Here is a 72,089-nt window from a genome sequence, read left to right as displayed (position 1 = left end):
TGCACAAACGCTCACGATAATATCTATTTCGTAGCTATATACCTTTATCGCTCTTGCGTATTGCATCAGACTGCATTTTTGTCGGCGTCTGGCGTCGACGATTGCCATTCAGCTACGCCGGCAGTAAACTTTAACAGTAGACTATACTAACATTTAGTGCGACAATAACAGGTGCGTTTCGCTAGCGAATGAGCGTTAGCGTTTGGTGACTTGGCTATGTACCCAGGTACTTAAAGCATTGACTATAATATTTCTAGGATTGAATTCATAATATATTTATTTATTTTATAACACAATAAAAATTACACGTCAAAAAAAAAACTAAACCTAACTTAACCTAGATATATATTAAGTAACACATAAAGTACACAAAGCAAAACACCAATCTATTCTTAACTAATCTATTCTTAACTTACTAAACTAACTATCAGTCAAAAATCCCCCCCCGCGTCATCCCCGGTGCAAAGGTGCCCAACACGCTCGCAGCATTGCCACGCTGAATCGCGATGGACAACCTCTGCACCAGGAATGACCCGGAGCGGGGATCTAGGCCCCTATCCCTCAAACGGTTCCCAACCTCTTTAAAAAACTCAATTGCCTCTGCACACCAACAGCCTGTCGTTTCCACCGCCAGAGGCACAAACAAGTAACCCTCCAACCCCGCATACTTCTCTCGCTTCCGCTTCGCTTCTTCGCTTACTCATACTTAAGATTTTTCTTATTTAACAGGTTTAAGACTAAATAACAATCTTCTGTTTTAAAATTATCAAAAATATGAATCAACATAGTAGGTAGTCTTGACTACAGTTTGTATACGCGTCCTAACTTGCGTTTATAAATAAGTACTTAACTCTTAGTTATTCTTAAAACTTCTTTCTACTTTAGACTTAAAATTACTGTCGTATTAATATAGTCTACTATTCACAGTTGCTGATTAAAGTTTACGTGATTACCATTAGTAAAAATAAATAAAACCTGACACAAACTGCGTGTTTGTACCTGCAGACTTCTAAATTTTAAGTTTAAATTTAAATAATATTATGTGTGTATTGTATCGCCATACGATAAATAATAATTAGTGTTTTTATATTTACTTAAACTACGAAAGCGTTTCCCTGCTAGAATTAAATACTGAATGCGTAACTTATTGAGACAGCCGAGCGGCGAGTACTAAAATAATAACTTTCCAAAATATTAGATAGTTTTTAAGCAAATGTTGTTTCTTTATTGCAAAACTGGATATAAAATAGTCTTGTTCTTTGTCTCTGCTAAATATTTAGATAAATATACACTGTAACACTAATGTGGCTATTCTATGCCATATTAACTACGTTTTGATACATTTTTCAAGTTTCTCAATTGTAAACTAAGCTAAAAACAGTTGCCATTTGTACCATTCCGGTTACATTTACGCCCCGAATTTGTATAAAAATCATCTAAGACCGTCATTTACGACCCTATCAACTCTAATTGTTCAAAAAAATCGTGGGTGTAAAGGACGTCCATAGCATTTTGACGTGTCCTTTACAACCATCTAACTTCTAAACCGTTTAGTTTATCACTACGGTTGCTACACTAGGTGAAGGATACTAAAAATCTACATATTTTTCTATAAACGTCACAAATATAGGTCAAAAAACAAAAAAGATATAAACATTTTTCTAAAAAAAAAGTTGTTTTTTGCTTCTCCTGAAAACCTGCATTTTGTCCTTTACGCCAATTGAACCCAAAGGTATCGATATTTATAATCAATAAAAACTCGCAGAGGTCTTAATACTTTGTGTGTGCCAGCCTGGGGTTGCCAGCGTTGCTTGCTTGAAGATTACGTTTGCGATAAGTATAAGCAAAATGTAAAAAATTTTAAGGGATAATAGAAGTACTTTTTACCCACCGATCATAGTGTCGAAATACGGGCTATGTGGGATGTTTATAAATATTTCCCCTGCGTATATAGAATTACCTACGCTGTGGTCGATGTGTAATATTTCTACAATCATTGCAAGCAAAAGTATTATGTGCAATCGAAATAATCGCAGATAAATATACCTACAGAGAAACCTAAGGATCCAAATGAAAATCTTAATGAATACTTTTATTACGCGGACGAAGCCGCGGGTAAAAGCTAGTTTGATATAATATTATCTTCGACTATCCATCAATCACTGGGCTGGAATCATCGGGATACACTGAGTGTAACGGGGCGGAAAAGCATTACTGTTATTACTGGCCCATTTCGAAACCATTGTTATACTTGGTTGTACCCTCCTAAGTCCCGGAAGCAATTGTTTTGATTTTGAATTTAGAACCATTTGTAACACAATTTAAAGTTCTAAATGGATTTTTGAATTTGTATAAATATTGTATTTTACGATACATGAGGACTGAGGCACACCTCGGACACTGGCCATCAAATGTATGAAAGAGGCGCGTTGCTAGCACACGTTCTAAGCTCGTGTAGGTGAACGCGTACCATGCTTGTATGAGTGAAATATGACAGGTCGACTGTTCGCGTTTTTGACACTCGGTATCTGTGAGGTAACCGAGAAGGGGGGTTCAGCTCTTTTCCTTTAATTTAAAAATATGTAGTATCGCTCGTAGTCGTTTCTGCATGATAAAAAACAAATTTAGTATGGGTTAGCACTTTGTTACTGGCGAATTCTCAATGTAAATTGAGACTCCAGTGCCTGTTAAGATCTATTCTTACGGGTAGATGTTTGCTATAACGCCACCCTAAGGCGGTTGAGAATTAATGGAAGGCATGGTTAAATTCGCACACATCCAGCAGGCCTCCGTGGCGCAGTTGGTAAGCGCGATGGCCCCGGCAAGGCCAAAGGTCGCAGGTTCGAGTTCTGCCGGAGGTGTGAATTTTTCCATTTTTCCTTTAATTTAAAAATATGTAGTATCGCTCGCAGACGTTTCTGCATGATAAAAAACAAATGTAGAAAATTGTGTTTCCAAAAAATTCAGCGGGGAGTGGGAGTGGCCATACTGTACGATAGTACTCTTTATTATACTGTGACTGAGGAGCCTACGCCAAATCTTGAGATTAGTTGTCAAAGCGGACCCCAGGCTCTCATGAGCCGTGGCAAATGCCGGGATAACACAAGGAGGATGATGATGATGATGAGGACTGAGGAGGACAGGACAGAGATTATATGACTACGCGCCATCTTGCGGAATTTCATTGGAACTATTTTCTTAAGAGGATACGGTAGCGAAAATGCTAAAATGGAAAGGAGCCCCCCTTTCAACTTGGGAATTTTAGTTAAATATACAAGTGTTATTAACTAGAAATAAAACTATGGAAACGGATTAAATGGGGATGTATTTTAAATTCATTATACGCGATTTAATCCGTTTCCATAGTTTTATTTCATGAGTAACTATCGCGGTAACCGAAGACAATATTATGTTATTAACTAGATTTATCGAAAAAAAAAATGTCCATTAAGAACAACTCAGTCAAAAGATATTTCAAAAAAATCTTTAAAATCGAGGTTCCGCTCTCGACTCTTTCCTCCTTCAAAACTTAATCAATCGGAACGAAATTTGAGAATCTGAATAACAATGAAATAAATGAAATAATCTATGTCGGACCATTTTGTTTTTTGGTTAATTGTTACCAATCTTGAGTATCACACCTTTTTTTGCGCCACAATGAAAAAGGCCGTTTTTGGAAATTTTTGATTGGCTCTAGAGTCTTTAAAAAGCAAAATATCAAAAAAATCAAAACGGTCCGACACAGATAAAAATAATAACAATCTGTGTTGAAAAAATCATTGCTCTATCTTCAAAAACCAGGGAGGAAATAGTCGAGAGCGTTTGTATGGAGAATTGACCCCTACCGTATCGTCTTAAGACTATTCTGAACTGTCACCGGCACCGCATACTTCAGAATAACAGCGCCATTTTGACAATAGTCTTATATTTATAGCCTGGGTTTATTTGAATTCAGGGGGGTTACCATGACGTACTAAAGACGTTCAGTTTAGGTTGAGAGAAAGGGACACAGCTATAGCACTTACATAGCTCCGTCCCTCTCTCTCAACCTAAACTGAACGGCTTTATCACGTCATGGTAAACCCCCAGTTCATATTAGATCGTATCTATACGATCGATGGTTACGGTATTTGGTACGGATGGGGATATGTTAGTGTCAAGTCACCTTTTTGTTTGAAACCTCATTCTGACAGTATAGTAAGCGTTTCCAATCTTTGTCATATTTAGGGTCAGTTTTTAAGTCGCCAGATAAATATATCTACCAGTAGGCCTAGCACATGATGGCCGCGGGAGTATGTCGCCGCGAGATAGATGACACGTCTTTGTCTAATTGTATTAATGACATAAGGACAGGTAGTCTATCTCGCGGCGACATACTCTCGCGGCCATCATGTGCTAAGCCTGCAGATAAAGTTATCACTATCCTTTTCATCACACGTATAAATGACAATGACAGCTAACATCTATCTGACAGATATTATTTATCTGGCGATTGAAAAACCAGCCCTTAGAAGTAATAGAATAGAATACATTTTATTCGTAAACACACAAAAGAGAAAAATATTACAAATAGGAACACATAAAAACGAGAAAGTTTATTGACGTGATATCATGATATTAAAATAAAGAACCATGTCATTTCATCATCATCATGATCATATCAGCCTTTTATCGCCCACTGCTGATCATAGGCCTCTCTTCTAGTACGCCACTTCTCCCGGTCCTGGGCTAATCTCATCCAGTTGTGACCCGCAGTTTTTCGTTTTTTTTTTCATGTCATTTATTCCTAATTTTAACTTCAGGCCCCGTAGCCGAATGGCATTTCTCCGACGCCAAACGAAAGCGATACGCCGCTGGCTCTGTCGCGCCAATACGCAAGCGCGATAGAGATAGATATCTACTAGCGCTTCGTTTCGTGAGCGTTTCGTGAGCGATTGTGCCATTCGGCTAGCCACCTTGATTAGCAGAAACGTCTGCAATCGATGCCACTAGGCTTAGAAATTTAGCATGGTTAGCGCATCGTAACTGGTGAATTTCCAATATGACTTGGAACTCCGGTTGCCGTTTAAGAAGTTTAACACTCTTACGGTAGATGTCGCTACGGGTCCCATTGACCTTAGTAGTGGAAAATTTCGCTGGCTTGGTTGAAGTCTTGGTGGCTCAGTTGGCAGAGCGCTGGAATATTGATCCAGAGGCCGTGAGTTCATGTCTCACCCAAGGCAGACATTTTCCACTTTTAAATTCATTTATTCTTACTTATACTTCCATCTGTTATAGGTACCAAAATGTGCTCCCACACTGGCTGTTATAGAACTGTCAGCGTGGGAGCACTATGATACGTATTTTAAAATTCGAATCACGCGGTAGCTGTTGGCATATTTGTACTCAATATTCACCAGCGCGACAATAAACACCTAATGCGCTCTATTTTGATATTAATGTATTTTGAAAACCTCTCTGGAATTCAGTGGCGGCTGGTGAATATTTCTGCTAGGCAACACTGAGCAAAAAGAAACCTACTTTAACATTAGGTACTTTACTAGTACCTAATCAATTTTAGGCAAGCCGGTAGGAATCGGCTTGTATGGACAAGCCGCTGCTGCTGGAATTAGACTTAAAACAGGATGGCATCATCGTGGGTTCGTCAACGTCAGTCGTTCGTTTACGTAAACAGACCATCATCTCATCCTCCTTGCGTCATCCCAGTATATGTCACGGCTCATGGAGCCTGGAGTCCGCTTTGACATCTACAAGATTTGGCGCAGGCCACTCTAGTTTTACGCAAGCCACTGGCATCTCACCTTCCAACCCGAAGGGTAACTAGGCCTTATAGGGAATTAGTCCAGTTTCCTTAACAATGTTTCCTTCGAGCTTCGCCGAAAAGCGACTGGCAAAAGTGGCAAATATCAAATGACGTTTAGCACATAAGTTCCGAAATACTCATTGGCACGAGCCGGAGTTCGAATTTGCGACCTCCGGATTGAAAGTCGCGCGCTCTAACTGCTAAGGTTACCAACTACCAACGCTTCCTTTACGTAAAATATAGTAAACAAACAAAAAAAACACAAAATTTAAATTAAAAAAAAAAAAAAAAAAAACGATGTGTATCTAGTGGACTCATTTCCATCAAACATGGTTAGGAAGCTGGGAACACTCCCGACTAATTTAGCTTTCAAACAAAAAAACTTAATCTAAATCGGTTCATCCGTGCTGGAGCTACGATGCCACGGACAGACAGACAGACATGTCAAATTTATAACATTCCGTCGTTTTTGCATCGGGTGTTAAAAAGTAAATATTTATAGCGGGTTTCAACGTAAAAGCGTAATAATACCCGTCCAACGAGTTAACTCTGGACAGTCAATAATAACTAATGGATCCAGCCTTAATTTCCGTGAACCCGGAAATCCATTCGCCTGTGTACTTCAGATAATATTTGAAGCCGGGAGTTAGGGCGGTTGTATATTAGGTCAGGCAGACAGGTCTGCACGGAAAAATAATGTGATGCTCTCCAGCAACCCCACTGCGTTTTGGGTTTCTTATTATACGAGGAATTAGTACACAATAGGTGCTGAATTTGTACTTAGGTACTTGCAATAATTTGTACCCTACTCAATTTCCTCATAGGCTCCAACTTTTCCAATAAATAAAAGGCTATAATTTATTTAATCAAAAAGTAACACAGCATTACAGTTTACACCAAGGCACTGTGAAACTACAAAATACAAAACATGACTCAAAAAAAAAAGACATACAAAAAATAAACAAATTAAACATTAGATTTGGGCGACGACGTAACAGCGTGGCTCCGTTGCGTCGTCTGACTCGGCGTAGGATTCGGCAGGTTGCCCCGGAACCGCCGAAATACCACACCCTTCGGCCAGAAGTCTGCGCACGCGATGGTGTCCTGCAGCGTGCGCGGCACGCGCACAACAAATGAAGTGAAGTGCACGTAGTGGCGCGACTGCAGCTGTTGCACCCTCAGCGTGTAGCCAGTCTTCCGGCGAACGTACTCCACCACCTCATCAGCCCCGGCGGAGTAATGCAAGCGCGACACGTAGAGCGCTTTACTCGGTGTAGCAACTCGCAGACCAGAAGTAATCGGCTCCGCGGTACCACACAGAGTCTTACGAGGCGCCCTACGCGCCTTGCTATTCCTTTGCACCAGTGTGAACCCCTCATTATCCACATCGGCGCGGGAGGACTTCTCCTTGATTGGAGCCCGTTCTTCACACACCTTTGCAGGTGCGTTGACCCGGTTCGCTGCGGCGTTGCGTTGACCGGCTAGGGCGGCTACATCAGCATATGCCCGCTGACGTGAGCTCGACGTGAGGGGGGGAGGCGGCCGCACGCGCGGGGGGCGCGCATATACTCTTATACTATAATACTCATAATTTTTGCACGCTATGGAATTCGAACGTTGATATTGATACTGATGTTTAAATTTATATTGTACAAGTGTGTAACCTCCCTTACGTTGCCCTAAGTATGTATGCCCTAAGTACTTAAATATTTTTCCCCTCACTAGCTCGGAAACAAGTGTTTTGTCCTTTAATACCAGCGGGTAAAAACGCATTTTATCCACTAGTGGGTAAAGTAATTTGACCTTGAATGAAGTCAAATTAACTGCTTTAAAATTGATAAAAGTAGGTGAATCTAGTAATAAAGATGATTTACCACCTGTGGAACTACTGGAAGCAGTGATAAACGCATTTTTTGCGTTGTAGTTTCCTCGCTATAGTGAGGGGAAATGTTTTGTGTTACACTCGGGTGCAAATGTATTTTACTTCTCGTGTGTTAAAAAACTCGCAAGTTCAGGATTCTATTCTCGAATTCCACACTCGGCGTTAAAATACAACTTTGCCCCCTTGTATAACAATAACTATTGTGGGGTGTAAAACTGCAAAACACAAATAATGTAGAAATCCGAAGTGGGTAAATAATCTAGCAAGTCCCGGTGTATCTACAAACAAGTACCTACAAATTATCGATGTAGGAACAAATCAAATTATTTATTAAATATTTTTTCGATTTGTTTTTAAGTAGAGGTGGTGTAACGGTTTTAACACGTCAGCCGCGTTAGCTGGAGACCCGGGTTCGATTCCCGGCTTCGCCACCAGTTGGCTTGATCGCTTTTTCTTTAGTCTATGGTATCAATTTCAGTTTATAAGTGGGTGAATTGCAGAAAATGTGTACCTTTTAGCTAATTTAGTGTCCCGTGAAAACAAGGAGGGTTTAAAAATATATTTTGAGAAATAAGGCACACTGGAGTTACGTTAATTTAATAAAAGCGAATCTTTTGATTCATTTAAAAATTAATCTTAAGACAATTGTAGCTTTTATTTTTTTTATTTTATTTTTTCGGTGATGCATGCAGTAACTTCACAGCAGTATAATCATGTCCCAATGTTGACCGTACTTCTATCGAGGAAGGTTGTTACGACTCATATTAGTTTCTTAAAAGTTTAATTGTAAATTATTCAGTCTTTACATGTTCTTCTTTATGTTCAGTACGAAAATATTTACTTAAATTAGGAATAATATATTATTTTGGTATTATTACATATTGTCCCAACTTATAGAACTTTCGTTACTCAGGGTTAGTTACGGAGGAATATCCCAAAGATTAGTTTAAAAATATTAGTAGAATTACTTCTCATTATTATTATTACACAGAGGGAACAACTGTCAAATTGTTGAAAACAGCGGCATCCATTTTGTTTTTCAACGTAGTGGCACATGGATGGACGCGTGGTGTTTATTGCTATAAAATCTCAGGGTGATTAACGGTGAGTTTCCAAGGTAAATAGTTTGATTATCGTACACAGTTTTATTCATAAATGATTGTTTTTACAATGTTTTCTACAAATTTACAAGATTTTAAAGCAATATGTGACATGTTTGACGATAAATATTTTTTGAGGTTATGATTTCTCATATATCTTTCTCAGTTTCGTTATTTTTCGTTACGTAACGAAACTATTTTCACTGCGATTATGTATGTCAAAAATTTATAATAAATATTGTTGATTAGAATTATAATGTTTCATTGATAATTCTGTTTTAATATAGAACCGGGCAACATTTTTATTCCCATGTGTTCCACGCCTTATGTTATCAGTTTCGTTACAGCAATTATCAGTTTCGTTTTTTCTCAGTTTAGTTACTAAATCCAAAAGGTACATATTTTCTGCAATTCACCCAAGTACAAATTATATTCGAATTTTGAATTCATATACAAGATCTTGTGTGTGTGTGGATTGAGTGAGCACCTTCCAAAAATAAAAAAAAATATGCTGATCATTTAGTAAAAGTTCTAAAACAATTGTAAAACGAATCTCTGAATTTGTAAAAAGATAAATCAAAAGATACAGCCATTAACATGTGCTCACTCAGTTCTCACAAACTACCAACGAAAACAGTGAATATATTCATTTAACATATAATATTTATATACTAACATTTAGTAAAAAATAGGCCAACCTACCTCTATAAATATTAGATCACCTAGTGACGTATTTAATTTTTTACAAATACTTTCTTATGCAGTAGTACGCTGGTACCAATATTTAAAAACAAAGGAGACGTCCAAAATTGCAATAATTATCGAGGAATAAAGCTCATGTCACATACCATGAAGGTCTGGGAGAGGATAATAGAGAGAAGAATGAGAGAAGAGTGTGAAATAACGCAAAATCAATTCGGATTTATGCCCGGTCGAGGTACGACAGATGCCATTTTCGCCTTACGCCAACTGTGCAAAAAGTACAGGCGCGCACATAAAAATCTGCACATGGTTTTTGTCGACCTGGAAAAGGCTTACGATCGGGTTCCCCGTGAGGTTTTGTGGTGGGCCTTGAAAGAGAAAGGTATGCCTGGGAAGTATGTAGAGCTAATCCGTGCTATGTACAGATCGTCTTGTACGCGTGTTCGATCCGCTGCTGGAACTACTGACAGCATCGGTGTGGCTGTGGGTTTGCACCAGGGCTCGGCATTGAGCCCATACCTCTTCGTGCTTATAATGGATGCTCTGACGTCGGACATGCAGGAAGAGGCACCCTGGTGCATGCTCTTTGCCGACGACATCGTGCTTGTCGGAGAAGAGGGACTCGAGGTACAAGGCAGGTTAGCGAAGTGGCAACAGAGGCTGGAAAATGTTGGCTTGAAGATCAGTAGATCCAAAACAGAGTATCTTTACTGTGACTTCGGCGGTCTTTCCGCCCCTGTTGCCATGACACTAGATGGCGAAATATTGCCTACCTGCTCGGATTTCAAGTACCTGGGTTCCCTCATTCAGGGAGATGGCGAGATCGACAGAGCAGTTCAGCACAGGATTAATGCAGGATGGATGAAATGGCGACAGGTTACAGGCACAACCTGTGATCCCCGAATGCCTCTCAGGCTGAAGGGGAAAATTTATAAATCAGTTATCCGACCTGTCGTCCTGTATGGAAGTGAGTGCTGGGCCACCAAGACGAATGATGAGAGAAGACTGCATGTGAATGAAATGAGAATGTTGCGATGGATGTGTGGTGTGACAAGACTGGATAGGATTCGGAATGAGTATATAAGAGGAAGCCTGAAAGTAGCGCCAGTGACAGAGAAATTGAGAGGAAGTAGATTAGCATGGTATGGGCATGTAATGCGGAGGGATGAAAGCAATGTTATAAAACGAGTGGTTAATATGAAAGTGGATGGATACAATGGTAGTGGAAGGCCTAAGAAAAGATGGATGGAATGTGTGAACAACGATATGAGAGTGAAAGGTATTATTAGTATGGAAATGACGGCTGATAGAGAGAAATGGAGGAAGATGATCTGCTGCGCCGACCCCAAATAATGGGAAAAGGGCAAGGGAATGATGATGACTTTCTTATGCTCACTCAATCCTCATACTTTTGAAAAGCCGAATTTTGATGAAAAACATAAGATTTAGACCGCTATTATATGTGTATAGTTTAGTAAAAGTGAAATGGGAATTTGTAAAATACAAAACGAACCACTAACGTGTCAGGTTTTTTTATAATAAATTTTTGTAAGTGCTCACTCAGTCCACACGTTTTGAGAAAGTTAAAAATGTAAATATCTTACGATTTGTAGCACCTAAGATACTCGAAAGTACTTCAACATTTAGTAAAAATTTTTACTAAATATCCACCATCTAATATTTTATATTCGTTGTCTGGTTTTAAAGATATTCAGACATAACTTTTCTCATACAAATGTATCAAGTAGGGTGACCACACTATGTCGGCTCCTGATTTTCCCCACCTTCCCATTGTCATATTGAGATTGGGGAGTTTCGTTCAATTTTGATAATAGTTTATGTTAAACTAATACCATATTCATTCTCCATCTGCAAACTTGCTAGCTTGTAAATGGGAGCGAGAAATAGTTATTATTTTCTCGCTCACACTTACAAATCCGGTACGCTTATCTGTTAGCACGATTAGATTACCAGGTTCTGGTTTCTTACTAGTGAAGTATTATATTCTTTGTTTCTTACCAATTATCATTCATGTCCTTTTTAATGCATGAATGTCGATATGGTTATTATCCTGACGTCGATAAAAATTACACAACACACATCATCACTAGGCCAAGAACATAACCTAAAAACCGTTTGCAGATGGAGAATGAATATGGTATTAGTTTAATATAAACTATTATCAAAATTGAACGAAACTCCCCAATCTCAATATGACAATGGGAAGGTGGGGAAAATCAGGAGCCGACATAGTGTGGTCACCCTACTTGATACATTTGTATGAGAAAAGTTATGTCTGAATATCTTTAAAACCAGACAACGAATATAAAATATTAGATGGTGGATATTTAGTAAAAATTTTTACTAAATGTTGAAGTACTTTCGAGTGTCTTAGGTGCTACAAATCGTAAGATATTTACGTTTTTAACTTTCTCAAAACGTGTGGACTGAGTGAGCACTTACAAAAATTTATTATAAAAAAACCTGACACGTTAGTGGTTCGTTTTGTATTTTACAAATTCCCATTTCACTTTTACTAAACTATACACATATAATAGCGGTCTAAATCTTATGTTTTTCATCAAAATTCGGCTTTTCAAAAGTGTGAGGATTGAGTGAGCATAAGAAAGTATTTGTAAAAAATTAAATACGTCACTAGGTGATCTAATATTTATAGAGGTAGGTTGGCCTATTTTTTACTAAATGTTAGTATATAAATATTATATGTTAAATGAATATATTCACTGTTTTCGTTGGTAGTTTGTGAGAACTGAGTGAGCACATGTTAATGGCTGTATCTTTTGATTTATCTTTTTACAAATTCAGAGATTCGTTTTACAATTGTTTTAGAACTTTTACTAAATGATCAGCATATTTTTTTTTATTTTCGGAAGGTGCTCACTCAATCCACACACACACCAAAATATTATGTAGAATGGAAGTTTTAAATCAAAAATCCGGAAAATAAGTAGGTACGTCTGGGTATTTCGAGGTGTCAAAATTTTTACTACCTACTAGCTTTCCGGCGAAGGAAAACATCGTGAGGGAACTTGCTTATGCTAAGGAATTCAAAGGTATATGCGAATTCCCCAATGTAAGACTACCTATGGTAAGGTGACTCTATGAAATTCATGAAACAACGGTCTGGCATGTTGCATAATATCTGCACATTCATTGTGTTAATGGCATGCGGGGGTTATGCGGGGCTGGAGGGCTCCCTGTTTATCTTGTGACGACTGGTTATTGGTGCGCAGAGGCCTTAGAATTTTTTAAAGAGGTTGGGGTTCGGTTGAGATATAGAGGTTTGGATCCCCGCTGCGGGTCATTCCTGGTGCAGAGGTCCATCGTGATTCAGCGTGGTAATGCTGCGAGCGTGTTGGGCACCTTTGCGCCTGGGATGACCCGGGGTGGGATCTTTGAATGATTGAGTGGTTTTAGTTAGGTAACTTTTAACATGCAAGTTAATATAAGTAGTAATTAATATAAACAGTTTTATTGTATAATAGGAATTATTTCATTAATATTATATAAGTATCGTACTTATTTACTAGAATAATTTGTAACTTATGTCTTGTTATACCTACAATAAATTATTAATGGCATTAGATACAGGTAGTCTATATCGTAGCGAGAAAATCTCCAATTATGTACCTACAGATGTATTGCGAAAAGATTTGCCTTCGTATTGTTACGGAAATGTACGAACGTGTCATGCTATTTCACTCAGTCTCAGTAGATACAAGATGTACTGACGTTGACTGAATTAGCATGATAAATACGAAGTTTCCGGAAAAATACGAAGGAAACCCTTTTCGCACTACTTACATCTTTGCACGCACACACAATGCGCAAGTGAACTCCTAAACTCCGTTTGTAACTTGCTTATTTTGTAAATTCAATAGGATTTTTCTAACTCTTGTATTCGTCGTATGCATGTGAGTTAAGTTATAGCTAATCTAGTACTATAAGTTTACCTGTACCACCTTATAAATTAAGATAAGTACTTCATTACGAAAGAGCGGTGTCTCTTATCACAAGTATCTTCAGATACTTAAAGACAACGATATATTTAATATATAAATACTTATATACATAGAAAACATCCATGACAAATCTACACACTAAATGCTACTGTAAACAGTTTATATGCTAAAGAATAAAACTATTTTTTTTCTATTTTTTTTTATTACATCTGTACTAGCCCTGAGTAGCCCTGTTTAACTGTCATGAAAGCGGGCCTATCCGCCCGTTTTAGTTACTATGCTAATAACCTTATATCTCAATTGTAAATTATGTCCCTGTTCGACCTTCCGCACAGGTGGTCAGATAACCTACCTTTAGGGATAAGGGTAGGTAAACTGGTAATTTGAAATGGATTCATTTAACAATTTGTGTAGCTACGATGAGTTAAGTTTTTATTCGTTAACACTTTCGAAACCGGGCTCTACGCGGCGCTACGACATTTTCGCTACATACGGGGAAACCCATGTAATCGGCTACGCTTCTACGAGCGGTGTACCCGACAGTCGGGTTCTTGGTAGCGAAAGTGTTATGCATATAGCGAAAACGTGACGAAAAATTAATACAATACAATAAATACTTAGGTACAATAGTTTTACAACGGGCAAAGTTGTTGTTTAACAGAACGTGCCAATATTGATATTCATTCATTCATTCATTTATTTATTGATAAAATATATTTTACATGTCGATGTTCTTACTTAACTTAATTTTAATTAAGTTTAAATTAGGCACTTATTATTTCCTTTATTTATCTTTTTTCTTATGCTAGGTTTTTTACAATATGAGTATAAAAGTAAAATAAAAAAACACTTACAAAACAATATAAAAACATATAAACATATTATAAAAAACCTAACCTAGGGTGCCGCCAGCAGCGGGGCAGGGCCCAAGCTGCCGGTGGTTAGGGCTGCAGAGAGAGGAACCGTCGAACTATCCGCGCTGTGTCCAGGATCACCGCCTTCTGCATCTGGCCCTTGATCCAGCCACCTAGCGAGAGTCTCTTAAGATGTTGGTCGAGACTCTTCGCTATGAGACCGTTCGCTGAAACGACTATCGGAACAATGATCGTTGATTCAACATCCCACATGGCGGTTATCTCGTGAGCCAAGTCTAGGTACTTACTGGACTTGTCCTTCTCGGCTTTCACGAGATTCTCATCATGGGGGATGGTGATGTCAACGAGCACTGCCCGGCGTTGCAGTCGATCTATTATCACAATGTCAGGCTTATTGGCTACAATAGTCCTGTCAGTGATAATAGATCGATCCCAATAGAGCGTGGCACGACCATTTTCGAGAACTGGCGCAGGTAAGTACTTGTAGTACGGTACTTCGCGGTCCACAAGGCCGTATTGAAGAGCAAGTTGCTGGTGAATGATCCTGGCTACGAGATTATGTCTGTGCAAGTACTCGCCGTTAGCTAGATGAGAACAACCGGAAATGATATGCCTGAGTGACTCTCCGGGACGGCGGCATGCCCGACAAATGTCGACCGTACCGTCCTTCAGGATATATTTCCGGTAGTTGTTCGTCATCATAACTTCGTCAGCAATTGCACAGGCAAAACCCTCGGTTTCTCCGAAGAGGTCCCCGAATCGTAACCAGTTCACCGATGCGAGCAGATCTACATCGGGTCCCGTGAGGGCCTTGTAGAACCGACCGTGTAGCTGCTTGCTCTCCCATACCGCCTTGCGGTCCGCAGTACTTAGTACCACAGGTTTGCGCCAGTTCTGTTTCGCCAAGGAGAGCGGCGTGAGGTTTCCGTCCACTGCCACCACATCACGATGCATCCCACACTCGTTGGTAAGGAAGTAATTCCTGAGATTGTACACCTCACGGTTGTGAAGATCTTTGGCGTTTAGGAAGCCTCGACCTCCGCACTTCCGTGGGATGTACAATCTCATAACAGACGAGCGCGGGTGTAACATACGGTGTGTGGTAAGCAGTGAGCGGACCCTCCGATCCAGGGCGTCCAGTTCAGTCTGGGTCCACCTTAGTATGCCAAAGGAGTATGTGAGTAGAGGCATTACCCAGGCGTTAAAGGCGCGCACTTTGTTGCCTCCTGACAAAAGACTGTTAAGGACTTTTGTGAGCCGACTGAAAAAGCGCTCCTTCACCGACCGTCTAATGCCAACATCCTCAATACCCAACGACTGTGACATACCAAGGTACTTATAGGTTTCTGATTCAGAGATAGATCTGAACGACATCGTCTCAGAAAGTTGTAAATTTTCTGAATTTACAACCTCCCCCGCTGTACATGCATGACCGCACACTTATCGACACCAAACTCCATTCTGATGGCGGTACTGAAAACTTCTGTGGTTTTCAATAGCACCATCAGGTCTTGGGTGTTCGGTGCAAATAGTTTGAGATCGTCCATGTACAGAAGGTGAGAGATGACTTCACCCCCTCTCCGAAGCCGGCAACCTAGCCCAGAATCCTTAGCACTTATTATTATTATTAGTATTTTACATAACTAAGTAGAGGTAGATACATTAATATTCTAGTTTTAGGTCATCGACTGCTATCAACAAATTCATCTAAGTCGTAGCACGCGAGGTTTGTTAAAGATTTAAGTTTGTTTGCAAACAGTCTATCGCTCTGTATTTCTACTATTTCGGGTGGATTGAGTCGTATAATTTGGCCCCAATGACACCTACCTGATACCTACCTGAGAAAGCGAAATATTACTATATTAAACCGCAAGCGTAGTTAGTGTTCAGAATCTGGAATCTTGCGTAGGCTAAAGAAATATTACGAGTGAAACACAAAATTCACCACACCAACACGAGGAAAATATTATAACTGTCATCATCCTCCTCGCGTTATCCCGGCATTTGCCACGGCTCATGGGAGCCTGGGGTCCGCTTTGGCAACTAATTCCAAGATTTGGCGTAAACTATTTTACGAAAGCGACTGCCATCTGACCTTCCAACCCGAAGGGTAACTAGGCCTTATTGGAATTAGTCCGGTTTCCTCACGATGTTTTCCTTCACCGAAAAGCGACTGGCAAATATCAAATGACATTTCGCACATAAGTCACAAAGCGGTAGCTAAAAACACGCATTAAAGTAATGTACAATTTTATTATTGCTTACACGTTTCCGAATTATTGACGTACTTAAGGAAAAAGGATCCAACCCACAAAATAATGACAATTTAATGTAAACTTTCTGTCAATATGAAAAGTCATTTAATTTCAATAGCAATTTTTTGTAGGTTGGATCCTTTTTCCTAAACTAAACGTACTAAACATGTTTCTATGCTACACTAATTAGAGAAACTTCCATCAAGTAATATTTCATATGATTGCTTTTTACATTAATAATTACTTTCTTTTAAAAAATATAATCTTCTAAGTGCATTGATTATGAAATTAGACTAATGGTTTATGTATTAAAATGAAATATTCAATTTTGACGAATACGTTCCCAAACCTTGTGACAATAGTCATGGAGGGACTTAAATCCGAAATAAAATTATTGAATATGTTGATAATTGGGGAGAATATCTCGTGCATTTATCGAAACTTTTTTTCATTCACTAGAAGTAGACAAATCCTAGTACTTATTAGAGTAGTAATAACCTCCCCGATATTTATCTTGGCGTGTATAGACTAGGGCTCCCGGTCGTGACCGTGTATCGTGAACACGTAGACGTACGCACGTTGCCGTGATACACGGCAACGGATTTCTGGTTCGTTCGTCACGTGAAAATAAATCACGTGAAATTAGGGTACGTACGTTCGTAGATCCGTCCGTACGTACGTACGAATTCACGTGACACGCCCGTTCGGTCCGCCAGCGGCGTTTCATGAGAGAAGATAAGATCGGATGCAGTCTCTATAAGTTATGAATAAAAATGTAGGTATCGTGAGGTTATATCTTAATTACTTTTGAATTAAAATTTATATTCAATACTGCGGTTTTTCAAATATTAATATGTAAGTAATAAATAAATATAACTAAATAAACGATCCGGGGTTTCCGATAGGCTTAATTTAGAAGTGGTTATAAAAATACCAACGATATGGGTAGGTAACCTTTTGTAAGGGTAACTGCTAGATTTGGTAACCGTTTCAGATAAAGTTTCCTTCCAGTCATTTGAGTTTTTTACTCTATCTAAAGGTTTTCAACAGTTATAATTCTAAATTCGACTTATTATTAAATAACCACTGTTAGCATTGTCTCTACGCTACAACCGACGCTTCGAGTACAAATTCAAAAAATGCTTATACTTTCACTAAAATATTACTTTTATGTTAATTAAAATGGCACTATACCATAACCTACGTAATGCCCAAAAGCTCGTGGGAGTCAAGCATAAATTGGCAAAATCCGCAAAACTCACACATATAATGGGCCCGGTTGTGTTCAACCGTTTGCCACCACACGTCACTGACGCGCCGACACTGACCAGTTTCAAAGCTAGGCTTAAACGATGGCTTATCGAGCACACTTTCTACAGTTTTTCAGAATTTACCAACTTAGTAAATACCTAATGTAGGTAACCAACTGTAGATAGTAATATTTAATTTTTATTTTGTAGGGTGGTTGGAATAAGACGCCAAGTAGGAACCAGTTGTTTATTGGTTTAACTTCCAATATTACAAATAATCATCATACAAGTGGAGTACCTAGCTAAACATGAGTTGAAGGTCCTCAGGGGCGACCACTGCAAGACCAAAGGCCAACCGATTATGAAGCTTATGGGCGGTCCGTGTAGACGGTCTCGACCCGTGCTTCATTTGTTGGTTGGACTTGGGGCGTAGCAGAGGCCGTCTCCCAAGCTAGACCACTAGCTAACAACTGACTGATCGGCGGCCGCGCGGCGCCTTTTATTACGGTTTCCCCGCCGCCTGCGCTGCCTGCGCCGCTCGGAGTACTTCGCGCGCGCTCGGGCCGGTCGATCCGCTGAGCGCGACGGGTGATGGTGTGCGAGCGAGAAAGTATTCGAGCCCGCGCGCTCGTGCGTGGTAATGTACAATACAAAATACAAAATACAAAAATACAAAAAATCTTTATTCAAAAAATACAAGTACATTGTATGCAGGGGATGGAGCCGCCCGGTAAGCAGAATGTGCTTGTGTTGGGAGGCACCGCTCTTCCCTAGGTTTGTAGGTAGACACTTTTTTTTTTTTTTTTTTTTTTTTTTTTTCACACGAAAAGAATATTTACTACAATTTTTTTTTTTTTATTACTACTACAGAATACATGTAATTATACAAGTTTACTATTTAATTATTTGTTTTTTCTTTTTTTTCTACTTAATTCTACGACATGCAGTATAGCGCTAACGCTCACGCATAGGTCCACTGTTTCCCTTTATACTTAAATGAGAAAATATAGTGTTATATTTAAAAGAGAACAAAAGTCTATGTGTGTGTGTGTGTGTGTGTGTGTGTGTGTGTGTGTGTGTGTGTGTGTGTGTGTGTGTGTGTGTGTGTGTGTGTGTGTGTGTGTGTTGTTATTATATAACTCTAATAATCCGGTCTTAATAGTTTTTCCGTTTCCTCGTAACTTTTACTTTTTAGCCACTTTGTGAGATGCAATTTACATTCGTGATGTGATTTTGAATGAATGTCTAATTCTTTATTGACTTTATTATAGAGGTAGGACGACTTATGACTAAATTGAGATCTTGCAAAGTTAGTTCTCGTACGTAAGGATTTAGCTACATTTATCATATTTCTTTTGCTTTTATAATTAGGGTTGTAGGGTATTAGCTTATGGCTTTTTAATATTGTTTGCAAAACATATAATTTCCTCACCGAGAGGAGATCACTGTTTTGGTAAAGCATTTCAGTAGGATACCTGATTTTTTTGAAGTACATGACTTTTATAAGTGCACGTTGAGCTCTTTCAAGAAAAATAAAACGAGTTTTTGCAGAACCTCCCCAGGCCGGTATGCAGTACAATAAGACAGATTGCACCAGAGAGATATAAATTTCATTTAGGATATTGCGAGAATTTGTAAGACTTGTTTTACCTGGTGCAATGTGCCTTAGTGACTTAAATATCCAGATCAGTTTTCTGACTCTACTGATTAATTGGTCAACGTGAGAATACCAATTTAAATGCTCATCCAGTTGTACGCCCAAATATTTTATATCCGAGACTTTTTCAATTTTTGGACAGTTACAAGTGATAAAGTTTGGTTGCTGGCATGAATGAATTTTCAGATCTATATGAGGAGTTGGTTGTGAAATGCTGAAACAAACATGTTTTGTTTTATTAGCATTTAATGTTAATTGGTTCATCCTTAACCACTTAGAAATTCGTGCCATCCCGAGTTCAGCGGCGTTCTTTACCTCTTCCCATGTTTTTCCGCTGAAAACAACAGCTGTGTCGTCAGCATAAGAAAATATTTTTGCGCTAGGAATGGTCATATCGCAAAGGTCGTTGATATAAATTAAAAATAAAGTCGGGCCTAGAACACTTCCCTGCGGTACGCCATAATGAATATCCTCGTCCTCACTGACACATTCGCCAAGTTTAACTCTTTGTTGTCGGCCGTAGAGGTAATCTTTAAAAAGTGAAAGTGGTATCCCTCTGATACCTTTTCTCTCCAATTTTTGCACTAGAATAGGAAGAGAGACCGTGTCAAATGCTTTCTTCAGATCCAAGAATATAGCTAAACACTTCTTGCTGTTATCAAGAGTCTCTATAACAGACGAAGTAAGAGATATTACTGCGTCCTCAGTTGATCTTCCGTGCCTGAATCCAAACTGTGAATTTGATAGGAAATTAAATTTGGTTAAATATTTTAGTAATCTGTTATTAAGTATCTTTTCTAAAATTTTGGAAACTACTGGCAAGACTGAAATGGGTCTGTAATTGTTAATGTCGTCTTTCTTCCCACCCTTGTACACAGGAGTAATGACAGACTTTTTAAGTGATTTAGGGAAGACTCCTAAACTAAAACTGAGATTAACTATGTGAGTTATAATAGGTACTATTTCCTTAGCAACATATTTGACAAATTTCGTGCTTATATTGTCCCAGCCGGGGGCGCTATTTGATTTTAGATTTGAAAGAGTCATATACACTTCGTCTTCATTTGTAGGTAGTAATACAAATGATCCGGAGTGACACGGAAGACTACCGAGGAAAGCGTTTAGTTCTTCTTGAGGCACAGGGCGGATCTGTTCAGCGAGTTCTTTACCTACATTAGCAAAATATTTGTTTGTGGTGTTTGCTGATTCCGTAACTGTAGGTTTAATATTTAAGAGTTCAGCGTTAAGTTTATAAGGTTTATTAGTGTGTGTTAATGATTTTATGTTTTGCCAAAGGAGCTTATTATTATGAATGGATTTTTCTAGGAGTTCTCTTTCATATTTTCTTTTAAGTTTCTTAAGAAGATTGTTGCAGTAGTTCCTGTATCGTATAAAGGTTATTTTTGAAATTGCATTAAAGGGATTGTTTTGAAACTCTTTTTGTAGCTTATTACGATTTCGAATGCAACGCAATAACCCAGGTGTGATCCACGGCTTTATGATACGCTTTGAGCTAGGTATAAGGGCAACTTTAGAATTATTTTTTTTTATAGATTCACTAATCACGTCTACAAGCCTTTCTGTGACGACATCAGGTTCAGTGCACAACATTAGTTCTGACAAATTTTGTTGTTGTAAGTATTTGAGGGCATTTTCAAAATTTATAGTGGTTTTATTGTAATTGTTAGAGAGTCCATTTTTAGACTTAGCTACAGATAGAAATGTTGTATAATGGTCAGTTATGGATGTCTTTATGATGGCTATGGTAGGCGCTAATTTGGTTTTATTAATTTTTAAAATAAAGTGATCTAAACAGTTTTTATCACGAGTCGGTTTTGTATGGCCAGCTAAGAGTCCAAATAATGATAATGTGTTTAAATAATTATTTCTGTTTTTATATTCATATGACTGTTCAATTTGATTAGATTTTGTTTTTAAATTTATGTTGATATCACCAGCGATTATCACGTCACTTCCCGGCCTTATTGTTTCTAAGCATGTTTTAAGAGTATCTATAAATGGCTCTGCATTGCTATTAGAGGGTGATCTGTAAATGCATAAAATTGTATAATTGAGAATATCCACACGAAGGCAGGACGCTTGGGATAATGATATTTCTTGTACGCAATGTTTTAAACTATTCTTAACATATACTACCACGCCATCGTTCTGATTTAGCTGACAGGATGTTAAATAGGTATCGTAGTATGCAAGCTTGGGTACAGGCTTGTTAGAATTTAATCTGCATTCCGTAAGGATAATTAAATCTGGTGTATGTGTGAAACCAGACAGCATAAGTGAAAAATCATCGAAGTTGCGATAGATGCTTCGTATGTTTTGTGAGATAATAGTAAAGTCGTTTTTGTTTATAGGCAATGTTTTTGTAAGTTCCTCGATACTGTCGCATTCAATAGAGCGCGCTATCTCTATATCATCTATTTCTGAAATAGCATGTAAAGGTGTCACCTATTTTTAATGATTAGAAGTAAACTCGTCAATATTAATAAAATGTTATGTAAATAGTAATATAATATGGCTACTAATTGGCAGAAGTGCGGTATAAACCAGAGAAAACGTAATGGGCGTGTATCGTATAATAAGTTACAGGTATGTTGAAAGACAGATAGTGTGTTTTTGATTCGGTAGGTGTGTGAGTAATTGTTAGGTTTGTGTGCGAGTGAGTGTAAGTAAAATGTGTACACATAAACATTATTAATTCTATGCAGTAACATATATATTATGATTATTAGTAATAAGACTAATAAAACAAGCATAATCCACTGGCGCACTAAGTAAGTGTGTATGTAATCGATGCCAGCTAGTCAGTCCTGGAATAAGCGCTGAACTTGAGCTTCCGAGTTTATTTGGATTATTTGTGATTCGTCCGTCTGCCGTACGTAAACCTTACCATAAGAAGTCCAGCAATATTTATACGATTTCGACTTCTTGAGATCTCGAGCAAGGAAGTGGAGACGGGAACCTTTGGAAGTCAGGTGCTCTGATACGTACACCGGGGTGTCTTCTTTGGTTTTAAAACCAAGATGTTTAGCGCAGAGTTTTGTAGAGTGCTTACTGTTGAAGCTCTTGACTGCCTTCATAAGTTCTAGCTTTAATAAAGCGGAGTTTGTTTCTACTATAATTGGCATGCTCTGCTGATCTTGTTTTTTTCCCCGCACCCTATAGATGTCCTTTATGTCGCCCTTATTTATATTACATTCTAGGTTTCTAGACAAGCAGGTTACCATATCCAAAAGGTCCTGCTTTGTTTCATTTGTTTTTTTCGGTACATTTTTTAACTCTAAGTTCGTCTTGCGGGTCCCAATTTGGATTTCCTCCAGCTTGTTCTCGAGGAATAAAATATAATCTCCATCCTCCTTTACCTGTCGCTCTATGAGGTCCACTCTCTTTGTGAGCTCTGCGTTTTGTGTACTTAATTCGGCAATAGAGGTCTTTATACTTGCATTTGTTTCCTTGATCTCCTGCATCGTGCTTTTAATTTCCCGGAACTCGGCTGCTTGCTGGTTCGCATAAAAAGTAATTAATTTTCGCATTTCTATTCTAAAGTCATCCAGTGACCCAGACGCAGAGTAGCTTAGCTCATTGTCAGTTCTATCCGGTTGGCGTTGTCGTTGTGTTACGTAATCGGGGGATGAGAATTCACCATCCTTTTCACTTTCGTGGCAGATCGACATGTCATTATCCCCGCTCATTTTGCCGTGCGACATACTAGGGCAACAGAGGTTTGTTGGACGGTGGCGCTCACCTATTGGCCGATGCAACGAGCGCCGTGCGTTGAGTGGACGGAGATAAGCGCGGAGTTGAATGGGCGCGCGAGCGCGATGCGTATGCGTAGTAACACGTAGTGCGAGTGTAATGAATGACTCACCCGGAGTGGCGGTTGGTTGTTCACCTCCTTAGAGATATGCACTCCTAGTTTATAGTTTTGATTTTAAACAATTTTATTTATATATAGTTTTTTTGAACGGGACGAGTAATGGTTTGTGGGCACGTCTACACCTCGCGGTGGTCCGGGGGGAAGAGGATGTTATTCTGTCTCGCTACATTCTCCCCCTCTGGTACTCTTTAACGTCCCGTAAGAGTACCAGGAATAGCAGGAGTTGTTGTCTCTCCCTCTGGTACGTGAGTAGAACAAATTCTTCAGTTTCGTCATGTTACAGAACCGCTTGATAAGGTTTTCTTCGGAACCCTCCCCCTGGAGTGAAGCTGGTCCGATAGTGTCCATAGTGCAATTCAACTCTGTATTGATGTATCTGAAGATTCTTCCGTTGCTACCTCCTTTGTAAATAATTCGCCACTTACAACCTTATTGTAGGGTAAGAGCGACTTTTTTTCGAGTGCGGGTAGTTTCCATTGTCGCAGGTCCGACAGTACATTTCATTCATGGGCCCTACTTGGGCGAAAGTTATGATCGGGGCGGTACGCATCGGCATTCTCACCCCTTACTTTGTCGATAGACTAACGGCTAACCGAATATGAGCTTATGGGCGGTCCGTGTAGACGGTCTCGACGCGTCGTGATCATTTGGTGGTTAGGCTTGAGGCATAGCATGGGCCGTCTCTCATGCTTGACCGGTAGGTCACAACTGAATTAGTTTGTCTTGCTGCATTCTCCCCCTCTGGTACTCTGTGACGTCCCGTAAGAGTACCAGGAATAACAGGATCCATGTACAGCTACTTGTCTTCCAGTTTCTCGTTGACGCAGCATTGCTAGTGAGGGTGTTCGCCAGAACCCTCCCCCTGCACCAAAACTATACTCGTAGAAATTGCGTAGTTTTTGCCTCTTGTAGTGATTTTGTTCCCTCTTGACTTTTCCATTGTCCTACTTGTTTTTAAGTTGGGCGCCAGCATGTAGGGTGGTTGGAATAAGACGCCAAGTAGGAACCAGTTGTTTATTGGTTTAACTTCCAATATTACAAATAATCATCATACAAGTGGAGTACCTAGCTAAACATGAGTTGAAGGTCCTCAGGGGCGACCACTGCAAGACCAAAGGCCAACCGATTATGAAGCTTATGGGCGGTCCGTGTAGACGGTCTCGACCCGTGCTTCATTTGTTGGTTGGACTTGGGGCGTAGCAGAGGCCGTCTCCCAAGCTAGACCACTAGCTAACAACTGACTGATCGGCGGCCGCGCGGCGCCTTTTATTACGGTTTCCCCGCCGCCTGCGCTGCCTGCGCCGCTCGGAGTACTTCGCGCGCGCTCGGGCCGGTCGATCCGCTGAGCGCGACGGGTGATGGTGTGCGAGCGAGAAAGTATTCGAGCCCGCGCGCTCGTGCGTGGTAATGTTATTCTGTCTCGCTACAATTTTTATTTGCGGTATGTTAAGTTATAACTTAATAAATCAATTATAAGTATTATTATAAGAAATTATGAAGAATGACATGTAATAGGAATTATTATCAATAAACGAATATGAATATGAATATGAATATACCTTATCCTTTGTTAAGCTTATCTGTTGAGTGGTTGTGGTTGAAAAATACCATGCGTTAACGTGGTAATATGGGCTTAACCGTGCACCGTGATACCCTTGAATCTGCTTATTATGTGTCTGCAATGTTCGTTGACAAAAACTCTCTAGTTACCCTCTGATTAATAAGATTTAATAGGAAGATAAGTATCCACGGTACCATTCAATTATTGATGCAAGGAGTAAGAAATTTGTCAATTTAGTATAAAAATTAAGAATGTGACGATAGGATGACATCCACGGAAACGTAATTTTAACACATACCTTAGTTAATAATTATGTTATACATTTTACGCGAACTTACTTAACTGTTATAGCCACTATTTAATTAGGTAATTAGTGTGATTACGTTATATAGTAATAAGATTGATGGTAGTAAAAAAAAGCCTACTTTAAGAGGGTTCAAGGTACAGGATTATCATTTTATTAAGATGTAAACACTGTTTTATGACTGATATATTGTTTCAAAAATAATAAATAGGCACTGCTTAATAAAGTGAGCTTCGTTATACTATTTACATGCAATAACTTTAAAATTATTTTTTCATGGTATTTAAACTTAGACCTTTGCTGCTTTCATTTACTTATTATGGATTACACCTATTTAAAAAATTGACTTACTTGTTTGATGTCGTAACAGTAACAGCAGATTTCAAATGAACTGACGTCAAATGCCTCGCGATAGATCCTGTAGTACCATGACGACACGGAAACTCATTGTTTGTCCGATCCTTGCAGAGACAACATAAAGTTGAATCTCCGACTCTGGTGGCATATCTCCACACCAAACTTTTCTACGTTGTTAAGAGTTTCAAACATTAACAGTAACAATACAAAAAATTAACAAAACAACAAGACAATAACTTTTAAATTCACCGCTAAAGTAAAATGTCAAGGCCTTCAAGTGTTGATCAACTGGGATCTTACAAGTGACTAATTGAAATAAACTAAAATTCTAAACTGCCCCATCCAGATTAAACAAAAAATCCTAAAATGTAAAAATAACACATCGCTCACTTCACTCAGCTTCACGTACAAAAGGCTGCTCGTAAATTTTACTGTCTTTATTACCACGTGGTGGAACTGCGCTTATTATTTGCGAAATACCACCACAGTAAGATAGCTGAGCTCGTTCGTCAAACAATACAGTGCTATAAAGGAATATACTATCTAAAAGTATTATTTAATGTACCGAAACTGATAAGAACTGCAGCTGTCATTTTTTTTGTCTTAGCCGTGGCCCCGCGCACATGTGTGCATATTTTTTGCCTGGAGTATAATAGTCATCATAAGCTTGCTCTTTCGTTCACCTACACTCCTGTTTGTCTTGTTTACATTTAAGATTACGTTATATGCTTACATAAGAGCAAGCTTAAATATTAATTAATTAAAGCCACTTGGTAGGTTTTCATTTTCATACATAATAAATGAAAGAATAAATGTGAAAACCTTAAGAATAACATAATAATGCTTGACCAGAAATATATGGCTAAGCGTCGTGTTGCTGAATTTCATCAGAACTATTGTCCCGGATCCGTAAGTTCACATTTTTGACACATTTGTTTTGAAGTACATATGTTGCGATGTGGCTAAGGCGTATCGTTTGCCAAATATAACGATTAATTTCGAATTGGTTGAATCGATTAGGCCCTATGGACAAGGAGGCGCTTAAACAAATATACGATTTCTATCAACTTACTGAAATGTCATTTGAATCGAAATTACACTCTGCCACAGCACTAGTTTAAAAATAAAAATTAATGATAAATGGTTTAATAAGTAAATCTTGCGTTATAAATTAATATCGTAAAATACTTACTAACGAAGATCCGCAAAAATGTAACATGTTTTAGATTATGTTTAAAGTAAGGGAAATATTATTTTTCTACTCGTCGATTGTAATCTGTCAATTAGGACACCACAGACTAAACTATAAGTGCTAACTGTTTCAGTGTTGGATACTCTATGGCAGTTCCGACTCAACTATAATAATATATGTACTTAATCTCATTATAGTTGACTTTAAGTTAACTGTAATAATTTCAAAAATAGAACATCATACAATTTATATACTAATTTGCGATACCTGGCAAATTTTTCTGCATCTGAAATACATTTTTTTTATTTGTGGCGTTATCGGCCAATCAGAGACGGTTGTTACAAACAATTGGTTACTAGGTAATTCGATGTTGATACAACGGTGAACGACGCTATTAACATTAATTTAAACTTGCATGAATGATGATATTTCCGTCCATTGATGATGAAGATGATGACTCGTAGAAAAAGTATTGTATACAATAGTGATATAATTAAGTTTTTCACTCTCGTACCGTACTGTTAGGCCACTCAGCAAAGCTTCGTGGCCTAAACATGGTACTCGACTGAAAAGCTTTGTATTATAATTATCGCGATTGTATAAAATACTATTTTAAGTACTTGATTTTTTTAACCATTATTACAGGATTTTACGTTTTGTGGACGCTGTCATGTGTGAAAAAGAGGTTCTTACACTTCGTACAGCTCTGGGACAATAGTTACTCCATACTATACTAAACTGTCACCACATACAGTTTTAAGTTAGTGTCAAGTATTTGAGGATTCTGACGGCACATGTCAAAAAATAAACAATATTAAGACGTAACGTAACACAGGTTGACATTTACCATACAGGTATATAGATAGTGTAAGGCATCGGACAGTTTGCTAGTTTTAATTTCAATAAAATCGGAAACAGAATAACGCCGTAAATCACTTAATCTTCTCTTATAAAATAAACTCCCGGGGAGCCGCGTCTGTCTGTGTGTTCGTGATAAACTCAAAAACTGAACGGGTTTTCATATGGTTTTCACTTATGAATAGAATAATTCTTGAGGAAAGTTCAGGTATATAATTTGTTAAAGTTTTGTTTGAATTGGTTGAAATATGACGATATTTTCTAATCGAGTTGGACAAAATCCCGCTGGCTGAGAGCTTTAATCGAAAACGCTGCCGAAACCGTTTGAGCTATATCAAAATAATGTATTGGAAAATTGTGTCTCTCTTATTAGAGTCTATTGGTCTACAAAAAAGTCCGCGATGGCATATGTCTATCTTTTACGGATAACTTATTATAACAATTTTTATCATAATCCCCGTGCGTAGCCGGGGAGGGCCGCTAGTTATATGTATTGTATAAAAATCGAAGCAAAACATAAATATAAGTTTAATTCATATGTAAAAAAAATTTCGTCCAGTATTAAGTATAGGTATTAAGTGATAATTCAATAATAGTCATGATTTGGTTTTCTCCCGGGCGAGTTAAATCTACAAAACGTACGATAAGTACTCTGCACACGAACTTAGTTCGGGCGGCGGCGTGTCACGGCCCGCGGCGTGTCACGTGAATCCGGGCGCTAAGGCAAGTACGTACGTACGTGCGTACGAGGTACGTACCTTGCCGTGTTCGTGAAATTCGTGATCTTAGTACCGCCGGTGTTAAGATCACGTAGCTACGGTTCGGCGTGAATCACGTGTATCCAGAGCCCTAGTATAGACCATATAAATTTCCTGTATAAAGTGGTATATAAGAAAAGTTTTATGTTTTTCATCAGTGATGTTCTGTATGCAGCTTTGACAACCATAATAACTGTCCTTGATTTCGTTCTTAGTATAAAAGATTCTATGACATTTTGTATAATCGTGTCCAAAATAAATCTTGTTCATAAATATTGTTCAAGAGGTCACGCGTACCCGAGAGCTCTTCAAATATTAACTTGGAAATCATTTGTCAATTGGATTATTATGACATGCTCATTTGTATGGATAGAAATACCTTACAGCCCAGTTTTATTAGATCTCGATCTTCGAGACTACGCGAAATTATCGTTGCAAATACTTATACATTTTTGGAAAGATATACAAGTTTCTTTTAAACTACTTACTTTTCACGTTATAATTAGCATAATCACCATAGCGATTAATCAAATCAGAATAAATATAGTTGATCCACTTGAGATATTAGAGAGTTTTGACAATACGAAAGGTGAAAATGAGCACATAAGAGTAAATATGAGTAAATTAAGGAAGAATTTACAGGAATCAATTGTGGCATTTAATCGCCTTCAGATATGCAGCATTAAACTTAAACAATGTTTTGGGGTACAGGTAAGTTTTGATTTGTATCATTTATTACATTACACGTAGTAAGGTAGTGGGGCAAATCTCGACTAGGGGTCAAATGTAAGTGGTCCATTTTTTCCATGTTTTACAATGTTTGTATTATTAAATTACCACCGGTTATTTATGGTAGGCGTGTTCAGTGGATACATGTAGAACTTAACATCATAGTATAATGAAAAAAAAATGGATCAGTTACAATTGCCCCCAGTCGAGATTAGCCCCGCTGTACCTTATGCGTATTACCATACTGGTATGGAAAAAGCTGACGTTAGACGAGTGGATGATTTTACTACCAGTACTAACATCTGTGAAAAATTATCATCTAATATTTTCTCAAACAAGCAACTAGTTCGTAAGATAATAATAGGCTAATTGCCTCCTAGTCCTTTGGCGTCGTAGAAATGCCATTCGGCTACGAAATTAAAGGCTTAGGCTGCGAAGTATTTTTTTTCCAATTTACTGGTAAAGCATCAATTTGGTAAAAATAAGGGCCAATAGGTATTGATGGGACGGGCAACTTCTTTTTAGTTCTTTCTCTCTTATAGCTTTAACGCTACTTGCGAGGTTTACAAAATGGTACAAATACTTTATTATTTAGACGCACGACCGGTTTCCATCCTTACTTGGTAGATATTCCGCGAATTCGCACGAAGCACCACCACGTGCAAGTTGTGGAATGAGCTACCTTCTGAGGTGTTTCCCTTGCGCTATGACATGGGGTTCTTCAAAAAGCAGGTATTTAGGGTTCTCAAAGGTCGGCAACGCATAAGTGGCTCCCCTGATGTTACTTATGTCCATGGGCGGCGATGACTGCTTACCATCAGGCGGTTCGTCTGCTCGTTTGCTGCCTATTTCATAAAAAAAAAGCGTTTAACTTCTTCTTTTCTTATGCGCACTGCCAAGGAGTGGAATTCCTTGCCGGCGGCTATATTTCCGAGGGCCATTTTTTTCAAAGTTGTCCACCCCACTTTTTATTTGGATTTGGAATTTTTTATGTGGTTTCCACTCAGAATCGCGAGCTCTTTCAATCCTAATATGAGAAAAAAGTGTCCCAAGGTTTTTTTCTGATTCCGTTACCATTTTTTCATACATTTTGAAAAAATGGTAACGGAATCAGAAAACTATTGAAACTATAAACTATTGAAACATTTTGTATGGCGGTAACGGAATGGAAGGTTTCAAAAATATATGGAAATCTTTGGACAATATTTTTCTCCTATCAGGATCGAAATACCTCGCGATTCTGATCGCGTAAGAAATACCCATGTTACAAAAAAGTGGAGTGGACAACTTTGAAAAAAAAATGGCCCACATAATCACTGAAAACCCTATGAAATGAGGCATGAAACAATCAACAACTAAATATTTTTTTCATTGTATGTGTGAGAAAATCACTACATTTACATATGTACTGTACATGCCTCGCCGTAAAAGGGGCTTGCCATCTTGGTCTATAACTCACCAGTCGGCGATCCCTTACTTTCTGGCCAGGCCCCGTAGCCGAATGGCATTTCTCCGACGCCAAACGAAAACGAAACGTAGTCCGGCTCTGTCGCGCCAATACGCAAGAGCGATAGGGATAGATATCTACTAGCGTTTCGTTTCGTGAGCGTTTGTGCCATTCGGCTACGCACCCAGGCCCCGTAGCCGAATGGCATTTCTCCGACGCCAAACGAAAGCGATACGCCGCTGGCTCTGTCGCGCCAATACGCAAGCGCGATAGAGATAGATATCTACTAGCGCTTCGTTTCGTGAGCGTTTCGTGAGCGATTGTGCCATTCGGCTAGCCACCCTGTGCAGTAATGTAATCACAGAATGTAATGTTACTTTCAATTAATAGCACAATTTCATTTCAGGTGGTGTTTTCTATTTTCAACTTTTCCCTGTAGCCTTACCATGACTTTTTTAAGTGAAAAAATACGTTACGTTTTCAGTGAGAGTTACGAAAAATGTATGGAAAAACTGAACAGCGCTCCAAGCGGAAACGCTCACGTACTAAAATTTTCATCGGTACCATAAGTTATTAACGTGTTTACTCCGAGTTTTTAATACGTTCCTAACTTTACAGCTAAGGCGCTCTCTTTCTGATTGTATGAAGTCAATAGAACCAGAACTATTTGACAGTCTCTAGTGAAAACTCAATACTTTACGTGAGTAATCATGACAGTCACTAACGTAAAAGTAAACCACCAATTCACTCTGATGTGTCATTACTGTCAAATTATATAATAATCCCACAACATTTTCACGATTATATTTGCAATTTTAAATGCAATTATGACTAATATGTATTAATGTATAATATTACGTGAAATTAAAGAACAGCTTAAATGTAGCAGTTAGTCAGTAGTTCGATAAAAAGATAAACCAGTGATGAAACCAGTGCTTGATACTTTTACAAAGGTAATGAGTTAGGTTTATTATTCATCATTTTGTACTGTTTAGCTACAGTTCAGATGATTATATTGGTTGCTTTCAGAAAAAGAAGATATTATTGAAAACAATATTTCCATGCCAGCCGTATGGTATTCAGCAAACCCAACATAGAAGATTGTTCAAATTGATAATGAATGAGGCAGTTAAGAATCAACTGATTACCTACAGCAGCAGGCAGTACCAATTCATGGGCATGTTAGTTCCTCAATGCACAATACTTGTACTTATAGTCACCATAACTCGTGGGTATATATTAGAAGTGAACCAAAGGAAAAAACTTCAAAAAAATTATCCTATTACTGAAATAAAGTATCTCATTCTGTGACTTTGTTTATTTTGTAATATTTTTGAGTAACAGGCTAAGTATTTAATAAATTGACGTGAAACGAAAACTAAAAACCTAAAATTCTGCGTTTACGTACATATCAAACATCAATTACAACGACATCGACATAGGTAACGACAAAGTCTAAGGTAAGGAATAGAACTTTTGAAGGCGATTAGGCCATTATGGGGTGTATATGAAGATTATAATTTGATACAAAAGTGAGTAGAAAAAGCATTTTGAAACAAGTAAAAATTGTATCTAATTTTTTGGCAGGGCACGTAGCCAAATGCACAAACGATTATGATAACATCGTTATCGTAGCTTAGCTATCTCTATCACTTTTCCGTATTGACATGACAGAGCTAGACTGAATTTCGATCGGCGTTTAGCGCATAGATTTAAAGTCCATAGTTTAGCGTCAACGATTGACATTTCAGCTAAGTCCTTGTGTCAAAATTGACAAAGCTAATTTTTTTTTTTAATTTATTGGGAGCATTGGCAACTTGGCCATCAGCGCAAACATACAATATTTAATACAACATACAGCAGAAGAAACAATTACAGGAATAACAATTACTTTGTAAATCATAAAAGTAATATTGCACATATTGAAATGCTAAACTTATGACTATTTAGTAACTACACAATACAATGTTTTATGAATGAAAAGAAGTATTTTTGAACAATTACAAATTATTTACAAAGCGCCAATAGTGTGAACAATAAATTCATAAATTATAGGGTTTATAACAGCCTTCAAGTTCATTTCCCGGTTCTTTGCTTGGCTGAAAAGCCCGGGAATTCCCGGTACTTTCGGTACCGGTATTTCCCGGGAGCAAATGCTAATAGGGATAGGGGTAGGGTTAGGGATAGGGATAGGGGTAATCGGTCGGCAATCGGTAATTGTAAGCGATAATGCGAGAAAGTACTTTTTCCCCACCGACAATAGTGCCGAGATACGGAGCTATGTGAGTTCTGTTGTATACAATATGTAGTTTCCTCAGTGTATATAGAATACATACCTACTCGTACCTACTACCTACGCTGTGGTCGCTGTGTAACATTTGTACAACCACTGCAAGCATTTCTTTTTTAAAAACAATAGTAATATGAGTAATCGAAAAAAACGCAGACAAACGTCTGCAAAGAAACCTACGGATCCAAATGAAAATTTTATTATTTGTATATGTTTGAATAAGAATTCTTTTAGTACGCGAGCGAAACCGCGGGCAAAAGCTAATTCTATGAGTATAAGATGCTATGTACCCTTTTTCTGTAAAAATATTTCTATTTCTTTACTACTCGAGAACATCATAAATAAACAAAGTCAATTAATGAAATACTTTATTTTAGTAACAGGATTATTTTTTGGAGTTAAGGTTTTTTCCTTTATTGGAGCACTTCTATACATATACCTGTGATGATCATGGCCAATAATACCATTAAGTGCATCGCGGAACAAAAACACCTATAATTTGGTACTGCTCCCCTCTGCTGCCCTAAGGTTTTGAGTAGCGTAACTGCCAGAGTGCCACAGTATTAATATCAATTGAACCATCTTCCATGTTGACTGAATACCATACGGGTTTGTTCGGAAATATTGATTTCAATCATAGCTTCCGTCATCTTTCTGAAACCAAAAACTGCTTTGAGCATTATAATCATCTCAATTGTAAATAGTACAATATGATGGCCAAAAATAATTCATTACCTTATTTGATTTGTTCACTGGTTTATCTTTTTATTCAATTTTAGCTAATCTTGAATTTCACGTAATATTATAAATTAATGCAATATGTTAGTCATAATTTTATTTAAAACTGCAAATATAATCGTGAAAATTCCGTGTGATTTTTGTATAACTTGACAGAAATGTCACGTCAGAATGACTTGGCCTATGGTTTGAGGCCTACTACCGAATACCGAAGTTATCGAAATGTGGACATGCGTCTCTTTTACTCTTATCAGTATAAAGTGAAAGAGGAAGAATCCCTCAGTGCGTATGTTTCGAAATTTGCAGTAGACCCTATATTGACAGATTTCGATAGGTAAATTAAATTTACTTATGATTTTAGTTCCATCGCGTAAACACCAGAGGCGTAGCATTCGCCTATAGTTCTTTCTCCGTTTATTGATAAACTTAGAAAGGGATAGAAGCAGCTTCTTTGGCGTGAAGTTAGGTACAATATATTGTAAACAAATGTAAACTCACTTACTTTCTGAGTAAAGTAATACGGCTCTCACTTGGGCAGCCCATGGTAACGGTACTGTTTTACACATTTTTATGTTATCGTGGAATAACATCGTTACTAGTGGGAGAAGTAAGATCACATTATTAGTACCTACATATTTAAATAAACGATCATTTCTATAGACCACTTTTTAGGGTTCCGTAGTCAACTAGGAACCCTTATACTTAGTTTCGCGTCATGTCTGTCCGTCCGTCCGTCCGTCCGTCCGCGGATAATCTCAGTAACAGTTAGCACTAGAAAGCTAAAATCTTTATAAAAACTTTCTAGGAAAATTATTTTAAACTTGAGAGGTTGAAAAGTTTTTGAAAAAAATACGGGAAACTACGGAACCCTACCCTGAACGTGGCCCGACACGCTCTTGGCCGGTTTTTGAAGTGTACATGAGAATTGAATATTATAATTTATCATTTACTTCTTATACGTATGTAGAAACTAGTAAATGAAATTTTAATAAGTTGTTTTTGGTAAAATTTAATAACTAAATTACATAGTTATAAACTGAAATAGATATCATGCACGAAAGAAAAAACGACAAGGCCCACTGGTGGCCGAGCCAGGAATCGAACTCGGGTCCAGCTTACGCGGATAACCACTTCTTACCACTAGACCAGCCGCCCGCCTTGGTACCCGACAAAATTTGTCTAGTGTATGTTATCTCTGATAAGACTAGGCGCCTTTGACCAACTCTAAGGGCGAGCAATGTGTGCTTGCACCTCCTATACGAACTAAATTAGTATTAAAACGATATTTTTTTAGAAACTAAACTTACACATAAGTCCCATCAACACTATAATTCAGATGATTAACTTCATGGGCGCCATTATTGTCGTGCTTTTTACGGCGGCCAGCAAGCGCACAATGAAATAAACAGTTTGAGCAGAACTTTGGCGAGACTGTATAGCGTACTGCTAAAGAGTAAGTATATTTTATTTTCATTAAACTCCTCAAAATAAACACATCAGTTCTGATTGATCATGATTTTATTATCAACATACTCAACGAGTTGTACACAAATCCGTGGGTGGCCCAAGAAAACATTCATTATACTTAATTGAAAAATTTATAAAACGTATTTTTAAATTTTACATTTGACTGAATGATACAAAGAAAAAGTGACCAAGGTCTCCAAGTGTTCCAAGGCCTCCAAATAATTTACGATAATTTGTTCTTAGTGAATTTACATTATTCGAGACAAGCGCCGCGCTTCGGTTTCTTTAGTAAGGACCAGACCTCCGTTGGCGGCATAAAACCCTTTCCCATCACAGTGGGTGTCTACCAAGGCTCTTTAGTGTGGTGTTTGACGCCGTCACGGCGGTGATACGAGACGAGACCCACCATCCATCATACACATGTATACGGACATATGTTTTGTTATATTTCACTCGAAATTCTGATCATCTTTAAAATATACCTAAACATTTTGTTCTCGAGCGATGTTTCGCTTTAGATACTTTCAGGTAGGTACGTTTAAAACTGGTATTTAATTTGGACATAGTTATAAAGTAAGCCGATCTTGTTCGAATGATCGGCGCACTTTATAATTATGTATTTCGAGAACAAAAGCTATGTCTCATTATTTTATGAAGTTCCAGGTCCAGAAGCTCTACAACTACAAAACACACTGAAAATGATCGGCGCATATTTTATCGACAAATGACAGTCGGCCCGATCAAGATAAAAATAATGTCCACGATGCCCGTACAGATGGCGTTATTAATGTCAATATTATCGACTATAATATCTTACACTATAATTTTTCTACAATTCAATCACGTAGTGTAATACAACAATACTATTCTAATAAATAGGTATTATTAAGGGCCATGTTGATTGCCCTAGTTTACTTAGTAAAGTCTCTTTGTCTATTCCAACTAGGAGGCTAAGACATTTCCGTCCCATAAATATTAACCAGGCTTCCACCAATTATAGGAGGAACAGTTTTTTGTACAGGGCAGGCATTAGTGTAAATAAAGTAATACGTGAAGTAGATTTTGATATATTCAGTGATAGCATATCAGTAATAAGAAATAAGTTGATTAGTTTTTATATGGGCGATAATTCTAGCGCAGGTTTGGGCTCGGCTTATTAAATTTAAATTTAAATGTAGGTAACGCGACACTAGTTCTTCTCCTTTTTTTTCTCTTCTTCTTCTTGGCTGGACACGCTATTGCGTATCTTGACATCAAATTGTAATAATCACATAGGTATATACATTGTACACATTCCTAAGCTTGGCTGTGGCTGTAGGTACTTGCACGTTTGTAAGATAGGAAAGATTTTGGTTTTAATGTGTTTTTTATAAGTGAGAACCTGTAATTGGCTTTGTAATTTTATTTTGGATTGTATTGATAACTACAGCTGTTGGTTTTCCATGTATGTAATAAAAAATAAAATAAAAATAAAATAAAATTTTGTAACCAGATTTTATGATTTTAATTTTGTAAAAAGCAAACATTTCCATAAAGGGCTTAAGTGTCAATAGCATAAATGGCGCTTAAAATTTTATTATCATGATTGGACTGTGTTAATGACTTTAAGGACTACGCCTATATAATACACCTCCCGGAGGCTATATAATATGCTTAATGACACAGTATAGTGACTAATGGTCGGGGAAGCGGAGGTCGGAGCCGGCGAGGTGGTCGCGCATCCAGCGCTGCGCCTGCGCCGCCATCTCCTCGTCGAAGTACTGCCGCCATCCACCCGCACCACCTGAAACCACGGCGGATACATAACTCGAACTATACATGCATTTACAACCTTATGAAGGTTTTCGACCAATTTCTAGCTTGTTAAGAGAAGATTCAACATTCCATTTATGATATTTTTCACCTTAGATGAGTTCGGTGACACTTCCAAAAATTCTGAATTACGCATACTATGTTCGCTAAATATTGTCGCGAACAAAATTATATTTTTGCGTAAAATATGGAAAAATATATGAAAACTGTACTTTTTTTAATATATCGCATTATCAAGGTCTATTAACTAAATTTCATCAAATATGAGAGAAAAAAAAATATTTTTAAATAACGCAATGCATGAAACGGAAAATACTAGGGTTACTGTTCCGTTTCATACATTGTTTATTTAAAAGTAGCATAAAGCATAATTTTTGTCTCACATTTGATGGAATCTATTTAAGCACTGATGTTGCAATATATTCAAAAAAGTATAGTTTTCAAATTATATTTTATTATTTTTCGTCAAAGTAAAAAATATTTCTCAAAAATATTTTGCGAGCATACTATGCGGAATTCAGAATTTTTGGAAATGTCACCGAACTCATCTAAGGTGAAAAATAGTATAAAAGACTCTTGGTATGCATGGGCATGTAATGCGGAGGGATAAAAGTATAAAACGAATGAAGGTGGATGGATACAAGGGTAGTGGAAGGCCTAAGAAAAGATGGATGGACTGTGTGAAGAATGATATGAGAGTGAAAGGTATTAGTGTGGAAATGCCGGCTGATAGAGAGGAATGGAAGAAGATACACTTCGTCGAGCCCAATTATAATGGTAAAGGAGCAAGTGTTGATTTACAAGACTCTTGAAAAGAAAAAAAAGGCTTGTGGGTGAAAAGAGCCTTTCAAAGAAAGCAGTCAGCACGCCGCCTGGCCGGTAGTCTTAGATATCGATGGGAGGATAGTGAGTGCGGATCTGCCCAAGCTTCAGGTTGAAAACTGGAGATAAACTGCAGAGGATCAGGTCCAGTGGCAAACAGTCGTGTGGTCAGGCCATAAAACACTTTGGCTAGCTGCGCCAGAGGAGTAAGTAGACTAAAATTCAAATTTCTTTAAGAGATTTTACCACGTCTCACGAAACCCTCAGCATCAGGATTAATCTTAACCAGAAACGACGGGTTTACGGACTCATTTTTCCTGAAATTATTTATATCCAAGTGCTCGCATAGTTTTGTTATTTGTTCATCAGAAGCATCTTTGCCCAGGAAATCTGCTATGCGCTTGATAGACAATGGTAAATTCTGAAAAAAAAAATCGAAATTCAATTTAGGATGCTTAAATGTTATCATTGTAATGGATTTTAACAGCTCAGTTCTCTGCAAACAAGTACTTATGCAGTTATTTGCTTGTTGAACATAATCAATATAGGTACACATCAGGTAGCTAAGCCAACGCCAACACAATCGCTTACATTTGGTAAGCATTCGTAGCTACTCTCCCTATACATGCCGATCGCTATGTAGCGTCAAGATTGTCACTTCGGCTAGACTAGTAGGACCTACAAAAGCATAATTCAAGTAACAATCAACCATAATATCTGTACCTTTATCAAGTCCTCATAGAATATGAACAACATGTTTGAATGATTACGGAGTGCCCATGCTTCTTTCAAATGCGGAAAGAATGGAGTAAATAAGACTGAAAAGTAGAAATGCATTCAAATGCATCAATCAATCAATTCTCAAGAATCACTAATTTAACAACAATCACATTTTATATCATTCATTGCAAAACTTGTTATGATTTTGTCATTGAATGCGTACCTAAATTGCTGACAAAAAGATTCCAATAAGTTTTAAAGTCTCCTGTGTAACCAATAAGCAGTTTATTATGATGATAAAAGGAGACGGCCACGTCCCGTGGGTCTCGGGCCACATACACCACTTTAGTAGTGTCCAGGAGGTTCGCCGGCAGCAGTGAGAAAGGCATGTGAGTCTTAATAAAGCGTGGAGATGGCTCTTTAACTATTTCCTCGTAAGAACGGAAGGTTTCTTTAACTTCTTCGCGTAGTTTTGGTTCCAGTTCCAGGGATTGGCTGTAGTCCTCGAGAGATACATGTTTCATTCTGGAATGACATACATTGAATATTTCAGAATCTGCTTTCTACAAGTTAGCTTGAAAATGGAGTAGGAGCTTAAAGTTAACCATTATTTGTAGTAGTTAACCAGTTGATAACTCATTGTTTATAATAAGGCTTCTTCTTGAATATGCATACCAAATTTGGAGCCCATACTTTCAGAAGGATATTACTTTACTTGAAAAGGTGCAACGCAGGTCAACCAAGATGGTTTATGGACTACGTAATAAGACCTTGCCAGCCTTGGTTTGACAAGCCTGGAGCAAAGGAGACAGCGTGGTGACCTCATCGAAACATTCAAGATCATACATGACTATTATGACTTACTCAGGTAAGTACTTAAGGACCCGTTTGTTATGAGTAAGAGGGCCATTTTTTTCAAAGTTGTCCACCCCACTTTTTTTGTAACATGGGTATTTTTTACGCGATTAATACTCAGAATCGCGAGCTCTTTCGATCCTGATAGCAGAAAAAAAATGTCCCAAGATTTCCATACATTTTTTCGAACCTTCCATTCCGTTACCGCCATACAAAATGTATGAAAAAATGGTAACGGAATGGGAAAAAAACCTTGGGACACTTTTTTTCTCCTATTAGAATCGAAAGAGCTCACGATTCTGAGTGGAAACCACATAAAAAATTCCAAATTAAAAAAAAAAGTGGGGTGGACAACTTTGAAAAAAATGGCCCAAGAATCATCGTCTTAGAGGCCACAGCTTAAAAATTACTCGCGTTCCCAGCACAAGCAATCCTAGGAAGCACTTCCTATCAAACCGTGTCGTACGCGAGTGGAATAAACTACCAGAAACAGTGATAAGTGCTCCTTCAGTGAACAGTTTCAAAAACAGACTTGATAAACATTTAAAACTAAAATATAAACTGTAACTATAGAAAAACATGTGCAGTGATGTACACGCATGAGCTATCAGTTGCTAGTGTATCAAATAATATAATAAATAAATTTCTATACTAATTTGCGATACCTGGCAAATTTTCCTGCATCTGAAACACATTTTTTTTATCTGTCGCGTTATCGGCCAATCAGAGACGGTTATTACAAACAATTGGTTGCTAGGTAATTCGATGTTGATACAACGGTGAACGACTCTATTAACATAAATTTAACTTGCATGAATGATGATATTTCCGTCCATTGATGATGAAGATGATGACTCGTAGAAAAAGTATTGTATACAATAGTGATATAATTAAGCTTTTCACTCTCGTACCGTACTATTAGGCCACAGCAAGCTTCGTGGCCTAAACATGGTACTCGACTGAAAAGCTTTGTATTATATCACGATTGTATAAAATACTATTAAGTAATCTTTGTGTAAGGCCTGAGAGGAGCGTTCGGCGGGGCGTGCAGCCTATACAGCGTCGACTCAGAACACTTGTATGAGCTTGTATGATATTTCGACGACCGGTCTGGCGCAGTCGGCAGTGACCCTGCCTGCTGATTATTATTCTCAGTATTTATTTTCATTCTCTAGGCTACTAGGTTTTTTACAATATGTATATAAAAATAAAATATAAAAACATTTACAAAACAATATAAAACATATAAACATATTATAAAAAACCTAACCTAGGGTGCCGCCAGCAGCGGGGCAGGGCCCAAGCTGCCGGTGGTTAGGGCTGCAGAGAGAGGAACCGTCGGACTATCCGCGCCGTGTCCAAGATCACCGCCTTCTGCATCTGGCCCTTGATCCAGCCACCAAGCGAGAGTCTCTTAAGATGTTGGTCGAGACTCTTCGCTATGAGACCGTTCGCTGAAACGACTATCGGAACAATGATCGTTGAATCAACATCCCACATGGCGGTTATCTCGTGAGCCAAGTCTAGGTACTTACTGGACTTGTCCTTCTCGGCTTTCACGAGATTCTCATCATGGGGGATGGTGATGTCAACGAGCACGGCCCGGCGTTGCGGTCGATCTATTATCACAATGTCAGGCTTATTGGCTACAATAGTCCTGTCAGTGATAATAGATCGATCCCAATAGAGCGTGGCACGACCATTTTCAAGAACTGGCGCAGGCAAGTACTTGTAGTACGGTACTTCGCGGTCCACAAGGCCGTATTGAAGAGCAAGTTGCTGGTGAATAATCCTGGCTACGAGATTATGTCTGTGCAAGTACTCGCCGTTAGCAAGATGAGAACAACCGGAAATGATATGCCTGAGTGACTCTCCGGGACGGCGGCATGCCCGACAAATGTCGACCGTACCGTCCTTCAGGATATATTTCCGGTAGTTGTTCGTCATCATAACTTCGTCCGCAATTGCACAGGCAAAACCCTCGGTTTCTCCGAAGAGGTCCCCGAATCGTAACCAGTTCACCGATGCGAGCAGGTCTACATCGGGTCCCGTGAGGGCCTTGTAGAACCGCCCGTGTAGCTGCTTGCTCTCCCATACCGCCTTGCGGTCCGCAGCACTTAGTACCACAGGTTTGCGCCAGTTCTCTTTCGCCAAGGAGAGCGGCGTGAGGTTTCCGTCAACTGCCACCACATCACGATGCATCCCACACTCGTTGTTAAGGAAGTAATTCCTGAGATTGTACACCTCACGGTTGTGGAGATCTTTGGCGTTTAGGAAGCCTCGACCTCCGCACTTCCGTGGGATGTACAATCTCATAACAGACGAGCGCGGGTGTAACATACGATGTGTGGTAAGCAGTGAACGGACCCTCCGATCTAGGGCGTCCAGCTCAGTCTGGGTCCACCGTAGTATGCCAAAGGAGTATGTGAGTAGAGGCATTACCCAGGCGTTAAAGGCGCGCACTTTGTTGCCTCCTGACAAAAGACTGTTAAGGACTTTTGTCAGCCGACTGAAAAAGCGCTCCTTTACCGACCGTCTAATGCCAACATCCTCAATACCCAAGGACTGTGACATACCAAGGTACTTATAGGTTTCTGATTCAGAGATAGATCTGAACGACATCGTCTCAGAAAGTTGTAAATTTTCTGAATTTACAACCTCCCCCCGCTGTACATGCATGACCGCACACTTATCGACACCAAACTCCATTCTGATGGCGGTACTGAAAACTTCTGTGGTTTTCAATAGCACCATCAGGTCTTGGGTGTTCGGTGCAAATAGTTTGAGATCGTCCATGTACAGAAGGTGAGAGATGACTTCACCCTCTCTCCGAAGCCGGCAACCTAGCCCAGAATCCTTCAGCAGCGTGCTGAGGGGATTCAGAGCTAGGCAGAACCATAATGGACTCAAACTGTCACCCTGGAATATTCCTCGCTCAATCCTTATGAAGTCCTGCGGGCCAGGGGGCCATCCCTGCCTCCTGGTTGACGAAGGACTGTGATCCACTGCCTCATACATGCAGCCAGGAAGGATATTAAAGCTGCATCAAGTTTATACAGCTCCAATACCCTTCTCAGCCATGAATGAGGCACCGAATCATAGGCCTTCTTATAGTCAATCCAAGCGGCCGAGATGGCTCCCTTGTTCCGCCGAACTTGTTGGCAGATGGTCATGTCTATGAGGAGGAGCTCTTTAGTACCACGGGACCCAACCCTACATCCATTTTGAGCGGGAGCCAGAATGTTGTTAGCGACAATATGCGCGTTAATTTTTGCTCTCAAAATGGATGTAAGGAGCTTGTAAAGTGTAGGCAAGCACGTAATGGGTCTGTAGTTTTTTGCTTCCGTGGTACTACCGGACTTATAGAGCAGGAAAGTAACACCAGTTGTTAGGGAAGGTGGGAGAGAACCAAGATCGAGGGCTTGTTGAAATTGCGTTGCCAAACGCGAGTGCGAGCATCGAAACCATTTTAGCCAGAAGTTGTGCAATCCGTCCGGTCCAGGACTTTTCCAGTTCTGGGTCGTACGGGTAGCACAACTTAATTTATATATTATATATATCGTTGTCTGAGTACCCACAACATAAGCCTCCTTGAGCTTACCGTGTTTATTTGTTTAAGAATGTCCTGTATTTTAATATTAAACTTGTACTCACTCGAGGAAGCAATATCTGACCCACAGAGACGTGTTTGACGCCGTGTCGTAGTCGAAGTTATTCATCAGTAGCCACACTAATTCTTGGGTCCACGTTGTTCCTGTTTCGTATTCAAAATTAACATAGATATTTAATTAATGAATAAGTTTTTTTGCATCGAAGTGAGGAAGCTGATTTTTTTTTCGGTGATTGCACTAGTTAATCCCGTATGCTGCAAAAAACCGATTCCTTTTTTTTCAAGAATTAAAATTTTTCACCCCGAAATTATCAAAGGTAAAAAGTTTCAAAAATTCAGAACTCGAAAACAACAACAAAAATCGGCTAACATACAAGCGGCATATTCTGATAGCTCACCACGAGAGGAATCTAAAAAAAAATTTTTGGGCGTCAAGGTTTGGACCAACCAGTATTTATTGTATATTTATGAATTGGTACGTAAGTACGTAAATTATTCCTTACCAGATCGTGGAAACGAGGTCACCCACACATCATCGGGCCTAACGGCCATGGTTCTCATGTTGTCAGCATCTTCCTTGTATGTCGCCGGCATCGTGCAACCAACATCACCAAAACGAGCAAATTTCGCACGGCCTGAAAGTAGGAAAAAGTGACAGAAATATAGTACATTTCGATACACGTGCGGAATAGACGAAACTCGAAACGAGTAGTGATAAATTAAATCATGACCGAAGTGTGTGACAGTTTACGTAGATAGTGGCGCCCTTTTTTATTTGCTACTTTATGTCGCGCTGGACATACCATGCACACACAGAAAAGTCGTCCTTGGAATGTCTAGCTTTTTTATTTGCAATGTTTCTTCCTTGTTTCAAAAAAATTCCATAAATGATTAATACTTACTTCAAAACTTTAAATAAAATTACAAACAAAAACTAAAAGCTAAACATAAAAATTATAAAATACAAACTAAAATAAATTATAAATTCAAAACTTACTTCAATTATAAATACTTAACTTACTTTTGTATAGCCCCATCAACAACTCTTGTGTTGCGGAATCCAGCTCTTGAATTTTTACTTTATCGCCCATTGTATCTACAAAATTATACCGGGTATGTCAAACAAATTTGATTTGCTGCTTAAAAGCTGTAAGCAAAACATATTTTGCTTACTGTTTAAGTGTGAGAACACCGAACGCTTTGGACCGCGTACAAGTACGTCCGACTACGCCCGACTCTTTAACCCTTAAATATATAGTGATGTATATATGCATCATGTATTTTTGACTCTATTGGCAGCATCTCGAAATTCAAATTTGAATAATTTTTTGTCTAGGTCATGCATTAAGGGTTAAACTAGGAGGGCGCCGAAAGTGTAGTAACTGTATGCTACTTTCCTTCCAAAACAATCAAAAATAATTTGAAGATGCGCTTCCAAATAATCATAAGCGAAATATTGAGCATGAAAGTTTTTAGTCATTGACGGCTCTGTCGATAATCTTTAAAACAATTTTTTTTTTTACATCTGGCGGTTCAAAAATTTGGTGAACACCTGTTCGGCGTGATTGAAGAGCGATAATCTCCAAAAGTACTGAATCAAAAACCGATTTTAGCAACTGACCTAAGTTATAAGTGACCTTAAAATAATCAGCGGAAATAATTCGTGTAGATTTGGCACAGTTATTCCTGGCGGTGTACCTACAGGTTCACACTAAAAGTTCTTGAGGTCACCTGGGTGCACGTTGCAGTCCTCAAGAATATTGACTGACTCCACACCACAAGTTCCACTCTCAATTATGCACTTATTTCACTTTTGTTTTTTGTAATAACAAATTAAATTATCCACGGACACGATTGGCATATCACTGCACCTTATATACCTACACTGGTATAACTAAAATGGGACGATCACTAAAAACATGTTTAAAAGCGGCGAGTCTTAGAATAATGCACTTAACTACCGTTACACACGGGCGCTTAGATTTTCGCAACAGAAGTGCAACATGTCGATAAGGTCTACCAGAAAAGAAAAGTAGCAGAAAGAAAAGGACTAGAACTTCCACCCCCCATTTTAGGGAAGTGGGGGATCAGAATCAGACAATTGTAGCCTATGTCACTCTCCATCCCTTCATCTACATATCTCCACTTAAAAAATCACGTCAATTCATCTCTCCGTTTTGCCGTGAAAGAAGGTCAAACAAACAGACAGACACACTTTCCCATTTATAATATTAGAATGGATATGGATATTCGTTTTTCCTTTAATAAAACATGAAATTTCACATTCAGTCACTTCTTTTTTAGATATTATTATAATATTAAGAAATGTTGATATCCGGTTTTAAAATCGCTAGGATCTACTATGACTATCCCACAAATCGATTTTTAAGCATTTGTACCTATACTAATTATCCACTCGCCCTCCCAAGCAATGAGGAGGCACACTGACATTTTATCCCGCCAGGTGGCGCCTGTGCAAGTGTCTAGGCATGTCACTGTCATTCATATGAGAGAGAGAGAGAGAGAGAAAAAAAAACATATCATCTTTTCGCTCTCACGTATGGACTAATAGGGTGGCGCCATCTGTCATAACCTTTGAGTATGACTTGCCTCCTCATTGTGGCATAGCATTTGTCATTATTTTTACAGCCACAGACAAACACATAACATAAACGGTCAATTATAAATTGAAATAAATACCATACACGAAAGAAAAAACGGCAAGGCCCACTGGTGGCCGAGCCGGGAATCGAACCCGGGTCTTTAGCTTACGCGGCTAACGTCTTTACCACTAGACCACACGCCCGCCTGAAGCTGAAGACCCGGGTTCGATTCCCGGCTCGGCCACCAGTGGGCTTTGCCGTTTTTTCTTTCGTGTATGGTCTCTATTTCAATTTATAATTTATAATATAAAAGTGTGACTACTTGAAAAAGAACATTCCTTTGGGGTTCTGGTGATAAATACTTTCAAATGTTGGATTATGTTATCAATTCGTCTGTATATTGTTTAATGTTTGTTATTCGATATCTCCGTCATTTCTGAACCAATTTTGAAATTTGGATGATTCTGAAGTACTTACAGATGAGAATGATTATCAGAACGGAACTCTAACCAGGGGCGGCTCACTCTTCATCAGCAGTTCCACTGCACCAAATGTCACTGTTCTGGACGTAAGTGCATGCTGTTCTTATAAAAATACCAAAGTCACTATAAGTGTGCCGTTGAGATTTGAGGAGTTCCGTTCTGACCATCATTAGCAGTTCCACTGCACCAAATGTCACTGTTCTGGACGTAAGTGCATGCTGTTCTTATAAAAATACCAAAGTCACTATAAGTGTGCCGTTCAGATTTGAGGAGTTCCATTCTGACCATCATCATAACTTAAAAATATTTAGTAGTGTCAGAATTTTAGTTTTATTTTCCTATTTATTATATAACAAACTCAGTAAAATATTTATTATTAAAAAATACTTGGAGTACATAATTGGAGCATCCTGTATTTGGCCGAGCGCAAACCGGTCCGGCCAAAGCGGGCGGCTGCCAATAACAAGGAAAATAAGTGACAATAATTATGTGCTATTACTTAAATGCTATTTGCGCTCAGTGCAATGCTGGCGGTTTCTTGTTTTGGTTATAATACGAGTATGTATAATGAATAGAATACCTACATAATTATATGATTGTTGCGTTGTATAACATCTACCGCGGAATGGAATAGGTATCGAGACAAACCTTATTGGTTTAACGATACTATGTAAATTAATTAGAGATTTATGTTTGTAATTACCTAAAATAAATAAAAAGATAAATCAGGAGTTCCACTGCACCAAATGTCACTGTTCCGTACGTAAATGCATGCTGTTCCTTTAAAAACACAAAAATCACCATATGTATACCTTTCAGATTTGAAGAGTTCCCTCGATTTCTCCAGGATCCCATCACCAGAACTGGGTTCTGAGAAAAATTGGACCAATCTGTATGCATATACATTCAATCAAAAAAAAAATTTTCAAAATGGGTCCAGTAACGACGGAGATATCGAGGAACAAACATTAAAAAAAAAAGTATAAACGGTCAAGTTAATAATGTCACAAAAAAAAAACCGCGAAATTAAAAATTTGGGAATTAAACCTTCGTCCATCAATTTTTAAGTGTTCAGTTATGGCTCGTCAATGATTCCACCAATGTCAAGGTTTAGAATTAGGCTAGTTTCTTTAAAATAATAGTTATTTGTTATACAAGGGGGCAAAGAGAGACACAAATATTTATTTACAAAAAGATAGTTACAAATATTACAAATAGTTATGAACAAAACATCAAGCGTCAACAAAACAGGGAAATTTATCAAGTGGAGGAAGGATTGGGTAGGGCTGCGCCATCATTTAAGCCAAAGAAGTTTTTGAACGTGTTAAATTTGTATCGCGTACCCCGGATACACATGCTTGTAGCACGGATTATGGAAATTGTAATTTTTGATCTTAGCCAACGTAGCCAACCCACAACCACGCTGAGGGATCTTTCCCATCGTTCGGCGATTGCATCACCCAAGGGGGCAAAGTTGTATTTTAACGCCGAGTGTAGAATTGAAAAACGAGCAAGTGAAAGGATTCTATAGTTGAACCACGAGCGAAGCGAGTGGTTCGAGAATAGAATCCTGAACTAAGCGAGTTTTTTAATACACGAGAAGTAAAATATTTGCACCCGTGTGTAACACAAAACTTTTCCCCTCACTATAGCGAGGAAACTACAACGCAAAAAATGCGTTTATCACTGCTTCCAGTAGTTCCACAGGTGGTAAATCATCTTCATTACTAGATTCATCTACTTTTATAAATTTTAAAGCGGTTAATTTGACTATATTCAAGGTCAAATTACTTTACCCACTAGTGGATCAAATGCGTTTTTACCCGCTGGCATAAAAAGGATAAAACACGTGTTTCCGAGGTAGTGAGGGGAAACATATTGTATGCAGTGCACGAAATAAAGCACTGCATAATTAGAAGAAAGATATGGAAAGTAGTTATGTTTAAACATAATTTCTATTTAATAAGTCAAAGAGGAAGATATAAAGTAAATCAATTAATTGACCGTGACGTCACTCCTCAGTATTTCATAGTAATTCCATATTAGCAAATCGTTTTGACAGTTCTTAAAAAGAACCTGGGGGTTACCATGACGTACTAAAGACGTTCAGTTTAGGTTGAGGAAAGGGACACAGCTATAGCAGTTACATAGCTCCGTCCCTCTCTCTCAACCTAAACTGAACGGCTTTAGCACGTCATGGTAACTCCCCTGATTTGACTAATAGGAAACTAGCCTAATTGGCTGGTGAAACCTACATTTTTCAAAGTTGCCGCCTTTTTAGTGCACATATTATGGTTGTTCTATACTTTATGTATCACACATTCGCTCTTGCCAGCAGTGTGTATCGAGTGGTCCACGTTAGGCGACGCCGGTGCAGGAGCATGTATAATGAGTCATCGCCGGCTGACCATGGCCTGCTCTGGATGCAGGACCCGATCTAGGGTACAGCGAGTGGACCAGCCGTTCCAGGCGGCAAGTAGAGGCGCGGGCACGCCAGCGCTCCGCCACCAACTAGTCCCGGCATGCCGCCGCCGCCGAATCGTCAAAAAAGCCACGCCGCCGATATCAAAATTTCAAATGAAATTTGTTAATCACTGTCATCACTGATTTTAAACTGTCACGATTTTAACACATAGGTACTTAAAATTATTTTTTTTAAGAAAAAAAGACCGCCTCTTTTCAGCAGTTCCACTGCATTAAATGTCACTGTTCTCAACGTAAGTGCATGCTGTTCTTATAAAAATACCAAAGTCACTATAAGTGTGCCGTTCAGATTTGAGGAGTTCCGTTCATCATCATTAGTTTCACTGCACCAAATGTCACTGTTCCGAACGTAAATGCATGCTGTTCTTATAAAACTACCAATGCCATTATAAGTGTGCTGTTCAGATTTGAAGAGTTCCGTTCTGATCATCATCAGCAGTTCCACTGCACCAAATCAGGACCCCCTCATCAGAACAGGGTTCTGATAAAAATGGGAAAAATCAGTTGGTGTGGTGAAAATAACTTCTTTACCCCCATCAAACCGCGCTTCAGTATATAAGAAGTTTATAATAAATACGCCCGAATATACAAAAAAAAAAATCAGATGTGAAGATCTATTTTTTATTTGTTATAGTACTAAAATAATATTAATCAATAAGGTACAGCGGGGTAAATCCCGACTGGGGGACAATTGTAACTGACCGATTTTTTCCATTATTACACAATTAAGTGTGTTCCACATGTATCCACTGAACACGCGTGCCATATACACCGTGTTTCCGGTAACACTCAAAACCTCAGACACCCCAACTGATTTTTATTTTTTTAAACTCATCTAGAGTATTCATCTTTTAATCTGATGGTTACTTTTTTTTAAATTGAATTTTTAATTTTCTGTACAGCTCTACTTGACTTTTAGCTCTACACTCAATAAAATAATTGCTAACTTCCATAAACCATAAAACTATTTATTTGTGTACGTTACTGCAACGACATAAGGTTTACCAATAGACAGCTAAGATGTCATTGTAAAACACTTTAAAGCTTTGTCACAGTAAACTTCAAATTGGACAGGTAAGCAAATTTAAACCCAATAATCAAAATGACAAGGTTGTAATTAGGTACGAGTTCCATTTGTTATGACTTATGATAAACATTAAGTTTGAACTGACAAACAACGTCAAACTCGTACGGAAAAAATAATCGTTCAAGTAACCAGACAGATTAATACCCCTAAATACTGAAAAAGCAACCTCTAGAATTCTATACACAATGTTGTTCCTAGTAGACAATAGAATAGGCACTTAAAAAATAACTAATAATACAAATTTTAAAAATATTACCCCATTAAGATATAGCTCAATCGATTCTACTCTCGATTCTGAACAAACTGTTTTCACGTTTTTAGTGTTAAGTGAAACATATAACCAGTGGACTCTCTATTTAATGCAATTGCAAACATTGTAAAACATGAAAAAATTGATCAGTTGCATTGGCCCCCAGTCGAAATGGACCCGCTGTACCTTAAATCATGAAGAGTACCTACCACAGTTTTGAAATGTTATCAGCCCACGCCAGGCACACTGTCTCCGTCTAAGGACAAACTATTGTGAAACCATGTTGTTTACTTCTCACCTACTTGTTATCTTAAGATCTTTATCCTAATCAGTATTATAAGGCTTATTATTTATCGTTGTGTTCCAAGTCGTTTTATACCTATATAAGTGATATGAACGTTCTTCCTTCTCCAAGTAGGTGCGAAGTATTTTTAGGGTTCCGTAGTCAACTAGGAACCCTTATAGTTTCGCCATGTCTGTCTGTCCGTCTGTCCGTCTGTCCGTCTGTCCGTCTGTCCGTCCGTCCGTCCGTCCGTCCGTCCGCGGATAATCTCAGTAACCGTTAGCACTAGAAAGCTGAAATGGTACCAATATGTATATCAATCACGCCAACAAAATGCAAAAATAAAAAATGGAAAAAAATGTTTTATTAGGGTACCCCCCCTACATGTAAAGTGGGGGCTGATTTTTTTTTCATTCCAACCCCAATGTGTGATATATTGTTGGATAGGTATTTAAAAATGAATACGGGTTTACTAAGATCGTTTTTTGATAATATTAATATTATATTGATTTAAACTAACACGATCTTCACTCATATTATTAAATTAAAACGGGGTTAAATATAAAACGTAAGTTTTACGCGATTAAGTCCCGTTTTAATTTAATAATATTAATATTTTCGGAAATAATCGCTCCTAAAGGAAAAAAAGTGCGTCCCCCCCCCCCTCTAACTTTTGAACCATATGTTTAAAAAATATGAAAAAAATCACGAAAGTAGAACTTTATAAAGACTTTGTAGGAAAATTGTTTTGAACTTGATAGGTTCAGTAGTTTTTGAGAAAAATACGGAAAGCTACGGAACCCTACACAGCGTGGCCCGACACGCTCTTGGCCGGTTTTTTTTTGTCAAATGTGTAATTTTTTCGTTTTTAAATTTATTTCTATCCTCCTCAGATTGAATCACTCACTTCACTTAAATTTTTTGTACATATTCCAATTTTTATTTTGAACTTTTATGGAGTAACAAAAGGCTCCAAATTCAAAAACATAACAAATGCTTCCAGGACTCAGGAGGCTACCAAAGTTCAAATCTCGAATATAATTTGTAGGTACTTGCACGCTCGGAGGTTTAAATCTTAGTAATCTAGTAGGCCTAGCACATGATGGCCGCGGGAGTATGTCGCCGCGAGATAGATGACACGTCTTTGTCTAATTGTATTAATAACATAAGGACAGGTAGTCTATCTCGCGGCGACATACTCCCGCGGCCATCATGTGCTAGGCCTGCTGTGTAGTAGGTGTGGACCAGGGGAATAAATAGCGGGATTGCGCCAAATTGACCGCCATTCAGCGACCGAGGCGGACATTTTTGAAAATAGGATGTCGTTAGGATCCAATTCGACTGCCAACTTACTTACCTGGAACCCATTTTAAATGAACTAAGGATAAAACGCTGGTAATAAGTTCTCGGTTCAAATTCTTTAACTTTACCAAACTTTACTATAAGATTACAAATCACAAGTGTTAGATAATTAGTATCATTACAACTATTACAAGTTTTATCGTTATTAGTGAAACACTAGGTAATTTGTTAGGTAGGTATCTGATGTTCATCATTTGCGATCGTTTTTAACCCACGACGCAAAAACGACGGGGTGTTATAAGTTTGACGTGTCTGTCTGTGTGTATGTCTGTCTGTCTGTCTGTCTGTTTGTCTGTCTGTCTGTGTGTGTGTGTTTCTGTCTGTGGCATCGTAGCTCTCGAACGGATGAACCGATTTTGATTTAGTTTTGTCTGAAATCTGAGTTAGTCGGGAGTATTCTTAGCCATGTTTCATGAAAATCGGTCCACTATGTCGCGGTCGGGGGTTTTTCAAAATTTTAATTTTGTGGTTAGGTTAGTTTTAAATAGTAATTTTTAAATGAACAGGATTGAAAATGCTCGAATATTACCTATTTGACTAACGCCGGTGACAGATGGCACGGTACAACCGACCCTGTCTATGAACAGCATTCCTCGAAGCTTGGACGTCCCTGGACTTTAATTAAGAAGCGGACACCATATTAACGGAGCACATACTTAGGACCCGGGACCTTCATAAAACGAAATGGTATAATACAATAAGCCAATGTCTTAAATTACGCGAAATTGAGCATTCAATTAATGTAGACGCCAGAAAAGTAATAAAAATACCTCCTACCCATGTCCAATCACATTTCTATGGAACAACCAATTTTTTCGCGATTTCAGCATTGATCTCATAATAACAGGGGGGTAGGGCATAGCGAATGATATTCCGCTTTGTGTGGTAGGCACAGCGGATATCATCTCGCTCGAATCTAGAGCAGAGCCCAACTGGGGTAGTACCTCCGCCTTACAGAAGACCGCAGCCAAATAGCACTAGACCCAACTCATAGTGTTGTGTTCCTGCCGGTGAGTAAGGCTGCTAGAGCTCAACGAGGGTGCGGTGTGCTGATGACGGGAGGAATTACGGAACTGACTTATTCCGCCTATTGTCCTTTGTCACACAGCAAAAGGGAATGTACAAGTTTCTAATGGGGTGGCAACGCGCATGTCACTCTTTGAGTTGCAGGCGTCCATAGGTTACGGTGACCGCTTTCCATCAGGCGGGCCGTACGCTTGTTTGCCACTGACGTAGTAAATAAAAAAAAAAGTTGTTCATTATGATTATGACCTCAAAAGTCCCTATGTAAAGTTTTTTTTTTTTTTGTAAAGATATGTAAAGTTTGAACGGTCCTTTTTATCTCGCCCTGCATTATAGTTTTACTAAGCTTAAGTATAAGACTGTTGTAGAGGACTAAACCAGGAGTTGTTTAACCTTCAATTACGTTTAGTACTTATAAATATCTACCTAGTAATTATATTGGAGACCTGAATACCTAATTACGTAACCACATAGCTACGTAATTATAATTTATAATTATGTGTTCGGTGTACTCCTCAATATAAGATCTTCTTATGAAGAATGAAGAACTCCAGGATAGTACTATCTTCTTTTTATTAACTTAATAACTAGGTACAAGTAGGTTAGGTAATTTTTAATGAATCTATAGAGATATATGTGTAGCCGCTTCGGCTGTAAGGTGCAGTCTAATGTAGGTACGCGGCGCGGGGAGCCGTGACGTATGTGTGTGACGTCATGTGTCGTCAACCGGTCTTCGTACGAGTACTTTGGGTAAACGTATGTTGTGTGAACATTATGTATTCAGGTTTCCATCGCTATCAACGACCGGACTAGCCTAGCGTGTAGTGAGTAGTGACCCTGCTTGCTAAGCCACGGTCCTGGGTCCGAATCCCGGTAAGGGCATTTATTTTAGTGATGACCACAGAACAGATATATTTTGTTCTTGAGTCATGGATGTTTTCTATGTATATAAGTTTTTGTATTATTACCGGCAGATGATGACTCGCCGGTCGCAACTCGAAATATGAAACCTAGTCTTACTATAGCCTAACCACAAAATTAAAATTTTGAAAAAATCCCCGACTGTGACATACTTAGTAGACCGATTTTCATGAAACATAGCTAAGAACACACCCGACTAACTCAGCTTTTAGACAAAAAAAAACTAAATCAAAATCGGCTCATCCATCGGGAGTTACGATGCCACAGACAGACACACACACATAGACAGACAGACAAACAGACAGACAGATAGACGTCGTTTTTGCATCGTGGGTTATAAATCGAATTTGAACGGTAACAACATCCATATTTTTAGTAAGCACACTTTTTATTTTAAGACAGTCCCATATTGATTGTAATTATTAAAATTGTCTTTAAAACCCCCCCCCGTGTGGTGATGGGTTAAGAATATTACCACCCCCTTTCCTCCCGTGGGTGTCGTAGAAGGCGACTGTGGGATATGGGTTAAATTGTGGCGTAGGCGAGAGGCTGGCAACCTGTCACTGCAATGTCACGGTATCGTTTTCTATCGACCCCTTATTTGCCAAGAGTGGCACTGAAACTTGAGTAGTTTCATGTGCTCTACCTACCCCTTCATGGGATACAGGCGTGATTGTATGAATGTATGTATGTATGTCTTTAAAAAATTATGACCAAAAACTCAAAAATAAAAAGCACATCTCGGATTGCCGCTATGATGGATGAGAGCTTTATTTGTACAAATTGAAACGTCCAAGCGAGGGCTTCTTCTTGTGATAATTTATTTGAGCTTCTCGCAAATGTTACCAACAATATTTCTTCCGTGTCTTTGGAACGTAGTAACTAAGAGCTGGCGACTTCTCCGGAGAACGTGGTACTTAGTGCGATGCCGTGAGGAAATATTGCTAGTACTGATGTGCCGTCGGAAAGTTTCCAAAATTCTGAAATTTTCACATAGGAAAACATCGGAAACTTTCCATACTTTGTATGGACAATTGTATGGATGGAAATTTCCCATTTCATAAATTTAAATTCCCTTTATTTTTCGTGAAAGTTTCGTGAATTTTTCATGAATTGTAACATTTTTTTTGGATCATTGGCTATTGTAGATTTATTGTGTATTTCTATATTTATGTGAATATATTTCTCTAATTACGAGTATGTGTTAAATGAAAGTCAATTGGTTTTTACTTTTAATCATTCTAAAGGGCATTTTCAGAATTTGGGACCCCGTAATTAGCTTAAGTTGTTAACAAAAATTAACTCACTGTCAGTTTTGTGTCGATAAATAAGCATTTTCTATATTTTTTTCGATTTTTATAAAAGAATTCTATAAAAATATTGTTTTTGTGTTAATTACATAAACTTTCCGCGATAATCTACATTCAGAATGTGAAAAAGGTACATTTTTAGATAGATTTTATGCTTAATTGTCGTCACAAAACTGACAGCGAGTTAATTTTTGTTAACAATACGCTACGGGGGGTCCCAAATTCTGAAAATGACCTAAGACGTAGTTATGAGGTGGTAATAGTACCTATATAGTCCTCCTCATCGTTTTCGATGACGGCGACCCTAAACCTACTTACATTATGATACATAATATGTGCTTGGTTGTATAGATTCCGCACGCTAACTGCAATCACGACTCTAGTATCAATATAAATTGATGATCATCAAATTTAATTAGGTTTATCTTTTATTTATTTATTTAATCTTTATTGTACACAAAGAAAGAAAAACTTACAGTACAAAAGGCGGAATTAATGCCAGACAGCATTCTCTACCAGTCAACCTTTAGGCAAAGCAGAGATATTGTGGGCGGTGATATTACTGAAACTTTACATAGTTACCTACATAAGAAGTTACATAATAAATATACATAAACCTAAATAAATATTTCCAAAAATACATACATACATACATATATAGAAACAACTAGGAATCATTCATTCTACCAGCAAAGAAAGAACGTACAGATTTCTTAAAAGCGAACTTATTTGGAGCATTTTTAATATGTAGTGGATTGTAGATATGTAGTGGTTTTATTATTTGTACCTATTTGATGGTCATCGAATTTATTTGTACCTACTTGATTTATATTAATACTTGACAAACATAACATAAAACTGTGACGAAGCCTGCGCCCTGTATTTATTTCGTATTTTACTCTCTATTTTTTATGAAAAAGAAATTTGAGTAATTTTAACTAACTCAAACTGATTGTCGATGTTCTCTTAGAATTGTAATCGTTAGTCATGCAACTCTTGTTTCATCCATCCGCCATTACAAAGTAGAATACAATACATATTCGCTTCCACAATGGGCGAAAAGCTAAAATAGAGGGAAAAAATGATATTCCGATTGCCGGCTTCACATTTCTCGCTTAACGACACATCTGTGGACGGATTCCTGTTGATGAGGGTGAGTCGTGTTCCAAAACCAACTAATTTAATGTTTTTAATGCCAAGAATACCTAAATATCTGAAACAACACCGGACTTTGGTATGACAACATAATAAAGAGCTTGGTTCTGCCTAACCATAAATTAAATTACCTTTACCTTTACTGTTTTTTCTGTTTTTCTTTTATATGTAAGAAGTTATGATATTATTTTAATTGATACCTAAGACTGAACCATCTCCTCCACGGGACAGGCATCTGCCTAGTGTGGAGGTCAGTTTAATTGTATACATGACTGTATTTTCTTGGAAATAAACAAATTTTATTTTATTTATTTTATTTTATTTTAAATATAAGAAGATCATACCATCCCATACATTAAAATGCGACCGCCTAAGAACACGCATACACTACACCACACATAGATAGCGCCACATAAAAAATGTCTTGTAGCTTTCGATTATACTTGTAGATGGCGTTAAGTGTCACCTTTGACATAGATTTCTGGCTCGAATCGGCTGGTATCTGCTGAATCTAGGTAAGAGCCATCTGAGAATGTTGACAGGGATAATTACTGGGCACAACACTCTCAATAGATACCTCAAGTTAATAGGAATAAGAGATGACGAATCTTGTCCACAATGTGGTATGGAGGAAACGAGCCTACATTTGTTAGCGGAATGTATTATATATGCGGCACCGCGATATAATTCATATACATTCGGTAGAGACAGACTAAGAGTAGAAGAACTCAAGGATGTCGAATTAAAGATATACTTTTGTTCTGCAGGAAAACGAGAAGACTTGAAGAGGGAAGTGTGGGAATGCTGCCGGGACAGTAATCTGTCCAGCTCCAGGGAACTGGGCTGAATGAGCACGAAAAGTGATTCCGGCCGGGCGTCCCTACACTACATCTACATGGATAAAAGCTAGATCGCAATGTTCATTTTTTTCGAGATATATGTATAATAATAATAATATTCATTTATTGTAGACCAACTTGGATCATTTTTGTTAGTAACATAATGTTAATAACATCTTAAGACTAGTGTTAGTATACGTAACATAAATCTATTTATTCCTATGCACATGGGTCATGCAGCAATTATTTAGATAGAGGCCACCAACCCTGTCCGCAATCATGGTCAGGATGCTGTTGGAGCTGGCCCATATCCTGCGCACCAGGGGTGTGTATAACTACAGTGTTTTTCAGCATTAATGTAGATAGTGTTTTTCAGCATTGGTTCCATAATACACCCATCTTAAAGGCCGGCAACGCACCTCCAATACCTCTGGTGTTTCGGGTGTCCATGGGCGGCGGTGATCGATTACCATCCGGCGATCTATCTGCTTGTTTGCCTCCTATCCCATTAAAAATACCTTCAACTTGTAGAGGTTCACAATGTTTATAACTATTCCAAATTTCATATCGATAGCATAAGTAGTTCTAGAGATATTTAACAATGTGACAGACGGACAGACAGACGGACAGAGTCGCACCATAAGGGTTCCTGTTGTACCTTTTTGGTACGGAACCCTAAAAATAATAATAATAAAAGTTGTTCATTATGACTTCAAAAGTCACTAAGCAAAGTATGGCTGGTCCTTTTTATTTCATCCTGTAAACCTTTTTTCGTATCACCATGAATGAAATTCGCCATGAAAAGAAAAAAAACATGAAATTCTGTTGCGCAGTTTTAAAGATCTAAGCATACATACGGACAGACAGACATAAAGACAGCGGGAAGTACTTTGTTTTATCCTATGTAGTGATGATGTTGTCCAAGCAAAACTCCGACGCCTTTATTTGTAACGTGTTTCCGGTATCACTAAAAACCTCAGACACCCCAACTGATTTTTATTTTTTTAAACTCATCTAGAGTATTCATCTTTTAATCTGGTGGTTACTTTTTTTTAAATTGAATTTGTAATTTTCTGTACAGCTCTACTTGACTTTTAGCTCTATACTGAATAAAATAATTGCTAACTTACCATTATAAACCATAAAACTATTTATTTGTGTACGTTACTGCAACGACATAAGGTTTACCAATAGACAGCTAAGATGTCACTGTAAAACACTTTTCATCACACCCGCACTTTAAATGTGCTGTTGCACGCTGGCGGAGCGTGAGTTATAGAAAAATCGTTCTCCCAAGGGAATAATGAAATTTTTTTTTACCGTACTTAACTTTTTTATATCTATTTACACATTTTTTACATTGCGAGTGTGATGAAAAACATTATGTGTAACTCGGGGAGTATGAATATTACTAACTCGAGTCTTTAAATCGCTCCGGCAAGCCGTCGCGATTAAACTTACTCTCGTTAGTAATATTCAACTTCCTCCCCTTGTTGCACAATGTACTACTTTTTTTTTTTTTTTCAGAGGTGGAGGTAATCCTCATTGGATACTGCCGACCCGGTGTTCGACAGCATGCCCTACGGACTAAAGCCCTCCACCCTGTGTAGTAGTTTGTTACTAGAAACTCGGCGCTATCGGTATACGCTTTGTTTCTGAGTGTGTGTTTGTGTGATCCGGGAGAGTGATGTGTGTATGTGATGATTTGTGGAGTGTAATGATTAAAGCTTTGTCACAGTAAACTTCAAATTGGACAGGTAATCGCAGTAAGCAAATTTAAACCCAATATTCAAAATGACAAGGTTATTATGACTTATGATAAACATTAAGATTAAACTGACGAACCACGTCAAACTCGTAGCGAAAAAAAATCATCCAAGTAACCAGCCAGTATTAATACCCCCAAATACTGAAAAAGGTATACAACCTCTAGCAATGCGATATACACAATGTTGTATTACGAATACAATAGAATAGGCACATACAAAATAACTAATAATACTAATTTAAATAAAAATATTACCCCAATCAAGATATAGCTCAATCGATTCTACTCTCGATTCTGAACAAACGGTTTTCAGGTTTTTAGTGTTAAGTGAAACACAGTGTATAACGATTGAATTTCTTCACATATGCTCGAGTAGAGTCTGTACAGAAAGCGATGGGAACATCAACGTTGCAGGGAACGAAAAATGTTTTATCGTGTCAGGTGTCACGGGAGCGCGCTTCGTTTTAGGAATACTGCTATGGAATTGTGAATTTCCAAATTTTCATAACTCTCCATTTGTCCAAACTCTGTATGTACTTATTTTGTTAGTTCATTTGCGAGATATTCATTTTTTATTTGCCAATTTTCTGTTACTGTGTATGAATCAGTGAAAAAATCGCGGTGTTATTTTTTTCGTACCCCTGTTGATTGAACGCATTATTGTTTAGTCAACAAGAGTGTTTTTGACAGGTGTTTGTACCTACTACGAGAATCAACACGAAACAAGTCAAATTAATTCCCCGATGCTAAGATAAGGCAGAAAGTGTGATGGGCACCTTTGCACCGGGTTTATCTCGCGGAGGTCTTTTTATATATTATAGTAAATTATTTACGTTTTCCAGTTTATAAGTTATAAAAAATGTACAGTCATTTTCTACTCGTGTAATTATCTTAATTTAATTTTTATTGCTGATTTGCCAAAACTGGTTCCTATCGATAGACACTACATAATTGTAATCGAATCAATAGGAATCTGGATTTATGATAAAAAATAAGCAAATTACCGAAGGAAAAAAAAACTCATCACTTCTAAGTGTTCAGATCGATTGCAGAGGAAGAGATGAGCACAGGTGTAGGAAATACAATTTAGATAACATGGCTTGAAACTATTCCCTTAAAACGAGACAAGCAAATTATATATAGACTGTTAAGTCTTCATATTTATAGAAACTAAGTTCATAACTGCGGGAAACTAATCAACTAAAGGTAAAAGTAAATTAGTGGTGGACAAACTTTTTTCAGTGGGGGCCAAATTATGAAGGATATTGATGGCGGGCCAGAATTATACCTAAAATGCAGTGCTGGTCATTTCACACACTATTTTGAAGGGCCAGTGGTTAACCGGATACGGTAGGTGAAAAATTCAAGTGTTACAAAGGAAAATTTCAATAAATAGAATAAATATTGGGGGACACCTTACACATATCAACCTAGCCCCAAACTAAGCAAAGCTTGTACTATGGGTGCTATATAGGCGACGATATACTTACTTATATAGATAAATACATACTTATATACATAGAAAACATCCATGACTCAGGAACAAATATCTGTGTTCATTGCACAAATAAATGCCCTTACCGGGATTCGAATCCGGGACCGCGACTTAGCAGGCAGGGTCACTACGCGGTACGCGCTAGGCCAGACCGGTCGTGACTTAATCATAATGATGTAATAATGTAAGAATTAATTCTTCAGGAATTAGTTGACATAATTCCAATTATGCTCCCACTTTTGATATTTAAATAACAAGCAATCTTACACGCTAACACTTTATTGTAACATGGGTATTTTTTACGCAATTAATAATCAGAATCGCGAGGTCTTTCGATCCTGGGGGCCGATTTTTGAGTCTCACTGTCACTAAAATACCGGTTGAAATTGCCTATTATTTTCAGTGACAGTTTTCTGATTTCGAACGCCGCCGTGAGACCACAGTGAGACTCAAAAATCGGCCCCCTGATAGGAGAAAAAAATGTTCCAAGATTTCCATACATTTTTTCGAACCTTCCATTCCGTTACCGCCATACAAAATGTATGAAAAATAGGTAACGGAATGGGGAAAAAACCTTGGGACACTTTGTTTCTCCTACTACAATTGAAAGAGCTCACGATTCTGAGTGGAAAGGTGGAAAGGAAATCACATAAAAATTCCAATTCCAAGGAAAAAGTGGGGTGGACAACTTTGAAAAAAATGTCCCACTTATCAGTTTTTATTTTTCAGCTATCTTTCAGGACAGACTCTGTAGATAAGCGTCAATGCTTCTAAAAGGTTTTTTTTTGCTTTTGTAAACGGAGCTACCCAGCTCGAACTTCTTTGAAAGAAAAATCTTTGTCCGTAGTGAGCTCGTTCGTTCATTAAAAAGGATGATCTTCTCATATAGTCTATGTTTAACAAACTCCAAGTTACGTACATAAACTTATGTCTAAATATTGGAGTTGGTAGTGGCGTTTCTGCCATTGAAGATAATGCATAATTTACTATAACTTATTTATAGAAGATAGGAGTTCGCTCTTATATCTTCTTTAGTTATATCGGTCCACAAATCATTCCACAGTTGATTTGTGCAAAATTAACAATCGTCACGCTCGTGCTCCACGGCGAACGGGTTTGGCTTTATCGCGTATATTCGGAAGAGCGATTGAGATAACTACGAAGCTTGATTGATTGATTCTCACTTCGGCCAGGCTTACGTCACTCAATCGCGGTCGCGTGTTAAGTATAAGTACCTACCCGCTAGCAGTTGCTTCGAGGTAACAACTGGCCGTGATGGCACGCATTCTTCTGAGTTTTACGTACCTAGTTCACTCATTAGTATTAGTTAAATAAAGCGTATAAGTATTTCTCGTTTTGCGGGCAAGTGAAGGATCTGTTACGTTAGTAATTTATTAATAATGTGTGCTTCGGCTGTTACATGCCAAACGAAGAAAGGCACTTTATTTTTCCTCGCTGTGGACCGGCAGATACGCCTTAGAATTGCGCCTATTAACCTACTTAGTATAATCGTGCAATAAAAATTAAACGAATAAATAAGCTTTAAGTCCTTTTAACGGACAGTGGGCTAATATAAATAACGCGTGGTAAACGACGCAAACATCGTTGTGGGGTAAATTACCGTTATTATGTGACTTGTGTGGCTTGGAGCAGTTTGGGGATAACGACAATGCCGTTTATTACGACGAATACCCTTTGCTGGGCTTTGCCACATTCAAATTGTAACAGTAGGTTACTAGTGGCCCGTCTCGGATTCACACATATTTTTGGAGTGAAACTTCTAATGCGACTTCTAACTGATAGCGAGTAACACTTATTCAGTGTTACGTTGCCTGAAATACCGCTCACTCAGCGCGTAACATTCTGTCAGTGTCGTTACGCTGAACGCGATTCACTCATTCCATTAATTCCCTTATTTGTTCAGTCAGTGACAGAACAGAATGGTTTTAAATGGTGCAATAGTTGGCTGGAATGTGTGTTTTTTTATATTTAGATCGAGTGCAAAATGAGTTTATGTTTGTTTTGTTTTCTATAATTTGAGTACCTAAATGACAATGTAAAATATTTAACACATAAAACATAATGGTTACTTGACAAAATGTTTTTGAGGTTAGGTTACGAAGTTTCACTTCTTTTGGGGCTCCACGCACTGTTTTTTTTCTTCAAAGATAGAAATAATGCCATCGCGGACATTTTTGCAGCGATTTTAATACGCTAGGAGTATTAATATCTCTATTACACGTTGGCAAGGTATATGAAGTTTTTTTTGCAGTACCCCATGTGAACGATTGTAAAAGTTGCTATAAAAAAATCACGGGAACGTAATATACGACATACCTGAAAAAATAGTGCGGCCTGGGGCTGGGTTTCGATTTTAAAGCTATTTTTTAGTTAATTATTATTTTTTTTTATTTCAGAGTTATTTTTTCAGAATTCAGAGTTCGTCATATTTCATCCAATTCATACAAAAACAGTAACTTTATATTTTTAAATTAAAGAAAAAATTGAAAAATTCACACCTCCGGCAGGACTCGAACCTGCGACCGCAGGTTCGAGGTCCTGCTGGAGGTGTGAATTTTTACATTTTTCCTTTAATTTAAAAATATGTAATATCGCTCGCAGACGTTTCTGCATGATAAAAAACAAATACAGTAACTTTAGTTTATTACTTCTTTAAAAAGCTCTATGTTCATACTCGTAAATGAAAACTATCGTGTATGAAAACTAAGTAAATCTGTCTGGTTTTTTGTAGTTAATCGAGAACATCAAAAAAACCGGCCAAGTGAGAGTCGGACTCGCACACCGAGGGTTCCGTATCCGGACAAAACTTTCAATAGTTAAAGTAATCATGTTTCTCATATAACTTCAGTATCAGCTTCAGACTTATAGTATAGTTCGTCATCTCTCTGTGAATTCGCTAAGAAAAAGTGACCAATGCCTCCAATTCCTGAGGCTGACATCGAACCAGCGTACTCTGCTATCGAGGCAGATGCCTGTGCCCTCTCGGCCACCCAGGTCACAGTTGTCTTTCCTTACTGTGATTCACTTGACTGTGTGTCGAGGCGTTCCACGCCGCCTTGTAATATTCATATCGGCGTCCGCACGCAGATGTGGCGAAAGACGCTCTCCCTAACGAGCGCCCTATCTCGCCGCCACAGCTGATCTTATCTCAGGGATAACTCTATAAATGTATTAATTATTACAATAACACATATACACAACAAATAAACAGCTTTAAGGTAAGTGCACCTATTAACGACACCATAAAAATCGCCTCCCATTACCGCGGTTTAATAAAACAGCCGATCGATTTTCTTTGAGTCTAACACAAATATAGTCAAATCATTAGTGTGTCTAAAAAGTGTATTAAATTACAAATATCAAGAAAACTGATTAAAAATCTTAAAATAATGGATCGGAAGCGCGAGTTTCAGTAGCTTTATTACACACAACGCTTCTTAAATTTTTGATATTTTTTGTCTCTTTTTAGCAAATACAACTGTCGAAAATTATAACAGTGCAAAACAGTATGTTAGATTGTATATCAACAGCTTCGAGCGAAATCAATAACGTATTTTTATGACAAACTACCTAGGTACCTATTTAATTTTTAGGGCAGAATTTTACAGTAATGCATAAGCAATTAAGCATATTAGATACTAAGATATTAAGAGGGGGTCGTACGAAATCCTCGAAAAGTGCATTCGGCGTTTAACAAATGCTGCTCACATTTCTAAATTAAATGAAATAAAATAAATGTAGTTATTATCTTAAAGAGTGTGTCTACAACTTTTGACTATTCACAATCTCCAATTATTAACGGTGTAATAACTAAACCCACACAAAGTTGACCTAAAATGAGAAAAACGTATGTCGCCGACGTCGCCGTTTAGTAAACTTTGTTAAAAAAATTCAGTACTCTAGTTATAACATTATGTGATTCTGAAAGCCAGATAAATGGACTACAAGTTTTGAGGTTTTTTATATTTTTCCTCTCAAAGGCAACAAAGAAATTTTACCTTAAATTTAAACTATCGTAAAATTTCCATACATTCGCCATGATTGCTGTCAGAATTCTCCTTTCGATTAGATGCCGTGAGCGGCTCATCGGAGGCAGACGTGTCGCCGGTCGCTCCGCGTTGACAATTAAATTTGACAAATATTTTGACAGAAAATCGTGTACGTACACGAAAAACCATACCAGTGTAAAACTGTGCTCAAAATAAATAGCGTAAGTCGATAATGTCAGGTGGAGAGCCAATCTCATTTAAAGTGTAAAGGTGCATGGCTTGTGCATCAAAAATAAATAAAAATATAATATCACATTATTAAAGAAAATAACGAACACAACCGAATGAGTATAAATGATTTCATTCTAGTTCGGTTAAATTGAAAAGAGTTTCATGTTTTCTTTTACTCATTGGATTAAATTTTCATTACGCTGGTATTAACAGTACGTCATTTTAAAAATATATATGACAGCACCTACGTCAAATTCTTTCAACCAGGTTGTATGTAAACAATTATAATTTAATTTATTTTTACATATTTAGATACTTAATACTTATTAATCGATTCTTACTTAGAATAGAAGAAAGGGAAATGCGGGCGGGTATATAAGTACCTATTTATTAAATACAATATTCCGTATGGTGTGCTTCTGGTTAAAATTTTTATATAAAAAAATGTTTTAATTTCATTAAAGATTACCCTGTGCATACCACGAACACGTAAGTAACCGTAAGTTCATCGTTGTTTAGAAAGTAACGCTCGTCTTGAATGGCACTTCTCCATTCAACTAGACCAGATGGCATTCATGGAAAGCATACGCCGCTGGCTCTGTCGCGCCAATACGCAAGCGCGATAGAGATAGATATCTACTAGCGCTTCGTTTCGTGAACGCGTTTCGTGAATTGTGCCATATATGTTCTCATGGAACAGTCACCAGCATACGTATGACTATGAACGGCCGTGACAATATATCCGATTCTCTATAGAGGCCATATTCCGACATATTCCCGCCAAAAAATTGTGATGCTTCGTGACCGGCAAAAACATAGTCTCTCTTTCTAGCGTCTCGCGAGCGTAGCGTCGGGCCAACTGTATGGAAAAAGACGCCGCGTCGCGTCGGCGCGGCTTAGCCATACAGTTGGCCCGACGCTACGATCGCGAGACGGTAGATGTGGGCCTCCTTATTCGTATAAATATCTGATCAGGTCGCTTAAAAATATTTGTTTCCTTATAAATGCTGCTTTTTATTATAATCTACACTGAAATATGTTTCTAAATTGTGTACACTTAATTATTTAATCGCTTAGCCCACCTACACATGTGTATGTGTAGGTGGGCTGACGTCAATGGCTAAATGGAAAATTATTTATTATTTGAATCGCTCTCCAATAACTTGACACGTGCCTTAATTCTGTTTATTTAGTCACACTATTCAGTTAGACTAAATCGGATTAAACCTAATTAATGATTTAGTTTTATTTTATTTGGATTTTGTAAACTTTAACTAAATCACACCTCGGACACTGGCGATCAAATATATGAAAGAGGCGCGTTCCTAGCACACAGTCTAAGCTTGTGTAGGCGAACGCGTACTATGCTTGTATGAGTGAGATATGACAGGTCGACTGTTCGTGTTTTTGACAGGCGGTAACTGTGAAGTAACCGAGAGGGGGTGGGCGGCACTTTCATCGGGGAGCGGGAGTGGCCATACTGTACGATAGTAGGTACTCTTTATTATACTGTGACTAAATTAAGTAACGAAACGAGAGCGTGCCACTTGTCCCTGTCCTGCGCAGCTTCCTGTCAGTTCTTGTAGAATAATATAGTTATCACCAAGGAGGATATAATACGGGACAGACAAAGCCCATACAAAAAAGCGTACCCCTGAAATGTATGGGTCATTTGGGTTTAAAAGTTAAAACTAAATGGCGCTGTTTCGCAGCCTGGAAGTGGCCAAAATCATATTTTCCCCAAATATATTTGTGTGTTTTTATTTTTTATAAGAACAAAGGACATGCTTCTTTATTTTAATATCATGATATCACGTCAATACACATTAAATGGACGTATTTATGCAAAATAGAACCAACCCACATGGAATCTTTATTAAAATGTTTACTTCTTTGTTTAAGCAATAAAGATCGATTTTCAAAATAATTCATTCTGTGAATTGGTTCCATTTTGCATAAATACGTCCAAATTTAAAAAAAATTGTAGGCATCATCAGTCTATTTATTGATAGTATTTAATAGGTGGCGCTGAAAAATCGAGGTACGATATTTAGTATGAAGTATTCGTATGTACCTAAATCCTGTATAAAATAATACTTGGTTATCACCAAAAATATGTGAACTACAATCAATGACCATCCCTATCTGAATGTAAGACAAGAGACAGCACTAATAGAACCGTACAATGCCTAAGCCGGAACTTGCTAGCGACACAATCGTCCTCAGTCGACAGATTAAGATTGGGGACTATTCTATAAACTTCGTATTGATGAAATTTATAGACTAAAACAGAAATATATTACATACACGGTGAAACATAAGGAAACCGAATAATTTTAACGGCGTAAGTATTCCTTATTATATAGAAGAGTAAAATGTCATATAAACTTTTCTGAATTTGGCCTACTTTCAGAGTTAGAAGCATTAAAAAAATAACAATAACTTATTAATTCTAAACAAAACGCTATTTTGATGGCGATGATGCCGTTATCAGACATCTAACTATCCTCGTTGATAGATGAAAAATATGTAAATTTTTATTTTAAGTGCCAGTTTTATGAATATTATTTACTTTTTTTGTGAAAATACATCCAAAAAACAAAAAAAAAATTATACAAAAAATTGTTTTTTATTTTGCGAAATTAGCTTGACGTCATATAACATTTTATCTTTATTTTGCCCTCAGAAATAGGTAGTGAAAATCTTTCGGTTCCCTCATGTTACACCGTGTATATGAAAGAAAAAGTGATCAAGGCCCTCAAGTGCCTGAGGCTGGAATAGGTTTAAAGAACTTTATTTCTCATAAAAAATTACATAATTCACTTACATGAGAAAATTTACATTTCACAAAACTAAGATTAAGCATACAGTGTACACATTACACAAAAAAGTTTTTATTTTATTTTAAATAAATCTAGTGGGTAGAAACTCATTACAAAATTAGTTATCGCTAAACGCTCGGAACATTTGTGAGTTACTAACTGCACCACACAACCAGCGATGTACGAGGCCGGACGATAAGATAAGATAAGATCGATCCAGCGTACTCTGCTATCGCGGCAGATGCCTGTATCCTCTCGGCCACCCAGGTCACTGTTGCTTATGTCGAAATTATCTCTCATATGAGTAATCTACTGTTCAAGGACTTGTGGCGTCTCTATTTATTTCGGTTTTAATGTATATATATGTATACACACACATGCCAAATACACATATATTAGTAGTGTGACTACATTAAACTACGATAAGTAGAAATATTTTCAATAGAAGATATTTTAACTTGTGTCAATTAGAAAACTAGAGACTCCTAAAAACGAACATGTTTTCATGACCAAAATTCGACCTCTTTCAGTGGGTAATGGACATGACACACGACTGTCATCCTCATCCCTCACCCTACCAACGAAATGGCAGCTGACATCCACGAGGGCTCAATATTAATGGTGGATAAAGTCAAACGAAAGTCGACACCATCAGTAGCGAATATACCTGTAAAAGGCTTCTTGAAATTATTTATTTATTATTTATTTATTTTACTTAAACACCACAAATTACATAATATTTTTTTTAAAAGTATCGCTAAACCAGCAAGGTTTGTCTCGATACTCCATTCCGCAAGGTAAAAAAAAAGAAACTAAATAATTGCACTACAGATAAATACTTACATCCTAAATAACATACTTAATACTGAGCGCGTCACGTTATCAGTATGACACCGGCCGGCCGAGCAAAACAAGAACCGGTCAGCCATAGGTACGTGATACAGGCTGCTCCATTTATTACAAATGAACTATTTTTTATCAGTTAAAATTATTTAATAAATTAATAAGTGTTAATAAATAATGACATAATCGATATTTTTTCCACGCGTTGTCTCGACTTTTTGATCATAGGAACCTGAATCCCATACGAACTTAAAACCTGCAGAGGATAGCAATTTTTATATTAGCACAAATGGTACACTACATGAATGAACGGACGAATGAGTGCAAATGAATGATGTGGCTTACCGCATCATAACGCTGATCCAGCGTCTGTTCTCTGCCACGATACATGGTTTTGAAAATTTGTATTACTTTCTTTTAAAAATTTTGAAAAAAACCCCGACCGCGACATAGTGGACCGATTTTTATGAAACATGGCTAAGAACACTCCCGACTAACTCAGCTTTTAAACAAAAAAAAAACTAAATCGAAATCGGTTCATCCGTTCGGGAGCTACGATGCCACAGACAGATACACACACAGACAGACAGACAAACAGACAGACAGACAGACACGCCAAACTTATAACACCCTGTCGTTTTTGCGTCTATTTTAAGATGCATGCCTTTTATCTTTTGTTTTTAACCCCCGACGCAAAAACGACGGGGTGTTATAAGTTCTGTCTGTCTGTGTCTGTCTGTCTGTCTGTCTGTCTGTCTGTCTGTCTGTCTTTCTGTCTTTCTGTCTTTCTGCCTGTCTGTCTGTCCGTCTGTCTGTCTGTTTGTCTGTCTGTCTGTGTGTGTGTGTGTCTGTCTGTGGCATCGCAGCTCCCGAACGGATGAACCGATTTGGATTTAGTTTTTTTGTCTGAAAACCGAGTTAGTCGGGAGTGTTCTTAGCTATGTTTCATGAAAATCGGTCCACTATGTCGCGGTCTGGGGTTTTTTCAAAATTTAAATTTTGTGGTTATATCTACCGTGTATGTTGTGGGAATGAATAAAGTTATTATCTATCTATCCATCTATTTATGTTGTTGATCAGATCAGATTACCCCTGATTAGAGAGATATCGAAATATTTGTCCGACAGGAAGAAGAATAGAAATATGCTGCGCCAACGAAAATCAGTAATATGATAAGCAAGCGAATGATGAGTACCTCAGAACTACAGTTCTAGCTCCACGATCGGTCTGGCTCAGTCGGTAGTGACCCTGCCTGCTAAGCCGCGGTCCTAGGTTCGAATCCCGGTAAGGGCATATATTTGTGTGATGAGCACAGATATTTGTTCCTGAGTCATGGATGTTTTCTATGTATATAAGTATGTATTTATCTATTTAAGTATGTATATCGTCGCTTAGCACCCATAGTACAAGCTTTGCTTAGTTTGGGGCTAAGTTGATCTGTGTAAGGTGTCTCCAATATTTATTTTATTTTTTATTTATTTTATTTTTATTAAGTCTATCCTTCTAAAATTTGCGAGCTCTGAATTCTAGTTATATCACACCTTTAATCGGCGCCTTCGACAAAGGATTAAGACACGACTAACCGACATGCCTAGCACGTGCGCTCTTCACAAGTGTCTGTATTTCGCATTGTAGTGCTATTTGTCATCGCGTTCGTGCTAGGCATGTACATGGCCGTTTTATACGATGTAGAATAAAGTGACGGTAATATCGCGATGGTGTTAACGGTGTTGTTTATGATTTGTTTGAACATGAATAGCATATGAATAAGAATATATGCAATTCTTACGTACAGCCTGGCAAAAAGAGTAGATATACACCGTGTTTTTATTGAATTCCGTTAACTTCGGGTTATAGTTAGGTCCATTATAGGAAACAGAATGGCATGTTCAGTTTTTTTTTTGTATTTTTTTCCAAAATAACCATACACCTGCAACAGATGTTAATGATGAATGAGAAACGGGCTTTACAACTAACTCACACTAAATAAGTGTCAAAACTAAACCAAGATCTCCATTTTACCTTTCTTTTAAAAAATATAGTTTGAAATATACGGTAGACTCTAGTTACAACGACGCTCAAGGGACAGCTGATATTACGTCGCACTAACCGGATGTCGTACAAAACGAATTTAATTTCTTTTAATTAAAAATAATATCTACATCTCTATTACTAAAACATATCAATCAATAGGTTTATTTGTTGTTGTTGTATGTCCTAAGGCACCCCATAGGTGCATAGGGCCTCCACAAGATCCTTCCACGCCTTTCTATCTTGAGCCACGGCCTTGGCCTCGTTCCAGCTCAGTCCATATTCCCTCAGCTCGTTCTCAACGCTCCGCCTCCAGGTGTGTACGGGGCGTTTGTGGGCCCGCTTTCCTCCTTGAGGCCGCCACTAGAACGCGATACTGGTGCTGTTGGTAGCTCCTTTCCGAAGGGTATGACCGATCCATCTCCATTTCCGCAGAGCCACTTCCTGGGCGATCGGAGGTTGTCGGCACATACTCCACAGATCCTCATTTCTTATAGTTTCGACCAGAAGATAAGAAGGATCGACCGGAGGGACTTATTGACAAACACTTGTAGCTTGTGCGTCAGCCCCTTTGTCACTCTCCATGTCTCACAGCCGAAGAGAAGCACGGTCTTGACAATAGATTCGAAGAAGGAGATTTTCACGCGGCGAGTAAGCACGTTTGAATCCCAAACAGGCTTGAGTTGAGCAAATGCAGCTTTTGCCTTCTTAATTCTGCTCTCGATGTCATCGTCTGCACCTCCCGGACACGACAGTGTACTGCCGAGGTACACAAACTTGGAGACTGATTCAAGGCGGTCGTTTTTGAGCAATAAAGGTTCCTTACAAGCTGATTGTACTCGCATATTGACAGTCTTTCGTCGGTTGATTCGCAGGCCCATGGCTTCAACTTCCTCTTGAAGACTCTCAAGTTATTTACAGGGTATTATTATCATAGTATTAATACCTTATTTTATTGTGACTAGTTTAGTTAGAAAAAGTCGTTTTTAGTATGCGTGCTTGCTCATCATTTGTAAGTAAAGCTAGTTTATACGCAATCGAAAAATACAAATTGGGTTCTATTTAGCTTAAAAGATTAGACCCGAGGTGAACAAATTGTTAAAATTTTAAAAGTACTCCAAAAAGTTACATGGCCACAATGTCATCTTGCTACTTGTTGTAGGCAGGACAGGGGGCCGTGCTCGGGTGGAAGTAGCTATGTTTCCTCAATTTACTAGTAAAACTAAAAAAGTTGTCGCTCGTCGTTGCAACCGGACTTGACGGACGGATTCTGTACAAAATGTGTCGTAAAAAGCGGCTGGTCGTTAAAATCGGAGTCGTAATAAACGGATGTACTTTCATACTATCACATACGAAAACCAAATAAATACCTATGCTTATGTCGTTGTAAGAGGTTGGACGTTAGGTCTATACGGAGTCGTAATAAACTAACCGGACTCTACTGTATTGTATAAAATGTATAATTGAGTAGACTCGGGACTAATTTTTAAAATAAAATCATTATAGATAATAATGTTGTCAATGAAAAGTAATGAATAAATCTTTATTATTACAAAACATTAAATAATTACGTATTTTTGAACCTTTTTATGGCTAATATAAAAATTTTGAGAAATAAATACAGTTTCGGTTATTAACCGGTTAGAGACTATAAAAACCGGTTTTTAACAGAGGCCAAAAAGTCTCGGTTAACCGGTTTTTCGGTTAACCGGTTAACCGGTTTGCACACCCTAGACCTAACCACAGATCATATAATACTACCTAACTAAAAGCTGAAGTTAACGGATTTCAATAAAAACACAGTGTATAAAGGAGTAATATTATGTAAAAAAAAACGCTTACCAGAAACTACATATTTATTGGGACGGCAACAAAAACAAGTTATTTCCTTATTTTTGATTAATAGGCATTTTCTGTATAAATGATTGTTCTACTTTAGTAATCGTTGTTTATTAGCTTTTACTAAATTAACTTTTAGTTTCATGTTTTATTTAAGGTCAAATATACTTATTAAAGAAAGGGTGAAGTCAAGAGTGAACAGGCATCTTCTGGGCGAGCTCACTCCATCGTATGATACGTCTTTGCCTTCGGCTAGTCTGTGGCCAAGAGTAAGCCCATTTATAAAAAAAAAAGAAGTGAATCTTTGTATTTTTAGGGGAGCGTGGGGT

At 38.0% G+C, this 72,089-nt stretch overlaps 1 protein-coding gene and 1 non-coding gene across 5 annotated transcripts; both read right to left on the bottom strand.

Moving 5' to 3' along the window:
- Window positions 1-36,583: 36,583 nt before the first annotated feature.
- On the bottom strand, window positions 36,584-50,125 carry LOC125227892 (luciferin sulfotransferase-like). Of its 4 annotated transcripts, none has more exons than XM_048132289.1 (8): window positions 50,038-50,117; window positions 43,944-44,018; window positions 43,426-43,557; window positions 42,967-43,066; window positions 38,681-38,982; window positions 38,461-38,555; window positions 37,984-38,158; window positions 36,584-36,886 (listed from the first exon to the last, which is right to left on the bottom strand). In XM_048132289.1, exons 2-8 carry the CDS (start codon window positions 44,011-44,013, stop codon window positions 36,777-36,779), a joined length of 984 nt encoding a protein of 327 aa, XP_047988246.1. In that variant the 5' UTR covers window positions 44,014-44,018; window positions 50,038-50,117; the 3' UTR covers window positions 36,584-36,776. The 4 variants fall into 4 exon arrangements, with proteins under 4 accessions (XP_047988246.1, XP_047988245.1, XP_047988247.1 ...); XM_048132288.1 differs by lacking the exon at window positions 50,038-50,117 and adding an exon at window positions 46,820-46,869; XM_048132290.1 differs by lacking the exon at window positions 50,038-50,117 and adding an exon at window positions 44,625-44,649.
- Window positions 45,657-45,728, bottom strand: Trnat-cgu. The gene has a single exon. It is a non-coding gene; the product is annotated as a tRNA-Thr (tRNA).
- Window positions 50,126-72,089: the final 21,964 nt, after the last annotated feature.

Source organism: Leguminivora glycinivorella, chromosome 7 (assembly GCF_023078275.1).
Source record: "Leguminivora glycinivorella isolate SPB_JAAS2020 chromosome 7, LegGlyc_1.1, whole genome shotgun sequence".
Lineage (NCBI taxonomy): Eukaryota > Metazoa > Arthropoda > Insecta > Lepidoptera > Tortricidae > Leguminivora > Leguminivora glycinivorella.
This window is presented reverse-complemented; position numbering and strand designations above follow the sequence as displayed.

Excerpts from the sequence above, each read along its gene's own strand:
- LOC125227892 (XM_048132288.1), bottom strand. The coding sequence starts at position 46,862 with ATGGGATCCTGGAGAAATCGAGGGAACTCTTCAAATCTGAAAG. Across the intron at positions 38,983-42,966 it reads GTCAGATATTGCTTCCTCGA|AATGAAACATGTATCTCTCG; the intron begins GTGAGTACAAGT and ends ATGTCATTCCAG. Across the intron at positions 38,159-38,460 it reads TCTATGAGGACTTGATAAAG|AATTTACCATTGTCTATCAA; the intron begins GTACAGATATTA and ends TTTTTTTTTCAG.